This window comes from Lathyrus oleraceus, chromosome 7 (assembly GCF_024323335.1).
Source record: "Lathyrus oleraceus cultivar Zhongwan6 chromosome 7, CAAS_Psat_ZW6_1.0, whole genome shotgun sequence".
Taxonomy (NCBI): Eukaryota; Viridiplantae; Streptophyta; class Magnoliopsida; order Fabales; family Fabaceae; genus Lathyrus; species Lathyrus oleraceus.
The window spans coordinates 184,615,836-184,687,924 of record NC_066585.1 but is presented as its reverse complement, the minus strand read 5'-3'; the positions used below and the strand labels follow the sequence as shown (position 1 = coordinate 184,687,924).

The 72,089-nt window shown below is 39.8% G+C and overlaps 3 protein-coding genes and 2 pseudogenes across 4 annotated transcripts; 2 read left to right on the top strand and 3 right to left on the bottom strand.

Moving 5' to 3' along the window:
• Positions 1 to 3,338: 3,338 nt before the first annotated feature.
• Positions 3,339 to 5,985, bottom strand: LOC127102790 (disease resistance protein RPS5-like). Its single transcript, XM_051040122.1, has one exon. The coding sequence runs from the start codon at positions 5,983 to 5,985 to the stop codon at positions 3,541 to 3,543; it is 2,445 nt and encodes an 814-aa protein (XP_050896079.1). The 3' UTR covers positions 3,339 to 3,540.
• LOC127102077 (uncharacterized) lies at positions 4,081 to 26,098 on the top strand. Its single transcript, XM_051039497.1, has 3 exons — positions 4,081 to 4,214; positions 22,222 to 22,286; positions 24,469 to 26,098. Exon 3 carries the CDS (start codon positions 24,499 to 24,501, stop codon positions 25,777 to 25,779), a length of 1,281 nt encoding a protein of 426 aa, XP_050895454.1. The 5' UTR covers positions 4,081 to 4,214; positions 22,222 to 22,286; positions 24,469 to 24,498; the 3' UTR covers positions 25,780 to 26,098.
• Positions 6,752 to 12,647, bottom strand: LOC127102076 (uncharacterized). 2 transcript variants are annotated; one of them, XM_051039496.1, is made up of 6 exons: positions 12,558 to 12,647; positions 11,528 to 12,331; positions 11,292 to 11,397; positions 7,606 to 10,839; positions 7,065 to 7,495; positions 6,752 to 6,977 (listed from the first exon to the last, which is right to left on the bottom strand). In XM_051039496.1, the coding sequence occupies exon 4, from the start codon at positions 10,835 to 10,837 to the stop codon at positions 9,245 to 9,247; it is 1,593 nt and encodes a 530-aa protein (XP_050895453.1). In that variant the 5' UTR covers positions 10,838 to 10,839; positions 11,292 to 11,397; positions 11,528 to 12,331; positions 12,558 to 12,647; the 3' UTR covers positions 6,752 to 6,977; positions 7,065 to 7,495; positions 7,606 to 9,244. The 2 variants fall into 2 exon arrangements, with proteins under 2 accessions (XP_050895453.1, XP_050895452.1); XM_051039495.1 differs by lacking the exon at positions 12,558 to 12,647 and having other exon boundaries at positions 11,292 to 11,335; positions 11,528 to 12,510.
• Positions 26,099 to 45,322: 19,224 nt separating the features above from the next.
• Positions 45,323 to 48,130, bottom strand: LOC127102079 (S-adenosylmethionine decarboxylase proenzyme-like; annotated as a pseudogene).
• On the top strand, positions 47,907 to 48,839 carry LOC127102789 (probable serine protease EDA2; annotated as a pseudogene).
• The last annotated feature ends 23,250 nt before the right edge of the window (positions 48,840 to 72,089 follow it).

The window sequence follows — 72,089 nt, the reverse complement described above, 5'->3', positions numbered from 1 at the left end:
CGATTAATGATTTAGAAATTATTTACTATGAAATTTCAATAACAAAAAAACTCAATTGTATGGAAAAGTGACTGTTAGTGTTTGTCTTAACAGATAAAAGGTAAAAAAATATATATGATAAAGAGATTAAAAAAGAACCATCAGATGAACATCATTTGGTTAAAAAAAATCAGTTAAAGTAAAGCAGACGAAAAACTTATTTAAAAGAGAAACTGAAACTCTAAAAAATTTGGGACGGGTATAAAACTCTATAATTTTATCTAAATATGTGTCAAGTTGTTGTTTTCCCCCTCTCACTGATGTAGAGTTTTTTTTTTATATAATGAGACAATCTTCAATGCTAATTTATTTCTTTGATCTCTCTCACTCTTAATTTTAGAAATTATTTGAATGTTGAGATATGGAGTTTTGAATGCTGATGAATGGTTGTCTATACATTGTTTTGGAAAGATTTTGATTTATTTTGGGAAGAGATGAACCATGTTTTTGATATCGGGAAGGTTTGTGATCACATAATTTCCTACTAATAGTAAATAATAATGGACTTTATCTTTTCAATAACTAACCATAATTAATAATAATAATACTTGAATTTTTTTTTTAATTACTATAGTAATAACAAATATTTTTCTCACAAATAAAAAAAAATTGTTTCTTTATTTTTATTTTTTATAATGATAGTAATAACTAATATAATAAATAACTATAATTTAAATTTAAAATAATGATGATAAATACAAAAATAATTAATAATAATAATCCAAAATGAAAAAAAAAAAAAAAATAATGATAATAGTTTTTTTTTACTCTTCTTGGACTAAAATAAAATAATGATTATATTTAAAAATGCCTTAAATAAAAATGAAAAATTAAAATTAAAATCACCTTTTTTATTTTTTTGACTTATTTACTTACTCATATTGATTATTTTCAAAAATAAAAATAGTATCCTAAAAATAGAATAATCTAAAAAGAACGAAATCTTTAAATATTTATTGTATATCAAATTAAATTAATATCCTAAAATGATGAAATGTTAAATGAAATTAAATAATAAAATATGAACACAATTTTTCCAATCTTTTTTTTAATGATTTTTGGCTATTTTTTAAATAAAAAGTTAAAAAAACGATTTTTTTTATTTTTAAAAATGCCTATTTTATAAATACGAAAATTAATAATAAAAAATAAATAATATAATTTTGTGATTTTTTTTGTAGTTTTAAAAATAGAAAAGTTAGAATTAAAGAAAAATAAATAAAAGAGAAAAAATAACTTAAAAGTGAGAAAGGTGGGATTTGAACTCATAACCTCTCACACTCATAACTCCTTATACATACTCTTCTACCGATTGTGCTATTTCATTCATTTGAAATAAAGTGGTACTAGAGAGCATATGAAAAGTGGTCAAAATTTGAGGTACGACAGATCCAACTATAATGTTTGGAAAGGGAAGATGGAAGATTTGATTGATGTTAAAGGATTTCACTTGCCGGTTTTCTCAAGTGAAAAACCCGATGGAAAGAGTGATGAAGAATGACTTTGTTTCATAGACAAGTTTGTGGTTACATTCATCAATGGATGAATGATAATGTTTTGAATCATTTGATCTCGGTGAGTCATGCTCGCTTTCTTTGAACTAACCCTGAGGAGTTGTATGCAAGAAAGACGGGGAACAATAAGTTTTTCTTGTTCAAGCAATTGATGTCATTGAGGTATAGTGATGGTTCCCCCATGACCGATCACTTGAACACTTTCCAAGGGATTCTAAATCAATTGTCGGTGATGAATCTTACTTTTGATGATGAAATTCAAGGTTTGTGGTTTCTTGGTACTTTGCCTAATTCTTGGGAGACTTTTAGGATATTCTTATCTAACTTCGTTCTGAATGGTATCATCTTGATGAACTTGGCTAAAAGTAGTGTGTTGAATGAGGAGTTGAGAGGTAAGTCACAAGGTTCTTCTTCATATTTCAAGGTGCTGGTTACCGAATCGATGGGGAGACATCAAAATAGAGGTTCAAGTAATCACAAGGAGACTCTAATAAATTCTCTAATCTTGAGTGTCATCATTGTGGGAAAAAGGGATACCTAAAAAAGTATTGTCACTGTTGAAAAGGAAAAACAAGAAGAAGAGCTACAACACCAACAAAAAAAAAAGGAAGGTAACAATAATGAAGATGTTGCCATTGTTGATGATTTCTTTGTTTTTTATGATAGTTATGTAGAAAATGTCAATCTATCATGTGATGAGATGGATTGGGTGGTTGATAGTAGTGCTTCTACAAATGTAACCTCTATCGCACCGCGAAAAATACAGAGTCTCCACCGATTTTTATTTATTCCTAAGGAAATGGAAAATATCGATAAAATACCTAAAAGAAAAGAAGATGGTCGTTGCAACCAAATTCGGGTTCCGGAGTCGATTATGCAAGGGAAAGATATTAGAACTCCTCACATCCGTTGTATTCAACGGGAACAGTTTTGATTGTTTTTGCATGAATGAGTGTTATTTTCTAAGGGTTACTTGTGATTGATTTAAATGAAGGGGGAAATAAGTTTTTAATTAATGTCGCGCCAAGATTTCAAAATCCTGTGCTTAAGTATTCTTATAGTGCAATAAAAAAATCAGAGCCTCATAGTTTATGGGGTAGAAAATGAGTCTTTGTTGGTCATTTCTATTCGACGATGTTAACACTCACGTTCTAGTAGTTAAACGTTGCTTGTATACTCGTGCGTGGAAGGTTTAAGCATTGTTTGTATTGCGGCAGAACAAAAATGACATGTCCTTTATGAAAAAGCTTTTGAATTCCCTAAGGCGGAGAAAGTTGAATTTGATTGGTTGTGATTGATTTTAAGTTGGAGACAAGTATTAGACCACAAGCTAAGTACGACTGGTAATCCAAGTACTCGAGACCTGAAAGGACAATTGCATCCTGACCTCTCTTTTTCCTCCCAAAAGCTTTTGTTTATGAAATTTGTGAGGCGAGTTTAATCGTTGGTACTTAGAGGGAGACAAGAATCTAACCACAAGCTAAGTACGACCGACAATAAGAATACTCGATAGCTGAAAGGGAAAGTGCATGATGACCTCTCTTTTCATTCTATGAGGACCGAATTAAACTCATTTATCGTTAAGTGTTTTGAATTTATTTTCAAAAGAAGATCTTTAGTTTTAAATGGGCAAAGGAAAAGACATGAATATGAGAGAATAGGTTAGGGTATCAAAATGGGGCTCGAGTATGTTTGGAAACTTTAGTTGTCATGTGAAAAGTCACTTTTAAATCTACGAAAAGTAAAAGCTACACACATTAGCTTTTTCAAACTTACGGTTAAAAATAAAAATATATAAATTAGCTTTTCAAACTTACGGTGAAAGATAAATACATACATTAGCTTTTCAAACTTACGGTGTTTCACTTGGATATCAAACATAGGCTAATTATGTATTTGGAAACATATTAGCCACCCCAGATGGATATCAAACATAGGCTAATTATTCAATCACAGCTTCTATTGATTACCAATATTCATCAGTGTCCTAGTCTTGTTGAAATTTAGGACGTAGTAAGTGTTCAATGATTGTGTCATCCCACTCTAACTTGTCCCACCACTCGGTATCTCCTACGATTGCAACCAAGTTGTTCTTTGATGCAAAGCTGGAGTTTAAAGGAAGCTTCCTCAGATTGGGGCAATCTTTTACACGAATACGTTTTAAGGAAGGAAAAGCCAATGCTCTTTTGTGAATGCTCACTAGCTTTGGAATTTTTGAAAGGAGAAGTTCTTTAAGATTTATGAACATATTATCATTCTTAGATTCTGAGCCAACATCTTCGTCATCTTTGGCTTCCTTCACAATATGTTCAACTGAAAAACAAGCATAAACACCAAGATACTCGAGAAGTGGAGCATACCTCAACCAGGTCAAATGAGTAATTGAAAAACAAACAACTATGTGCACTTGTCGAAGCTTGCCAAGATGGCACTTCTGAGTAACCGATGAACCATCCACAAGGCTGTATTGTCCTGAAAGATATATGTAGTCCAAATGAGTCATTTCTGATATGGATGCTAATAATGATGACATTTCAACTGTGTCTTTCTCATTCAATCTAAGCCTAAGATGTCGAGAGCAACCTCGTAATTTGGTGGAGCGAAATAGTCTTTGCACACTAATGAAGCTAGTTAATTGAATGCCCAGTTCCTCCAAATTTGGTAAGGATTCCAGTTTCTCTAGTAATGATATGCCTCCTTGTTCAATAATTGCATATTCTTTGCTATATCTAAACACCTTTAATTGTTCAAGACTTTCTATCACTGCAATTGAAAAAATATTTATAGAAAAGCGTTTCATATATTCCATAAGGAATACCCTCAAATTTTTCAACTTCTTCAATTCAATCGGAAACGAAGATACTGATGTTCCAGAAATGTTAAGGAACTCCAAGTTGATTACCTCACCTATTTTAGGGGAGATTACCTCAAGAGATGTAGTATATGATAAATCCAACACTCTCAACCTTTTCAATGATTGGAAATTTGTTGAAAAAAAAGGATTATGACGGACAAACAAGTATCGAATGCTAAAGAAAAGAGTGATGAGATTTGGACAAGCCAGAAAATTCCAATTTTCATCTAAACTCTCTGTAATTATTATTGAAATCCTCTCTATAGCATTCAATCTTTTAGAATCCATTTTTGACATGGAAAATACTTCCCCCTGAACTAAAACTTTGTCTTTGTTTTTGTCTTCATCTCGAGCTAACCATAGTGCCATATCTCTAATCACATCATGCATCTTAATTATCCTATTATTCCTCCAACCAAAATGAAAAGATTCGATACTCTCTTCTAATAGGCATGAAAGTATTAATTTCTCAACAACAGACTTCCCTTGGTTGTACATATCATATATACTGATATCATCATAGAGAAATCCCTCAGCGATCCATCGATCAATAAGGTCATCAGTGTCTATTTCAAAATCTTCTGGGTATAGTGCACAGTACAAGAAGCAGTTTTTATGCGCCTCATCAGGAAGTTTGTCGTAGCTAAACTTGAGGATATGAAAAACTTTATCCTCAAAATCTGAGGCTGTCCAATGAGAACTCCTCAAGTTATTTTTCGCAACCATCCAAGCTTCAAAACTGCCCACTCCAGCCATGGCACTTCCCACAGTGATTAATGCTAGCGGCAATCCTCTGCATTCTTTAGCCATTTCACGCGCTAGCTTTGGGATCTCTGAGTGACATTTTAAAGTCTCATCACCTACTTTCTTACAAAACAAATCAAATGCTTCTTCATCTGATAAACATTCCACTTTGAGTTTCTTCTGAGCTTGCATTTTACCACACACATCTTCAGATCGTGTTGTGAACATTACTTTTGATTTGTTATTTTTTTCCGGATCAGGAACTCCTATTGCTTCTAGTTCTAGCTTTCCCCACAAATCATCTAACATCAGCAAAAACTTTTTTCCTTTTAACCGGTCATAAATCTTTGATACTCTTTGATCTTGAGTACTTCTATTCCAAAAACCTTCCTCAATTCCTAATTTATTGCTGATGTCATTCATTAACTTATTGATATCAGAATCTCTAGAAACCACTATCCATAACACTAGATCAAAACTATGCTCCCTCGTTCCTAATTCATTGTGAATTCTTTTCATAAGGGTTGTTTTTCCGGCCCCACCCATTCCATATAAACCGATTACACCAACAGTGTCATCCTCAAGAGAATTCCATACTTTGTGGACCATCAAGTCTAAGCCTATAGTCTCACTAGAAGGCATCTCATCTATAGGTTTAGGTGGTTGCTTGAGAGCAATCTGCATATTACCAGCTCTAGCAAGCAGGTCGTTTACCTCATTGAGCCTCTTAACAATTGTTTTCCCTAACTTGTAGCTTGACACAATGTTCTTTGGGCAATAACCATTCAGACATTGGTTACTTTGAACTTCTTGAGAATTGGGAATATCTTTCATTTTTTGTTAGAAATACACAGTCATGAACATATGAGGCAGGAAGAAAATTTAGAAAAATGTTATTATGTTCCAAGAAATATCATCATAACTAAACTATCGGTATCCTATTAACCACGAACACAGAAAACACAGACAGTGATACGTCCATATCGATAATAATGTGACATATATTTTCCAATTTCAAAACTTGAAATTCAATGTATGTGATGTAGATTAAAGTCAAATAAAGAAAAGCTAGTATGAAAAATACCTCACTACGCCAAATAAGGGAAAAGAGGGCGCTTTTTTTGGCCTATAACAGCGCTTTAAAGCGCCCTCTAATCTGGCGATGGCATAGGTAAAGACAGCGCTTTTTTTCCTGGTGAAAGCGCTCTCTAAAGTGGCTCTTTAAGCCCTTTAAGGGCCACTTTAGAGGGCGTTTTTTAAAGAAAGCGCCCTCTAAAGTGAAAACTTTTAAGGGTTTAGAGGGCGCTTTTACTGGAAAGCGCCCTCTAAAGTGGAAACTTTTAAGGGTTTAGAGGGCGCTTTTACTGGAAAGCGCCCTCTAAAGTGGAAACTTTTAAGGGTTTAGAGGGCGCTTTTACTGGAAAGCGCCCTCTAAAGTGGAAATCTAAAGGGTTTAGAGGGCGCTTATTTTGGAAAGCGCCCTTTAAAGTGGGTGGTTATTTAAATTTTTTTTAAAAAAAAGCGCTATATTTTTTTATTTATTTTAGACAACCTGTATATTGAAGCAGTACACCTAAAACTGTATAATTTGAAGCCCCTTTTCACACATTGCATTCAACAAGCCTTATATACAACAATCCATACATATACAACAATCCACTGATATATAATCGTTTAACTTCTAAAGATTCTAAATATACAACCAATTCATAACTTAAAAAGAAATAAAACTAAGTAGCAAAGGCATCTCTGAGATGTATGTTTTTTTTGCTAGCCGCAGTCTTCTTAGCAACAACCTCTTTTTGTTCAATATCAATAGCATGAACCTAAAATATCATAAAATTAGTTAGGTGAAGTATAAGATCAAGAATTAACATTTTCTATGCATAAATATCATATAATTGTGTTTATACCTTTTTTTTGATGCAACTGACTCGATTTGCTGCGTAATCCCCTTATATTTTTGGTCCCTTATCTTTTGAAGATAGAATTGATATTTGTTTAGATGGACATGTTCCATTGTCGTAGAGGGATACTTTCAAATATCCAGCATCATCATCTACGCGAATGAGGCTTGACGACAATGGAACATCCCCATCTAAACAAATATCAATTGATACTTTCAAATATCCAGCATCATCATCTACGCGAATGAGGCTTGACGACAATGGAACATCTCCATCTAAACAAATATCAATTGATACTTTCAAATATTCAGCATCATCATCTACGCGAATGAGGCTTGACGACAATGGAACATCTCCATCTAAACAAATATCAATTGATACTTTCAAGTATCCCTTGCCCCTTGCACCAATGATTGACTTCATAATAGCCATTTTACCTGTAATAAAGAAAAAAATTAAAATCAGATGACAAATATAAAAACAATTAAAATCATAAAAGCCATTTTACCTGTAATAAAGAAAACAATTAAAATCATTTGACCTGTACCTTTTTCACTAAGTTCTCTTTCTTTTCTTGGTTGGAATATGTTCTACATGTCTCTTAACAACACGGACGGTTGGATTGATCCAAATACCCTCATTATGATCATTTCTAATATATGAATCATTTGATATAATATTCTCATCTTGATCATTTTTTGGTAAACGATTCAATCTCAACATCAATATCACCTTGATCTCCAGTGTTTTCATCAATTACTTTGTTGGGAAAAAGAACTATAGACCATTTCGTACTTTTCGGATCATTGACATAGAACACTTGTCTAGCTTGAGAGGCTAGAATAAAAGACTCATCTTTGTATCCCACCCTATTAAGATCCACTTGCAAAAATTCTGACTTATCCATTCGAATGCCGTTATTATTTTCAACCCACTTGCAACCAAATATAGGAATCTGAAACTTCTCATAATCAAACACCCAAATGCGCTTGATAACACCAAAATACGACAGATTTGCAAATTTGGGGTTTAAGTCCTTCACACTTGATATGTGCATTGCTTCAGCTACCACGGTGACACCACTATTCTGCATAGTACTTTTATCATCTTGTTCTTTGGTATAAAATGTGTATCCATTAATCGCGTATGCGCTATAAGAAAAAACATGGAAACTTGGACCATATGCTAAGCATCTCAACCTTTCTGTTATTGAAGCGGGATCTGAATAATACTTTGAATAAATATGATCCTTAAACCAAGGTATAAAACATCGATTGTGCTCTCGTACTATCCAATTTTCATTTCTATTGGGATTTAAACCTCGGAGAACATCCTTGTGAATTTCAACATACGGCTCAACCTCATTCTCATTGTGCAGAACATACAAATGCATTTGATCCCGTTCGACCCTTGATACTGCCACGATTTTATTTCCAATTAGATTTTTTCCTTCTTTCTTTTCGACAAGCTGAGACTTGGGGAGTCCGATTGATTGAACATTAGACAAATATTCAGTACAAAACTCAATGGCTTCTTCAACAATGTATCTTTCAACCATACAACCTTCTGGTCGACTTCGGTTCTTCACGTACCCTTTTAATATTTTCATATAACGTTCAACAGGGTACATCCATCTCATATAAGCTGGTCCACACAATTGTGTCTCTTTCACAAGATGAACAACTAGATGTACCATTATGTCAAAAAATGATGGAGGAAAAAACATTTCAAGCTCACACAAAGTAATAACGATTTCTTTTTGCAACATTGGTAAGATCGCAGGATCGATCACCTTACTGCAAATTGACTTGAAGAAAGAACACAACTTAGTTATAGAGCTTCTTACTTTTTCTGGAAGAATAGAACATATACCTATTGGGAGAGAATGTTCCATTATAACATGGCAATCATGGGTCTTTAAACTCTTTAACTTGAGGTCTTTCATAGACACAAGTCTTCTAATATCTGAAGAGTACCCTTCTGGAACTTTAACTTCACTTAGAAACTTACACAATGTTTTTTTCTCCTTTCTAGATAGAGTATAAGCAGCAGGCGGTAGATATGTTCGTTTTCCTTTCTTCAAGGGTCCTAATTCAGTTCTTATTCCCATCGCTATCAAGTCCTTTCTTGCCTTAAGGCCATCCTTAGACTTTTCTTGTATATTGAGTAACGCGCCAATAACACTTTCAAATACATTTTTTTTCAATATGCATAACATCAAGAAAATGTCTCACATACAAGGACTTCCAATACGGCAATTCAAAAAAAACTGACCTCTTCTTCCACCCACTTTTGACAAGTGTGTGGGTAAAAGGCTTGCCAAACTGAGTATCCAAATCTTTCACCTTTTCAAAAATTTGATCACCCGTCAATATAGGTGGAGCTCTGCCTTGTTCTATCTCTCCATTGAACGCCTTTCTCCATCCACGGTAGTGATGATTTGAATTTAAGAATCTCCGATGACCGAGAAAGACATTCTTCTGACCAAACTCCAAGCGCTTCCAATCTGTTTTATCTTCACAAATAGGACACGCACATTGACCTTTTATGCTATACCCTGATAGATTTCCGTATGCTGGAAAATCATTAATTGTGCCAAACAACATCGCCCTCAAGTTGGAACTTTCTTTCCCATATCCATCATAAACCTCCACACCGGTCTCCCACAAAATCTTTAAATCTTCGATTAAGGGCTTCAAGTACACGTCTATGTCATTCCCTGGTTGTTTAGGTCCAGAAATCAACATAGACAACATCATGTACTTACGCTTCATACATAGCCATGGAGGTAGGTTATAAATCATAATAATCACAGGCCATGTACTGTGTGAGATACTCTGGATACCGTGTGTGTCCATTCCATCAGTAGATAATGCCAAGCGAAGGTTTCTTGATTCTTCTCCAAATTCAGGATAATCATTATCAATTTTCAACCACTGTGGTGAATCTGCCGGATGTCGATACTTTCCATCTATAATTCTTTCATCTGCATGCCAGGTCAAGTGTCTTGAATCGGTTTCACTATGAAACATGCGTCTAAATCTCGGAATAACAGGAAAATACCACAAGAATTTTGCTGGAGACAACTTGTTCTTATATCGCGAGATACCGCATTTAGGACACTCATTTAGCGATGCATACTCATTTCGAAACAAAACACAATCGTTTGGACATGCATGTATCTTATCATAGCTCATGCCAATAGAGCACAACATCTTTTTGGTCTCATATGTTCGATTGGGAAGAACATTATCCTTAGGAAGCATATCTTTCAAAAGGGCTAATAACTCTGAGAAACTTTTATCCGACCATCCATTGCCCGCCTTTAAGTTGTACAACTTTAACACCGCAGACAATCTTGTGAATTTAGTGCAACCATCATACAAAGGTTTCTTTGCATCACTTACCAACCTCTCAAACATTTCGGGACAATCCTTAAGATCTCCTTCAAGTGCTTCTGCAATCTCTTCAACTCGATCACAATCGTATGTATCTGCGCCACTATAGTTTGAGGCATAGGTCGTACTATCCCCCGGTTCAACATTCTCGTTACTTTTCTCACCATGCAAATTCCAACATGTATAACTTCGAATTCCATGCCTCATTAGATGCGATGTCAACTGAACTGCGTCAACCCGTTTCCCATAACAACAACCCAAGCAAGGACATATCATTCTACTGGGGTCTTCGGCGTGCACAACGGCAAACTTAACGAATTCTGATACCCCATTCTCGTACTCTCTCGATAATCGACTGGAAGACATCCATGTATTATCCATTACTAATTAGAATAAACAAAAAACAATTTCAGAAGAGAAACCAAAAATGGGATGAGACAAAACAATTTCGCTTTATTGAGTTAGTCTCTGTGCAGGGCATTCATGTCTCCAACAACAACCCAAAACCAAAACAATTTTGGTTTATTGAGTTAGTTTCTCAACATTTTCAGATATCTCTGACTTCAATAGCATGAGAATGTATGAACCATGCATTAAGCATTAGTGGTATGCACTAATTTGTAGCATAGTTATATATCATCATATAGTTTTTACAAAAGATAAACATTGACAAGAAAATATATATGTAGAATTGTATAATGGTCTAACTGAAAGCTAACAGAAGAATAGTCGACTCTAATTTACTCTATCAAATAACATCCATACCTAAACTTCTTAAGTTACTAGCTACGCTATGTATGCTAGAATAAATACACTCATAAGTTGCATAGTGTACCTTTGATTGGTAGAAGGTGTTTTAGATATTGTTGCCTCCTTTTTCTACATCGAGAAACAAATGGAACAATTGGTGAAATTTAACCCATAATGCCTAGTCTCCATTGCTAGCATTGCAACACAATAATTATTGTTGAGAATACTCAATAAATATATGAACCAAGAAAAATGAAACCAAAAATGAACAATAGCGAACGTCAGAAGAGAAACCAAGTAATATGAAGATTAGAAAAATACCTATGGTGTCAAAATCGAACAGCTAACAACGAATTAATAGAAGGAGGAAACGTCGAGATCTAACAGAGGTGGAAGGAGAACGCCTTAGAAGTAGCGAAAATCGTAGCAGTGAGAACCCTAACGTGAAAAAGAACAAAAATAACAGAGAGTGAAATAACAAAACGCGCAGTATGATATAATTTTAATGTTTACTAAAGGGGACCTTAGAGGGCGCTTGTAGAAAAAAAGCGCCCTCTAAAGGGGGTCTAAGAGGGCGCTTATGAAAGCGCTCTCTAAGGCTTTCCAAAAGCGCTTTATAAACTGGAAATGCACATGGACTTATAGAGCGTTTTTTTAAAAGCGCCCTGTATTGTTGTCCCTCTATCTCCTCCTTATTTTTTCGCTTCACCTTAGAGGACGCTTTATTACAAAAGCGCCCTCTAAAGTGCGCTGTCTATTCCAGTTGTTCGCTCCTTATTTTTTCGCTTCACTTTAGAGTGCGCTTTTGTAATAAAGCGTCCTCTAAGATGCGCTGTCTATTCCAGTTTTTGGCGTAGTGTCTCTTCAAGTTTTAGAAATTCATGTAGCCAACCAATCACTTCATTTGTTCTTTTCATGAGTCCTGTGCTCTCAGCTCTATCAATTTCTGTTTGCACATCCTTTTTCTTGTTTTGAAGATCTTCCCATTTTTCCATCAATGATTCCAGATTCTCCTGCAGCTTATAAACATAGGCAGCTTGTGCATTTGTGCAACTGAACAAACTTTTAGCAACTTCCCATATTACACCCAACGCTTCCATGGTTTTCTCAAAATATTAATTAAGGCTAGCGAGAAAAAAGAAAATCTGAATGTTAGACTTGTATATATAAATATGTGTTGTGAACAATAAAAAAGAAATTATTCAATTAAATATATACACTCTCCCCGTCGTTATTATAAGTTTAGTATATTTGACCATTAATATATCTCATTCATATAAATTACATAAACTAATGATGAAATATATAAAAAAAGTTATTTATAATAATGATTGATGGGTGCATTTCATACCTACGATGAAACTCTTGTGTGATTACTTAATTGGACGCCTATGACAATATTTATAGAACATATATAGCTTAAGATTCTTTTCTAAAGTTTAGAAAGAATTTTAGTTTTGGTTTTGCTTTGGTTAATGATATTGAATAATTCTATATTAAAGTGAAGCAAGGAATAAAAAAGTTAAAGTAACCATGAAAATTGTAATAAGGAATAAATGATGCTTTTTGTACCCTCTAGCTGAAGTGGCTTGGGAAATCAATGATGCTTGCTGACAGGCTTAATTGGGATTTGTATTTTCTATTCTTTTCAAAATTTCCAACTATATTTTCTAGTACCTCACGTCCCACATTAGTACAAGCTTTTGACCCTTTTAATACATATTTAGGCTCTAATGTTAAAACTTATTCTTTATATTTTATCTTCTCTCATTAGAATTAGTTCACCTATTTGTTTAATAAAGTTATTTTATCCGCTTATATTCCTTCTTCCTCTTATTTTCTATTTGGCCAACTGTGTAAAGTAAGATCTTTATTATAAAAAATATACTTTTAAAATATATTGAATAACTATATATATATATATATATATATATATATATATATATATATATATATATATATATATATAATTTAATTGAAATACACTTGTCGCATCTCGAAAATTACGATTCCTCGCGATGGTCGTGGAAAAAATTATGTTCGAACAGAGTCGCCACCGAACTTTATTTATCCCAATGAAGGAATAGGAAAATATCGATAAAACCTTTAGGAAATGGAATAATGGTCGTCGCAACCGTATTCGGGTTCGGGAGTTGATTACGCAAGGGGAAGGTATTAGCACCCCTCACGTCCGTTGTACTCAACGAGAACCTTTTAGTTCTAATTTGCGTTTCGAGTGTTAATTTATGTTTGTTTGTTATCTTTGGGTTATGAAATATTAAAAATAGAAATGGATGAGAACCTCAGAAAGGGAAAGAGGAGGTTTTTTATTAGTGTGCTCGCGAAGATACAACAATCTCCTGCCTACGTATCCTTATGGTGCAATATGAAAATCAGAGCATTCGTAGTTCGGGGAACTACGGTTGGTTGATGTCTTTTAGTGAACAACTGCTTAGATCGCGTTCTAAAGGCTAAACGCTAACTTGTCTACTCTCGACAGAGGCTTAAATACTAGTTTGTTGTGCGCATTAGAAAGGATTAGACGGTGTTCTTTCTGAAAAGAGTTTTGATCACACGAGGGTGACAAGTTAGATTAATATATTTGATGTTTTGATTGGTTGAGATGTTTTTGGTTGGATGACAATTACTTGGATAGTCGAGTAAGACAACTCGTATCCTAACAGTCGGGAAAGGGAATAGAAGACTCTAGACCGCTTTCTTTTTCATCTTTAATTATAGAAAGGGTTTGATAATAGTTAAGGTATTTTGACTGGATGATGATTACTTGGGCAATCGAGCAAGACAACTCGTACCTTAATAATCAGGAAAGGGAATAGAAGACTATAGATCGCTTTCTGTTTCATCTGAGTATTTATGAAAATAAGGTCGTATATGGTTGATGTACTTTAGAATAAACGACAAATGCTCGAATGACTAAGTAAGACAACTCATGTCCAAGCATTTGAGGAGAGAAATTGAAGACTCAAGACCATCTCCCTTTTCATATAGTTTAGTGTGAAAATGATTTGATTAAGTCACAAGTTTGTGGGAAAATGACAATTGTTTGACTAACCGAGTAAGATAACTCGTATTCAATCAATTGAGGAGAGAAGTTGAAGGCTCAAAATCATCTCCCTTTTCATTTCGTTAGTATGAAAATAATTTGATTTAAACTTGGTTTAAGGTTCGTAAAGAAATGACGATTGTCTAACTGACCGAGTAAGAAAACTTGTATTCAAACAATCGAGGAGAGGAGTTAAAGGCTTAAAACCATCTCCCTTTTCATTTCATCATTACAAGAATGATTCGTTTTTATTGTGTTTAGGAGGATAAAAATGACGACTATTTGACTAACCGAGTAAGAGAACTCGTTATTCAAATGATCGAGGAGAGGAGTTGAAAACTCAAAACCATCCCCCTTTTCATTTCCAAATGAAAGGATATTTGATTGTGATTGAGTATTTTAATTGAGTTTGAATAAAAATGGTCGATATTAGATCGAGGTTTGAATTGGTGTTTGCGAATAAATTGTATTTTATTGAGTGAATCAATCATCTAATCGATTATTTAATAATCGAATAGGTCTCATTGTAAAAAAGCCCAAGAGTAAGTTATGTGAGGTTGACGACGATGCTTTAAAACGACCGACTTACAAAGGTGTTTGAAAATGGGCTTGACTTGGAATCAAGAACTGTGTGATTTTTAGTAGTTTAAAGTGGTTTTGAAATTGGTTTGGATTGATGATGAAATTGAATTGGTATTGGTTTAGAAATGATTGAAACGATTGTAAAATAAATCGATCAATGTTTAATTATTAAAATTAGTTGATTAAAGTTCGCTTGAATCGATTAACTAAATTAATTAAAATTAATTAACGATTATTTAGTTAAATCAAATAATCAAGTTAATTAAATTTAATTAATAATAATTAACTAATTGGTCAAAATTTAATTAATTAATTAAATATAAATTAAAATAAAAAGAATTAAGTGACGATATCGATTTAATTAATTGAATCGGTGTGCTCAAACCGGTTTGTGCGAAATGACAACATGGTTAACGTCATTCGCAAAATCGTAACGCGGTGAAGTGTTCTATTAATATATTTCATTTTGGTGGAATAACGGCATAAAGATGTCGACTCCACGTTTCCATGTCCGATTCATATAACATGACGAAAAATAAAAAACAATGTTGTTTACGAAATTGTTTTTATCATAAAAGGGGGGTAACAGTATTGTCGCTACGCGAAAAATACAGAGTCGCCATCGGTTTTTATTTATTCCAAAGGAAAGGGAAAATATCGAGAAAACCCAAAAATATGATCGTCGCAACCACGAACAGGTTCGAAAGTCGGTTATGCAAGGGGAAGGTATTAGCACCCCTCACATCCATGGTACTCCATGGGAACCATCTAGGATGTTTGCGCTTACGTGTGTATTGTTTATCAATTGTTGCTTGCTAAAGGGTTGAGGAGATGGAGGTAGATTTTAAATTAGTGTGCTCGCCAAGGAATGGATCCTCGTGCCTACGTACGCCCACTTGTTGAAGTGAGAAATCAGAGCGTTCGTAGTTCGTGGATTTGAAATTTGTTTGTGTTTGTTTTGTTGATTTTATTACCTTGAAGAAGGGTTTTCGAATGTGTCGCCCTAAGGCTCAAACAAAAGGTTTGAATGCGTGGAATTGTTTCTAAGTTTTGAGAAAGTGTTATTGGTTTCGGATTGCACTAAAGACTATGGATAAAGGTGAATACCACAAACGGTCAAGCCAAACGTCTTGTGTTCGAAGCATTCAGAATGAGTGTAGGAAAGCTCCAGTCTCATCCCTTCTTTATCGCTTAAGGCTCGTGATGTACGATCCTAATCGCCATTTATTGTGTTTTTTGGATTTTTGATTTGGAAAAGAACTCTTGACGTTGGATCAAGGGTTTGTTTATTGAATTTGATTTGGAAAAGACCGCTTGACGTTGGATCAAGGGTTTGATTATCGGTTTTGAATGGGTGAACGTTCCTAATGCCTAAGGAGTAGCTAACAAGCAATAAAAGAAAGCGAGTAAAAGCATACATCGGAGTGGGGAGAGGGGTACATGTAAAATACAAGGGGGTGCGGAAATAAAAGGTCTCATTGTCAGGTAGCCCAAGAGAAAGCCATGTGTGTGCAATTGTGTTCTAGATGGGGAAAACAAGTAAAAGATTACAATTGATATTACAAATTCTCCTTGATACTTGCATTCTTCCATGGTAGATCACATTAGTCCAAAGTCTCTTTTGCAAAGGGTCCTAATGAGTCTCTAAGTCCATTGTCCAAAGTCCTCACCATGCTTGGGAAATTATCTTGTTTTTTGTATTTTTTAAGTCTTTGCCTTTTTTATGTTCATTTTAGTATGATATGAATATGTACAATATAGAATGTAAAGAAAATAAAAGCAATTTGGCAAAAATATATGTTAGGAGTTAGATGCGAAATTTAAAAGTTAGGTACGAAATAGTAAAGTGTTAGAAGTCAACCTACGAAAATTAAAGTAGGTGCAAAAAGTAAAAGAATTAGGTGTTAGAAATTAATGTTAGATGTTAGATCAAATAGAAATGATAAAAGAATATTTAACAAAATTCAATTTCTAAACGATTATCAACAATTAATTCCAAAACAGTTAACAAAATTGAATTCTAAAACAAATACCAAATCAATTCCAAAATTGAATCATCAATTAACAAAAACAAATTCTAAAACAATTACCAAGTCAATTCTAGAAATCAAATCTAATTAAATTCTAAACAAAATTAACTCCTAAATTCAATTCTAAACACCATTAGTCCTAATTATTTTTACTAACCAATTAACACTTCTTAAGATTAATCCTAATTAACAACTAATCCTAAGTCTAATCCTAATTAATCTAAACTAACTAGCTATAAAGCAAGGTGTATGAGTTTTAAAAGTGCAGAATGGGCCCCGGGAGGGTGCAAGCTGAAAAACGGGGTGTGTTTGTGAAGTACCATAGGCCCTATCCAAGCCTCTACAAGGCTACTGTAAGCAGGCAGCAAAACAAGAAAACACAAACGGAAAAGCGCTTACCAAACGCGCTTATTCACAAAGCTTATCCACAAGCAAAAATGCAATTGGTTCTATAATGGAGATTATACCAGAACTTCACAAACGATTACGCAATGGTGACAACTTCTACTATCCAATACATCCTCATGGCAACTAAATCGAAGCGTAAGCACACGGATTAAGAGCTACTTGTCGAAGATGACGACGGAGGTGGCGACGATGATGACGAACACGCACAGCTTCTGAGCGTCTCTCTTCCTTTTCTCACAGTGTTGGAGCGAGCTGGAAGCGTGTGAGCGATAACGATCTGCGAGCTTCGAAGCTTCCGGTGGTGGTGGCGGCTTAACTCTGTCGTGTAGAGCTTCGAGTGATGAAGCTCTCACAACAATGGAAAAAAGAGCGTGTACTGAAGATGGGAATTGAGTGCAAAAGCTTTTGGAATGAGGGAAAAAAGTCTGAACCCAATGATTGACAATGATTGCCACTTATATAGCACGATCCAAGGGCAAATTGGAGAATTAAGTCTGAATGGTTCAATCTGCATCATCCAGCTGGCATTTAAGTGAATGAGAAGGTGAGTTTTTACATCATGAATTAAGTCACGTGGGATTTAGAAAATTGAATGGCACGCTTCACTCCTTGACTTGTTCACTGAAGTCCCAACTGTGGATATTTTCCTTGAACCAAACTGGCTTGGATCCCTTAATTTCCTGAACTTCTTATTGTTTTGAAACTCAATGATTTGAATCGAACTATTTTTTGGATTGTAAGTCTGTGTTGGTATGCTCAGATAACTTGCCCTGTTTCTGCCGGTTTTCTTGGCTTTGGTTCCGCAGCAGGGTAGTTACCCTGATTATGACTCAAATTCCATTTCTCGCCTTGCATTGCCGATTGTTATGGATTTTGCCGGTGTAGTCATTAGAATCATCTTGGTCCTCTTTTGCAGGTAGCTCCGAAGTTGCAGTAGGGTGCTTGGTTGATGTATGAATTGATGTGAGATCCATGCTATGGTTTTGGTTTGCTTCATGTTGCAGAACTGCTTTGTTTGACTTTAATTTGAAACAGTTTAGTATGCCAACAGGGTGCAACCCAATTGTGGATTTTGCATTATAGGTTTTGACACATTGTTGCTAATCCATGATACATTTCAGGTTTTTGATTTTGACAGGCTTGGCAATGAGGATATTTACTTCTAATTATGACCTTGATTTGATGCAGAATGTTGTTTTGGACTTACCATTTGCGGTTCTGTTGCAGCCGATGGTGACTTATAGCTTTTGATTGAGTTTCGTTGTCGGCGTTGCCGTTGGCTCTCACTACATCATTGTGGCTTGCAGTTGGTATGCATTTGTGAGACTGTTATGTTCAGTTGCTGCTGCGGTCTGTTGTCGGCGTTGCCGTTGGTTCCAGCGTGGCTTATGTTTCATGCTGCAGTTGGTTTATATTGTGATTGCCGTGGTATTTGCTTGGTAGCAGCTTTTTGGTTAGAAAATGCACGGCAAGTGGAAGCGTGAAGTATAGAATCATGAGGCATACCAAGACTCTCCCTCTTTTTCATTCTGATTGTAACTGGCTCTCTTTGTGATATATGTATACAATGGTGAAATGCTTGTAATAAAAGGTTAGTATATAAGCTATGTAACAAATATGTCGACACTATGCTCATGGAAACATGCTTGGCTTTAACATGTAAAAATGTGCTCATGATATATAAATATTAATGGAATGAAGTGTATGAGAATGTAGCATTACGTACCATGCTTTTTACATTGCCCTTTTTTATGGATATGTAAATGAATATAAAATATGGATAATTGCAAATTTGGTTTATAAAATGAAAAGGATTTGGATTTTTGAATGGATTTGGAGTGGTAATAATGGATAAGGAATTGGATATTGGGATGGCTTAGATTTATGGTTAAATGGGCTTAAGGATGATTTGAATCAAATGGCCCACTAATGAAGTTAAAAGAAAATGCTACAAAAGATCTTTGACTATCAAAGTCAAGAATTAGGATTTTGATCCATATGATGTATAATGCCATAAACTCCAATCCAAAACCCTGATTTTATCAACCACAAACCCTGAATCCGTGACACCTATGAGTGTAGCACCTCAAATTTGCACCTCCCATTTGTATATACATTTCATTTTTAGGTCATTAACATTGCATTGGCATTGCATAGTCTGTTGCATATCATCAGGCAAGACTGGTTAGGAGATTCAACTATGCAAGGCAACAAGAGCATTTTCCTTGAGATCAAAGCCCTAGGGTTGTTTCATTGAGCTCACATGACCCAAGGATCACTTTGAAGTAATTTGGTCAAGTGTTGAAGGCTCAGAACTCATCAGTGCATGTGCAATTCATATGAGGCCCATGAAAGTCAACAGAAGTCAACTGCAAGGTCAACTATGGATTTGGAGATGGGAAGTGGTTAGAGATGCTTCATTCATGGTCAAAAAAGTCTCATTTGACATTTCAAACACTCACATTGAAGAATTTGAAGTCAGGTCAAGACTTTCCCAAAATAGCAAGTGACCTATAATGTGAAGTTTCCAAAAATGGAAAGGTTTTGGACCAACTTCAACTCAAGATTACATCATCAAGAAAGCTTCAAATTAACTTTTATCCAACATGAAAGTTGAAGATATTTCTCTCCCATTTCCAAAAAGTCCAAGATCATGAATTTCTCATGTGTGGTTGAGGAGATATGATCCAATTATGGCAAAGTGTGTTTGAAGATTCAAATGAGCATAACTTTTGAACCAAAGCTCCAAAATGAGTGGTTCTTTTTGCATTTTGATCCTCATGACATGTAATTTCCAAGCATAGCATTACATGGCATAAATTTCCTTTGCATAGGCATGTGCTTATTCATGAAGATTTGTGAAGAAAATTTCATAAAACCATTTTGGTTGATCATGAGCATACAAAACCAATTCAAATGTGTGCATGGGCTTGTTTTAAGTATATTTGGATCAAGTTTGTGTACTGTTCACGTGGCCCTTCATGCATGGAGGGTGAAAATACCAATTAGTGAAAACACTTCATAAGTTGCTAATCTCATTTGCATTTGGCCTAAACATGATTTGAGCATCATTAGCATGGCATATATATATATATATAATCATAATTGTTTCCATCATTAAGACACATTTCAGATCTGAATTCCAAGATTCACAAAAATTTTCTCTTAAACTTTTTTTCAATTTCTTCACACATGAACACTTTCTATTGATTGATTCATCCTCCTGAAGCATTTCTGAGCCAATTTGGACGTGGAATCAAGGCAAATCGTGGCATATTGAGCTAGATTCAAAGCTTGAAGCATCCATGGCATTTGCAAATTAAGCTGGATTCGTGTGCAATTGAGCTTCAAATTCATCATCAACTACCTCATCGAGCATTGTGGAGAAGAATTGAGCCATTACAAGCCTTACATCACGTGATTCCAAGTTTTGTTCATCAAGAAGGTCAGTTTTCGAGTTTGATTATTTTGCAAATTATTAGGATATTCATGTAGATCATGGCTTGGTGATGATTCTGATGCAAATTTTGAGTGAATTGGTGCTGTATTGTGGAAGTTATGCATGATTGAAGTTTGAGTGTTCAAGTTTGATTTCTTCGATTTGAGTGATATGTGTTGTTTTTGGTTGATTCATTGTTGGATCCGTGCTTACCATGAAGAAACCGGTTGAATGATGGTATTATTTGTGATTTCTGGAACATTTTTTGGTTTTCTGGAAAATTCAGATGAAGATCATCATGATCTTCATCTTTAACCTTCGAAACTCATGCAATTTCCAGAATAGCTATGAAGTTGCTACCATTTTGCTACGAGATTTGGAATTAGCTACGAAATCTGGGCGCACTAGGGTTTTAGAGCCAAAACGCAGTCGTTTGGTTGGGGCGCGCGTATTCAAAATTGTGCTGAGTTCGAATCCGGCTGAGGGACTTTTTCAAATTGCAATGCATTTTCCACTTTCCCTCCTTTATTTGCCATGCTTGTTCATTACATTTTAAAATTTTTTTTCAAACTTCCAAAAATCATATAAAATTGAAAAATGCTCAAATTGATCCCCAATTTTGTGCTATGTGTTCCTTATCCTGTCTACCTTTTTATGATCATAAATTGCAAAGTTGTGCCTGGCTTAAAAAATGATTTGTCCTAGGGTGATTGAACATGTATCCATTCATGATATTGCCTTGCTCTCTCCTTCATAAAATGCTTGTTTCTTATCCAATGGCTTTGAAATTTTGCATGCTAATACTAGACATGTTGATGAACATTTTGGCTTTGGTTTGATATTTTTCCCATGATCCAATTCTGTTTTATGCCTATGCTAACGTGGTGTGACAATTTGTGTCACACATGTGATTGTTTGGATTGTACAAAATGATTTCCATGCCAAATGATATCCAATGCCTCTGATTTTTTGTATGATGATCATGTTATATGTCTTGTGTACTCATGAATTTTGCCAAGATTATTTGAGTCATTTTGGATTTGATGTGCATTTTGCTTCTTGATGTCTCAAATGTGACTAGCTTTTGCATACCTTGCCATGTTTTGCTCATGAAATGAATATGCTTAATGATTTTGATGTGAGACTTTTTGAGACTTATTCTTGATTGGATAAGGTTGATTCATGTTAAATTTGAGGTTCTGTTTTGACTTTTTTCTCCATCTTTGACCCTAGGCTTTGACCTAGTGGTTTGTGGCTTACATGTGGGCTTTGATTTCAGGTTTAAACATCCAGGTCCATAGTTGATGATGCTTCCTCATTTGAGCATTGATGTTTGCTCTTGATTACTAACACTTGTGTGTTTTGTAGGTTGATGCTAACTCATTTGAGTTTTCCTTGTGGCTTGCACATTGTGAACATTGTCTGTCTGTTTGTTATTGCCTGTTGATTATTTGTCTGTACAGTTGAACTGATTGGTTTAGATTTTTCACAGGTACCTAAGTTGCTTTGAGTTCTTTTGAACTTGCTTTGCTAGCTTGTGGTTTGCTTACCACTAAGGTATAACTCCTTTGACTTCATGTAGTCTGGAAGACCTGTCCTGTTATGTGGGCAGGCACCTGTCTGAAGCCCTCCTTAAGAGGCAATGCTTGTGTTTGTTTAATTTTGTGCCTTGTACATTCAAAGACCTCCTAAGTGAAGAGGCATTGGAAGATACAAGGGATGTGCAGTCCATCCCCTGCTATTCAGTTAGGTCATTCATCCTGCTCACACCATTGTGTTGATGCACTTTGAATATTAACCCAAGATCATGTTGAGTCAGTCATCTGTGGAGAAGAGTTCCTACATTCTGAACTCCCACACTTTATATTTTGAGTCAAGCTCTCCCAGGCAAAGGATAAGAGCTGTGAGGTCTTATCCTCACTTCCCATTTCATCTGCTTCACCCTAACTCTCAATGTTAGGGTTAAGAGCTAACAACACCCTTTTCCAATTGGTTTGTTTGTCAAGGTTGACATGACCCCTTGACTAAAACCTAACCTTGATTGAGCCAATTGATTGCATATAGTGTGTGCTACTTGTGCTTGTGTTTGATGATTGTGCTGTTTAGGCTAGCTTGCTTCCTGTGCAAGTTAGGATAGAAACCTTAACCTAGGGTCATGGTGAATTTACATGATAACTATTAGGCTCGAGTTAGTCTCCCTTCTAGTTTGTCATTTCCCAGTCTCTGGTTAGGTTAGAAGTTCTTTCCCTGCGTAGGGGAACTACGTCACCCTGATCCTCATACCAGATAAGGTACGTAGGCAGGAGATGAGCTGATCTCTCCGGGCGCCCTTTTTCTTTTTCAACCCTCTTGTGTGTGTGTTTGTTGGTTCGGAGTCTGATGTAAGTCCAGCGATTGGCATTCGGTTTCCATGTTTGCCTGTTTGTGTGGAGTCTGACGTAAGTCCAGCGATTGGCAGTCGGGGTCCTGTGTGGGTTTTGTTTGGCGTGCATTAGCCGAGCTACGGGTGCTCTGATTCTTCTCCGGTCAGAGAAGATACGTATGCATAGGATGCGACATCCTAGCGAGCACGTTTTCCCCTGTCCCGAACTACGTCGACTCTGATGTCTGTGCTTGACAGACTACGTAGGCCCAGGATGCGATATCTTGCCGAGTCCTGTTTCTTCCGTCTTTCTGTGTCTGTTTCCAGCCTTGTGCAGTTTGTGAGCAGTGTTTAGCAAGCTTTCTTCTATTCTTTCTGAGCGTGGATCCCGTCGAGTACGACGGATGCGTAGGGGTGCTAATACCTTCCCTTCGCATAACCGACTCCCGATCCCATCTCTCTCTGGTCGCGAGACCATGTCTTTTCCAGGTTTACTTCGAGCGTTTCCTTTCCCTCTTTTGGGATAAATAACGCACGGTGGCGGCTCTGTTGTTTCGTTTTCCCGCCGGTTTTTCGCGTAATGCGACAGCTGGCGACTCTGCTGGGGATATAGGAAGAAGTTGACCTCTGGCTGGTCCATCTTCCCTAAGCGAGTCTCTCCTAGCGCTCTTTAGGATAGGGTTTGGTTGCTTTACTGTTTCATTTATTGCATTCATTTATTTATGTTTGCATTTATGTTTGCATTTATGTTTGCATTCATCATATTTTCATCTGTGCTGGCTGTGTGTTTGTCTCTCTGTGGGGTGGGAGTTACAAGAGGTAAAAGGCCCAATACCCAGGCTATGAGTGAACTCTAGGACACCTAGGAATAGAGTGATTCTTGGGAAGCGGGTGGTATTGCACCACTTAGCAGAACTTGATATCACGAGCAGTTCAGATCCTGATGGGGTATTATCGGTACATACATCTGGTGTGTACATGATGATATTCTATGAAAGGGTTGTTTATCCTGCGTTTCTCTTGACCTTACCCTGGCCTAGATGACACCCGTGAATGGGGAGGGAATGATCATTATTACAGGTACCGTTGGTGACTTGTTGGTGATTTGTTGGTGACTCTTGGGTTCTGTTCGTGACTTGGTTCAGATGACTTTGGGTCTCATATGATTTTGGGTCTCAGATGACTTTGTGGGTCCGAATTCAAGCCAAAACTTTAAACCTGTGCTCCGAGATACACAGCCAGCCAGTCGTGTTTGCATCATTTGCATCATAGCATGTTTATTTTCGAAAAAATAATGCAAATTTTTTTTTTTGAAAAAACAATTGAAAAAAGGAAAAAAAGAAAAAAGCTAATCTCCTCATGCATATCATTTCTCAGGTTCATTCAGGAGTCTATTCACTGTGAGAGATGGCAGCCGTTCCAGAGTTGAAGAGGAAGACGTGCACCTACAGTTTTCACCGTGAGCCATTGACGTCTTTGATAGAGTTGAGCAACTTTGTGACCGGCGGTAATCAGAAGGTGTTTGTTGATCAGTATGGGGATTTGCTGACATTGTTGAAGATGGTGGTAGATCCAGTGCCGTTGCAGACTCTTCTACAGTTCTATGATCCAGAACTCCGCTGTTTCACCTTCCAGGATTATCAGTTAGCGCCCACTCTTGAGGAGTACTCCATTCTAATGAATGTCCCGATCAGATATCATGTTCCCTTCTTAGATGTGCCAAAGGAGGTTGATTTCAGAGTCATTGCCAGAGCTCTTCATTTGAGTATCAAAGAAGTGAGTGACAATTGGAAGTCGAGTGGTGATGTCGTGGGGTTGCCTTTGAAGTTCCTGGTGAGGATGGCTAAAGAAGAAGCAAAGAAGGGAAATTGGGAAGCTTTTCATGCCCAGTTAGCCATCATGATCTATGGAGTTGTCTTGTTCCCGAGTATGCCCAACTTTGTGGACCTTGCTGCTGTCACTATTTACCTTGGAGGAAACCTAGTTCCTACTTTGTTAGCTGACGCTTACTATGCTATACACAGCAGACATGGTAAGGGTGGAGCTATCAGATGCTGTCTCCCTTTATTGCTCAGATGGTTCTTGTCTCTTCTGCCGACCAGTGGACATTTTGTGGATGCTCAGAGCACTCATAAGTGGACTCAGAGGATTATGTCTCTTACCTCTTATGATATCAGGTGGCAATCTTACCGGATGGATGTGCGTAATGTCATCATGAGTTGTGGAGAATTTCGTAATGTGCCACTTATAGGGACTAAGGGTTGCATCAATTACAACCCGGTTCTTTGTCTTCGTCAGTTGGGGTTTGTAATGAATGGAAGACCACTTGATGCTGAGATAGCTGAAAGTGTGTATTTTGAGAAGCGGAGTGACCCTGCTAGATTGGAGCAAGTAGGAAGAGCTTGGAAGGCCATTGGTGTCAAGGATGGACCTGTGTTGGGGAAGAAGTTTGCCATTGCTATGCCTGATTATACTGATTGGGTCAAAAAGAGAGTGGAGACTTTGTTGTTGCCCTATGATAGGATGAAGTCATTGCAAGAGCAACCACCTTTGATCCTTGCTGAGAATGTGCCTGCTGAGCAGTACAAGCAAGCCTTGATGGAGAATCGTTGGTTGAAGGAGAAGGAACAAGATACCCAGATGGAGCTTTACAAAGCCAAAGCTGACAAGTTGAACTTGGCTCATTAACTCAAGGGCATGTAGGGTGAAGATGCTAGCAGATTGAAGAGCAAGAAGAGGTCCTATGAAGAGATGGAAACCCTGTTGAATGAAGAAGACCGGGAGTGCTTAAGGTTGCAGAGAGCTGAAGCCAATTATCAGAAGAAGATAAGAGACCTGGAAAAGCAGCTCAGAGACAAAGACATCCAGTTGAAGAAGGAGGTAGACTTGAGACGTGCATCAGAGAGCCAACTTGGAGGAGAAGTTGTGGAGCTTAGAAGACAACTGAAGGAGAAGCTCACTCCTCTGCCAGAGTGTTCAGAATGTGACCTGTTGATAGACCAGTGCCAGTATCTGCAGACGCTCATTCCTGGAGGACATCTTTTTTAGCTTGTATCTCTGTTGTTTATGTTGAGAATCACCTCCAGGCTTGTTGGATGGGATTCATTGTTGTACTCTGATCATTTGGATCTTTGTCTGAATATTGTTGTATGATCCTTGTTGCTCATGTCTATAGATGAGATTGCTGATGTTTCACCTTGTGCTCACTATCCTGTGTAGGTTGTTGCTTTGTTGTTTATTGCAGGTTGCCATTTCTTGAAAGGTGAATTAGGCTCTTGAATGCCTGAGAAATGAACATATCATGTGCATCATACGCATCATTAGCATCATACCCATATCATTTGGCATTACAGGTGTTCTTGATCGAGACTTCTCACTCTGGTTCCTGTTTTAGGCAGGATTGTTGATCAACGTCCGCACCGCTACTCTACAAGGTTGAATCAACGGAGGAACATGGACCAAGTGCAAGCAGAGTTGGCTGAGATGAGGGCTAACATGGCCCAATTCATGACAATGATGCAAGGAGTCATTCAAGGGCAAGAGGAGTTGCGTGCCTTAGCCCAGAGACAGGAAGCTGTGATTATGCCACCCAGTCGTGCTTCACCAGTGGGGGTACCTGTGAATGATAATGTTGCTGCTGTTGCTCCCGTCAATGATTATGCCGTAGGTGATGAATTGAGGGGTATTCGAATCAATGGATAACCTATTGCTGTAGAGACTGCTAATGTCAGAGCAACCCGCGCTCCAGTTCGCCACCCTGCTCTGTTGGTTGATAGATAAGAGGACATGTTCACTCTCCTTAGTGATGATGAGGAAGTTGTGAGAACCGACGAAAGGGACAGAAAAGTTGATGCCCTAGCTGAGAAGATCAGAGCCATGGAGTGTCAGAACTCGTTGGGGTTTGATGTGACAAATATAGGTCTGGTGGATGGATTGAGAATTCCCTATAAGTTCAAGGCGCCTTCTTTTGATAAATACAACGGTACTTCTTGTCCTCGCACCCATGTGCAGGTCTACTACAGGAAGATCTCTGCCTACACCGACGATGAAAAGATGTGGATGTATTTCTTCCAGGATAGCTTGTCTGGAGCTTCCTTGAACTGGTACATGGAGCTGAAAAGAGAGTCTATCAGAAGTTGGAGGGATCTGGGTGAAGCCTTCTTGAGGCAATACAAACATAATATGGACATGGCGCCGAGCCGGACTCAGTTGCAGAGTCTATGTCAGAAATCAGGCGAGAGTTTCAAAGAGTACGCCCAGAGATGGCGGGAATTGGCTGCACGGGTGCAACCTCCTATGCTGGAAAGAGAGTTGACCGACATGTTTATTGGAACATTACAAGGAGTGTTCATGGACCGGATGGGGAGTTGCCCATTCGGTAGTTTTTCTGATGTGGTGATCTGTGGAGAGAGAACAAAGAGCCTTATTAAAGCTGGAAAGATTCAGGATGCTGGTTCCTCATCTTCAAAGAAGCCATTTGCTGGGGCACCTCGTAGGAGAGAGGGTGAAGCCAATGCTGTGCAACACAGTCGGAGAAATGTGAACAGAGGGCAATATCGCCAGGTCACTGCTGTAACTATCCCAGCACCTCAGCCACGACAACAGCAACAACAGAGAGTTCAACAACCACCACCACAACAACAACAACAGCAACGTCCGTATCAGCCAAGACAGAGAATGCCGGATCGACGTTTCGACTCGTTGCCGATGACCTACGCTGAATTGTTGCCCGAATTGCTCAGATTGGGGTTTGTTGAATTGCGTACAATGGCTCCGTTGACAAAAATACCACCTGGGTATGATGCCAACGTTCGTTGTGATTTCCACTCTGGTGCACCGGGGCACCATATTGAAAATTGTCGGGCTTTTCATCATAAGGTCCAGGACTTAATTGACGCCAAAATAATCAATTTTGCTCCTGTGCCGAATGTTATGAACAATCCTATGCCTCAGCATGGTGCACATAGGGTGAACAATGTGGAAGGTGAGGAAGCTTTGGACTTGGTTGTCAGTATTGATGAGATTCAGGCTCCGTTGTTTGTTGTGAAGGATCGTCTGCTGAATGGGGGAGTGTTCCCGGGCTGTGATCAGGGTTGTTCAGAATGTGAAGGTTCAGAGAATGGGTGTGTACAGTTGAGTGTTGGTATCCAGAATCTGATTGATAAGGGCTGTCTGCAGTTTAGTCGAGCCGTGAAAGATCGTGGGGTGGTGTCGACTGTCACCATTTATTTCAAACCGTCCGAGGGACGTGGCCAAAGAACTGTTAGTGCACCCGCAACCGTTGGTACTCCTGTTACCATATCCGCTCCAGTAACTGTCAGTGCTCCCACTACTATTGTTGCTTCGGGCAGAAGGGCTGTTGAGAATAGTAGGGTCGTGCCATGGAAGTATGATAATGCTTACCGCAACAACAGAAGGGCAGAAAGTCAGGTCAGGCCGGTTAATTAAGCACCCGTGACTATTGGTTTGCCGAGCAGAGCCCCTGTGACTGTTGGTCCGGTTGTGGACAATGTAGGGGGACCAGGAGGTTTCACTAGGAGCAGTCGTTTGTTTGCACCGCAGGTTTTGAGAGACACCAATGCCGAGGCTCTCGCCAAAGCTAAGGGTAAGCAAGCCGTGGTTGAGGAAGAACCTGTTCGGAAGGAGGCGCCTGAGGGTTCCTTCGAGAAAGACGTGGAGGAGTTCATGAAGATTATTAAGAAGAGTGACTACAAGATTGTAGATCAGCTGAATCAAACTCCGTCCAAGATTTCTATACTCTCATTGCTATTGTGCTCTGAGGCACACCGTAATGCCTTGTTAAAAATGTTGAATCTGGCTTACGTGCCTCAAGAGATCTCTGTCATCCAGTTAGAGGGGGTCATTGCTAATGTGAGTACCAGTCACGGTTTGGGGTTCACAGATTTGGATTTGACACCTGAAGGTCACAACCATAACAAGGCCCTGCATATCACCATGGAGTGCAAAGGCGCAGTATTGTCACATGTGTTGGTGGATACTGGCTCGTCTTTGAACGTGTTGCCCAAGAAGATTTTGAGTAAGATTGATGTTGAAGGGGTTGTGCTCACTCCCAGTGATCTCATAGTTCGTGCATTTGATGGATCCAAACGGTCTGTTTTTGGTGAAGTCACATTGCCTGTGAAGATTGGCCCGGAGGTATTTGATGTTTTCTTCTATGTGATGGACATTCAGTCAGCATATAGTTGCTTATTGGGGCGTCCCTGGATACATGGGGCTGGGGCAGTGTCGTCAACTCTCCATCAGAAGCTGAAGTATGTCTGGAACGGTCAGATTGTGACTGTGTGCGGTGAGGAGGACATTCTGGTGAGTCACCTATCCTCTTTCAAGTATGTGGAGGTGGATGGCGAGATCCATGAGACTCTATGCCAGGCATTCAAGACTGTTGCTCTTGAGAGGGTGGCTTTTGCTGAGCAGAAGAAGCCAAGTGCCTCAATTGCATCCTACAAGCAGGCTATGGAGGTTGTCAACTCGGGCAATGCAGAAGGCTGGGGTAAGATGGTTGACCTGCCCGTCAAAGAAGACAAGTTCGGTATTGGTTATCAATCTCTGCAGGCAGAGCAGGGGGAGCAGAAAGGGCCGAGTACCTTCACCAGCGTTGGGTTGATGAATCATGGCGACGTCTTTGCAACCGGTGGTGAAGACGGAGACAGTGATTGTGATCTGAACAACTGGGTTCGCCCGTGTGCACCAGGGGAGTCGATCAACAACTGGACGGCTGAAGAAGTGGTCCAAGTTACTCTTCAAACAGAGTAATTTTCTTTTGTTTTTCATTTTGCACAAAACCCTACGTTCTGCCCAAGGCGTAGTGGTTCATTGTAGGGCCTCATCATGTTTTTTCAATGATATCATTAATAAAGGACGTTTTGCAAACAATTTTGTGATCCATGTCTTTCTATTTTAATTTTCATTTTTCAAAACAATAAAAATGGCAATGTTTTTGTTTTTAGTGACTTTCTTGAACTCTTTTTTCTAAAATAAAGCATTAAACATGCAGAAGTGATCTTACGGACTCCACTATAAACAGTTCTGTTATTGCTCAGTATGATTTCAATAATCCCATTTACCAAGCTGAAGAGGAGAGTGAGGAAGACTGTGAACTCCCCAAAGAACTGGTTAGATTGTTGAAGCAGGAGGAAAGGGTCATCCAACCTCATCAGGAGGAGTTGGAGATTATTAATCTTGGTACTGAGGACGCCAGAAAAGAGATTATGATCGGGCTGCTTTGAAGGAAGACGTCAAGAGAAGGTTGATTGAAATGCTGAGAGAATATGTGGAGATATTCGCCTGGTCGTATCAAGATATGCCTGGGTTGGATACAGATATTGTGGTGCATAGGCTACCTCTCAGAGAAGATTGCCCTTCAGTCAAGCAGAAGCTTCGCAGAACTAGTCCTGATATGGCGGTTAAGATCAAGGAAGAGGTTCAGAAGCAGTTGGATGCGGGTTTTCTGTCAGTGACTACTTATCCCCCGTGGGTGGCCAACATCGTTCCCGTGCCGAAGAAGGATGGCAAAGTCAGGATGTGTGTCGACTACCGGGATTTGAACAGAGCGAGTCCGAAAGATGATTTCCCATTACCTCACATTGATGTATTGGTTGATAATACGGCTCAATCCTCGGTTTTCTCTTTCATGGACGGTTTTTCTGGCTATAATCAGATTAAGATGGCGCCAGAGGACATGGAAAAGATGACATTCATTACGCCTTGGGGCACGTTCTGCTATAAAGTGATGCCATTTGGGCTAAAGAATGCCGGTGCTACCTATCAGAGGGCTATGACGACTCTCTTTCATGACATGATGCACAAAGAGATTGAAGTGTACGTGGATGATATGATTGTAAAGTCGCAGACAGAAGAGGAGCACCTGGTAAATTTGCAGAAGTTGTTTGACAGACTGAGAAAGTTCAAATTGAGGCTGAATCCAAACAAGTGTACGTTTGGAGTGAGATCCGGGAAGCTGTTGGGCTTCATTGTCAGTGAGAAAGGGATTAAGGTTGATCCAACAAAAGTCAAAGCTATTCAAGAGATGCCTGAACCGAAAACAGAAAAGCAGGTTCGTGGGTTTTTAGGGAGATTGAACTACATTGCAAGGTTTGTATCTCACCTAACTGCCACGTGTGAACCGATATTCAAGTTGCTAAGAAAGAATCAAGCAATCAGGTGGAATGATGACTGTCAGAAAGCTTTTGACAAGATAAAAGAATATTTGCAGAAACCTCCAATCCTCATACCGCCAGTTTCTGGGAGGCCTCTGATAATGTACCTGTCAGTGACTGAGAACTCGATTGGGTGCGTATTGGGACAACATGACGAGTCTGGTCGAAAAGAGCATGCCATATACTACCTTAGCAAAAAGTTTACCGACTATGAAATCAAATATTCACAGCTTGAGAAAACTTGCTGTGCTTTGGCCTGGGCTGCTCGCCGACTGAGGCAGTATATGTTGAACCATACTACCTTATTGATTTCTAAGATGGATCTAGTGAAATACATCTTTGAGAAGCCGGCTCTCACCGGACGTGTTGCCCGTTGGCAGATGATTTTAACAGAATATGATATTCAGTACACATCGCAGAAGGCCATCAAAGGTAGTATTCTGTCAAACTACCTTGCCGAGCAACCGATTGATGATTATCAGCCAATGATGTTTGAATTCCCTGATGAAGACATCATGTATCTGAAGATGAAAGATTGTGAAGAGCCTCTTGTCGAGGAAGGACTGGATCCTGATGACAAGTGGACATTGATGTTTGATGGGGCTGTGAATATGAATGGAAACGGTGTTGGGGCAGTGCTTATATATCCAAAAGGTGCTCATATACCTTTTTCTGCCAGACTGAATTTTGATGTAACCAACAACGAGGCTGAATATGAGGCTTGTATCATGGGGATAGAAGAAGCTATCGATCTGAGGATCAAAACTCTAGACATATATGGAGATTCCTCTCTAGTGATTAACCAGGTCAATGGAGATTGGAATACTAATCATCCGCATTTGATTCCTTACAGAGATTACACCAGAAGAATACTGACGTTCTTCAAGAAGGTGAAGCTGTATCATGTTCCCCGGGATGAGAATCAGATGGCTGATGCCTTGGCTACTTTATCTTCTATGATCAAAGTTCATTGGCATAATCATGTGCCACACGTTACTGTGAATCGACTCGAGAGGCCTGCGTATGTGTTTGCAGCCGAGTCTGTTGTTGATGAGAAGCCGTGGTACTTTGACATCAAAAAATTTCTCAAGAGCCAGGAGTATCCTGAAGGAGCGTCAAAGAATGACAAGAAAACCCTGAGAAGGCTAGCTGGTAGCTTTTATTAGAATCAGGATGACGTATTGTACAAGAGAAACTTTGACATGGTTCTGCTCAGATGCGTGGATAGACACGAAGCAGACATTTTGATGCAAGAAGTGCATGAAGGATCTTTGGGTACCCATGCTGGTGGTCATGCAATGTCCAAGAAATTGTTGAGAGCCGGTTATTACTGGATGACTATGGAATCCGATTGTTTCAAGTATGCTCGGAAGTGCCATAAATGCCAGATCTATGCTGATAAGGTGCATGTACCACCAAGCCCTCTGAATGTTATGAATTCGCCTTGGCCGTTCGCGATGTAGGGCATTCATATGATTGGGAAGATTGAGCCTACTGCTTCCAATGGACATCGCTTCATCCTGGTTGTGATTGATTACTTCACCAAGTGGGTGGAAGCAGCTTCCTATGCTAATGTTACCAAACAAGTGGTTGCCCGGTTCATTAAGAAGGAAATCATATGTCGTTATGGGGTTCCTGAGAGAATCATCACTGACAATGGTTCGAATCTCAATAGCAAGATGATGAAAGAGCTTTGTAAAGATTTCAAGATTGAACATCATAATTCTTCTCCTTACAGACCGAAGATGAATGGTGCTGTAGAGGCGGAAAACAAGAATATTAAGAAGATTGTACAGAAGATGGTCGTGACGTACAGGGATTGGCATGAGATGATGCCTTTTGCTTTGCATGGGTACCGTACCTCAGTACGTACGTCGACCGGGGCAACCCCGTACTCCCTTGTGTATGGTATGGAAGCTGTCCTACCTGTTGAAGTGGAGATTCCTTCTCTGAGGGTCTTGTTGGATGTAAAGCTTGACGAAGCTGAATGGATTCGAACAAGGTTTAATGAGTTGAGCCTTATCGAAGAGAGACGGTTAGCAGCTGTGTGCCATGGGCAGTTGTATCAGAGAAGGATGAAGAGAGCCTTTGATCAGAAAGTGCATCCTCTAAGCTATTAGACTGGTGATTTAGTTTTGAAGAGGATCCTTCCTCCCGGTACAGATAACAGGGGCAAGTGGACTCCTAATTATGAAGGTCCATATGTTGTTAAGAAGGTTTTCTCTGGTGGAGCCTTGATGCTTACAACTATGGATGGTGAAGATTTTCCGTCCCCTATTAACTCAGATGTAGTCAAAAAATACTTCGCATAAATTGACCCGCTGGACAAAAAGAATAAAAGAGTCCAGGCAAAAAAAGGCATCCCGGCGAACCAAAAAAAAAGAAAAGGTTCGGGCAAAAGTTAGGGATAAAAAATGAAAAGAACTTGTACACCCGGTAAGTCGAAAACCCGCAAGGGCGGCTTAGGAAAAAATGGGTGGATTGAAAACCCGAAAGGGCGATCCAGGCAAAAGAGGGATTAGAGCGAAGACTACAGTCTAAGTTATCTGTACTTCATCGCGCTTCATTGTCTACCATCTCGAAAGATGTGATCGGTCCAGTCATTCTTCTTAGAAAGCAAGGATTTGGGGAGAAAATTGATGATCTGTGAGTCATAACAGAATTGGGAAATAGTGGATGCCGTGTTCACATTGCCATTAGGATAGTTTATTTTCCTTTTGTGTGCAATTACCTCTTCCTAGGAATTGCTTCCTAATGTATTCGCCTTTTCAGGCCCATTTTCAATCAATAAAAAGTCGTTATTTAGATAAATTGCTCTCTTGTTTTTATTTTATTGTTTTGTTTGCCAAAACGTCCGAATTTGTGATAAACATTGCATATAAAAACATGAAGGTTAGACAATAACGTGCAGAAAGATAAAACATTTGAAAATCATTTTGAATGTTGAGTACACTTGAGTGTATCTGGTCCGTACAATCCCCTGGGGCATGTTTATCTTGCTGTTTTGCAGGTTATTATCTTTGGTTCCGGGCTGAAGTAGATAAGCCACGGTTTGTTCAGGGATGCTGTCAGCACTGTCCAGTAGTGTGAGATAGGGATCTTCCCCAGCAGATGAAGCAAGTTCAGGACTTGTCTCCCAGCATATTCCAGATCAGGAATTCCTCAGTAGGATCGAGTTTGTATCCCCAGCAGGCTTGGAAGTGCTAGTTTCCCCAAGCAAGTCTGAAAGATATTAGAACTGTTCTTCCCCAGCAGTTGCCTAGCAGGCCTGAAAGTGGGTTTATCCCCAGCTAGTCTGAAGATCGTTAATCCCCACCGAGTCGGGAGGATGTTGTATCCCCAACAGAGGTGTCAGTGGAGTAGTTTATTCCTCAGCAGTCGGGTTCGAAGTACTGTATCCCCAGCATTGTCTGGTCTATTATTTCCCCAACAAGAGTATGCCTCTCCCCATCAGGGTCGTGAATGTTTTCCCTAGCAGATCTCCCCAGCAGAGGGTTGTGTTGATGGTTTTCCCCAGCGAGTTCCCCAAGTGGACCAGGTTTGGTGAAGATTATTCTCAGTAGAGTTTATCTTACCTGTGGATTGGTCGTTATCCTCAGCAGAAGTGAGCATTGGTTGTTTCCCTAGCGGAGTCCCCGAGTGGATTGGAGTCGGTGAAGGTTATCCCCGGCAGGATCTATTCTTGCTCCAACAGTAGTGCTATTCCCCAGCATGAGTGAGAAGTTGGCGCTATTCCCCCTCAGAGCACTCCCAACAGTGCGTCTCCCCACAGAGTTGGAGAATCTATTCAAATTTGTGTGCTCAGCAGAGCAGTCCGTTTGCTCCCAGCAGGAGTTTGCATCATTTTGCATCTTGCATGTAGTAATCATTGCATCCTCAAATCGCGTAGCATTTCCATTCAATATGGAGCATTACACCATAAAAAAATAAAAATAAAAATTCAAACATATGCATTCATGTGTTAAACCCAATCAGACCGTATCCCCGGCAGAGGCGGATCATTGTTCAAAATCTGTACGGCACATTTGCTACAGTTGCTCCTGACAGCATTCAGGATTGATAATTCCCCAGAGGTTTATTTCCTCACCTACAAGTGAAAGGAAAGCTTGGTTTTCCCCAGAGAGGTTTATTTCCTCACTTGTCCGTGAAAGGAAAGCTTGATTCTCCCCAGTGAGGTCCCCAGCAAGTGTTTAGCCTTGCCTTGACATATTGCAGATGTCATTCTCGTGATACCGGTAGGTGTCATGTCGGCACCCGTGTGTGTTCTTTCCTTGGTGTTGGTAAACACCATCGTTTCGGTGTCGGTAAACATCGGGTCTTTCCCAATCATCGTAAATGTCTGGTTATCCCTTTTTGATGTCAGTAAACATAATCTTTCGATGTTGTCGCATTACGCGAAAAAACCGGCGGAAGAAACGAAAACAACAGAGCCGCCACCGTGCGTTATTTATCCCAAAAGAGGGAAAGGAAACGCTCGAAGTAAACCTGGAAAAGACATGGTCTCGCGACCAGAGAAAGATGGGATCGGGAGTCGGTTATGCGAAGGGAAGGTATTAGCACCCCTATGCATCCGTCGTACTCGACGGGATCCACGCACAAAAGAAAGGAATAAGGTTGCTAAACACAGATCAAACACCACACAAGGCTGGAAGGAAACACAGGAAGACAAAAGAAACCGGACTCGGCAGGATATCGCATTTTGGGCCTATATAGTCTGTCAGACATAGACATCAGAGTCGATGTAGTTCGGACAGGGGAAACGTGCTCGCTAGGATGTCGCATCCTATGCTTACGTATCTTCTCGGACGAGAGAAGAATCAGAGCACTCGTAGCTCGGCTAACGCACGCCAAACAAAACACAAACAGGAAACCGACTGCCAATCGCTGGACTTACGTCAGACTCCACACAAACAGACAAACACGGAAACCGAATGCCAATCGCTGGACTTACATCAGACTCCAACCAGAAAACAAGACACAGGAAACCGACTGCCAATCGCTGGACTTATGTCAGACTCCAACACACCCAAAGGGTTGAACAAGGCAAAGGGTGCCCGGAGAGATCAGCTCATCTCCTGCCTACGTACCTCATCTGGTATGAGGATCAGGGCGACGTAGTTCCCCTAAACCGGGAAAAAGAACTAGCCTAACCAGATACAAAGGGAGACACAAACTACTAGGGAGACTACGACTCGAGCCTAGAAGTTGTCATGCATCATAGCCCTATGTTGAGGTTTCTATCTAACTTGCACAGGAAGCAAGCTAACCTAAACCTGACTTGCACAGGAAGCAAGTCAACCTAGTCCTAACTTGCACAGGAAGCAAGCTAAACTAGACAGCACAAATACACAAGCATAAATAGCATACACTATATGCAATCAATGGGCTCAATCAAGGTTAGGTTTTAGTCAAGGGGTCATATCAACCTCGACAAACAAACTAACTGGAAAAGGGTGATGTTAGCTCTTAACCCTAACATTGAGAGTTAGGGTGAAGCAGATGAAATAGGAAGTGAGGGGTGTGCCTCACAGCTCTTATCCCTGGCCTGGGAGGGCTTCAGACAAATGAAAGTGTGGGAGTTCAGAAAATAGGAACTCTTCTCCACAGATGACTGACACTACCTGGATCCTGGGTTAATATCCACAATGCATCAACACAAGGTGTGTGAGCAAAGTGGATGACACACTGAGTAGCAGGAGATGGATTACACATCTCTTGTATCTGCCAATGCCTCTTCACTTAGGAGGTCTTTGAATGTACAGGGCACAACATTAAACAAACACAAGCATTGCCTCTTAAGGAGGACTTCAGACAGGTGCCTGCCCACATAACAGGACAGGTCTTCCAGACTACATGAAGTCAGAGAGTTATACCTCAAATGGTTAAGCAACCAAGCAAAGAAAAAGCAAGTTCAAAATGAACTTAAGCAACTAATGTACCTGAAAAAATTCTAACCCAATCAGTATACAAGTCCAACAATCAAACAGACAGTCAATATCAACAATCAAACCCAATAAGCAAAGGCATAAGCCACAAGTCAAGCTCAAATGAGTTAACAACCCTACAAAACACACAATGTTAGTAGTCAAAGGCAAACATCAAATGCTCAAATGATGGAGCATCATGAACCATATAACTTGGATGTCCAACCTGAAATCAAAGCTCAAACATGAGAGGCAAACCACTAGGTCAAAGCCTAGGGTCAAAGATGGAGAAAAAATTTAAAACAGAACATGAAATTTAACATGAATCATCCTTAATCAATCAAGAACACAATCCAAAAGGTCTCATGTCAATATCATATACCAAAAGCATTTCATGAACTAAACATGGCAAGGTATGCAAGTTGTGACCACATTGTGACATCAGAATGAACAAATGCACATTAATTCAAAAATGATTCAAATAATCTCAACAAAATTCATGAGTAAACATGACATACAACATGATCACCACACAAAAAATTAGAGGCATTGGACATCATTAAGCATGGCAATCAAATATCATAAATTAAAACAAACACAATAGGCACATGTGTGACACCAATTGTCACATCAACTTAGCATAGGAATAAAACAAATATGGATCATGGTAAAGACCTCAAACCAAAGCCAAAACAACATTTAACATGTCTAGAAATAGTGTGCAAAATTTCACATTCATTGGATAAACCACAAGCATTTCACAATCAGATGAAGTTCAAAGCAATTTAAAAGCTCAAAAGTGACCATCTAGAATGAAAAATCTCAATTAAATCATAAATGATCCCAAAAATTCCAACAAAAATCATGAGCAATCACAACATTCATATCAAGCATCATACAAAATATCAGGACATTTGGAATTCATTTGGCGTGGCAAACTCATCAATCAAGTTGAACATCACAAGGTGTGACACAAATTGTCACACCAACTTAGGAAAATCATAAAACAAAAATTACAATTGATACAAATGCAAACTCACCACCAAAATGTCCAGCACGATGTCTAGTTATAGCATGCCAAATTTCATGAGTATTAGACAAGAATCAAGCATTTCACAAAGGATATGGCAAGGCAAGGTCAAAAGGCATACATGTTCACAAACCCTAGCACAAAATATTTTCCAGCCAAGCACAGTTTATGAAAAAATGATGATAAAAAACTAGAGGACTCAAAGATCATGATGCAAAAAATCCCATAATTTTTGGATCAAAACTCAATGAGTTATGAATTTCTAAAGTTTGGAATGAAGATGAAATGGAAATGTCACAAATGAAATGAATTAAATGAAATTACATTATTTAATTTGAATTTGGAATGGCGCCAAGGGAAAAACGCCCCGTTTCACTTAAGTTTGGCCGGTCAACCAAAGTCAGCGCGCGCCCAGCCAATCAGATTGCAAGCATGGGAGTTAGCACGAACCAATCACAAGTTGCCCTAACTTAAACACATGCAAACACCAAAAAACGTTTTCTATGAATTAAAATCGTGGCCTATTGCAACAGTATCGTCTTCTCCATCGTGTTCAGCATGAACAGTGACAAACTCAAGAGCACCAAGAACAATTTTCTCAAAAACCACAATTAAACATATCATCATGTAGATCTTGCTTCATACATCACAAATCCATATTCAATTCATCAAGAAACAACAATGCATGCATGGATCGAAGCGAACGAGTTTGTCATCAAAAATTTCAATCAACCATAACTAGCTCAAAACAGCACCAATTCCTTCGAAATTTATATCAGCATTATCACTAAACCATGCTCTACATGAATATCACAAGGATTTGCAAAAATAGGGAACTCGAATTCTGACCTGTTGAAGAACAGAGGTTGGATTCAGCTTGCTTCAAGGCTTGTGAAGTTCCAGGATCCTTCTATAATGCTTGTGGATGTGTTTGGAGGAGAATTTGGATCTTAATTGCACACGAATCCAGCTCACTTTGAAATCACCATTGATGCTCAAGCTTGAAGAATGCTTTGATCTTGCACTGTTGGCTTCGATTCCACATGTAATCCTGCTTAAAAACACCTCAGCAACAAGAATTAAGCAAGATGAATGGATTTTGTGTGAAGAAAATGCAAGAAAGTTTGAGAGGAAAATTTGGAGTGTTTGAGATCTAGATCTGAAAAGTGATTACTGTTAGCTGAAAACAATTATGATTTGTGTTATATACTTCCTCTTAATCATGCTTTTAATCATGTTTAACCAAATGGTAAATGGATTAGCAAAAAAGAGGTGCATATGCAAATTAGCAATTTCACCCTATGCATGAAAATGCATGGTGAACAGTACACGAAATGCATTTGATTTCACTTAAAATTTCATTTTAGAGCCAATGGAAGTGGTGGAATGTTCAAATAATGCATCAATTTTAAACTTCACATTTTCCCTCCAAAAATCAAGTGAAATACCAAATATTCATGTGATCATAATTCATGAAATGTAATGCATGATTTGGGAAGTAGAAGTCAAGAGAAGAATGTACAAAAAAGAGCCACTTGAATTGGAGCTTTTGTTTGAAAGTTATGCACATTTGAAGTTCAAACCACACTTGGCCAAGATTGATCCATATCTCTTCAACCATACATGAGAAATTCATGATCTTGGACTTTTTGGAAATGGGAGAGAAAGATCTTCAACTTTCATGTTGAACAAAATTTCATTTTAAACTTTCTTGATGATGTAATCTTGAATTGAAAACCTTTCCATTTTTGGCAAATTCAAATTACAGGTCACCTGCTATTTTTGGAAAGTCTTGATCTGACCTCAAATCCTTCAATATTGATGTTTGAGATGTTAAATGAGACTTGTTAAAACATGATTGAGGCATCTCTAACCATCTCCCACCTCCAAATCCATAGTTGAATTGACAGTTGACTCCTGTTGACTTTTTAGGGTTTCAGATGATTTGCACATGGACTGATGAGCTTTGAGCCTTCAACCTTTGGCCAAATCACTTCAAAATGATCCTTGGGTCATATGAACTCAATGGAATCACCCTAGGGCTTTGATCTCATTGGAAATTCTCTTGCTTGCTTTGCACAATTGAATCTCCTGACCAGAGTCTTGCCTGATGACTTGATGTGGACTATGCAATGACAATGCAAATGTTAATGACCTAGAATGAAAATGTATATACAAATGGAAGGTGCAAATTTGAGGTGCTACAACTGCCCCTATTCAATCAACTGGGAACCTGAACGGATGAGAGCAATGGCTGTCAGACCTTCAAGGTAAACAGGGATTGAATACCGAAAGAACCGAAAAAAATTTGCACTCTGCAGGATGAACAAGGTATTTACAAAAGGAAACCAGACAAGACGTTTACCGACGACTCTACTGGGGATTTTGAAAAGATACAACCAAACTTCTACGGACGAGAAGGAAAAACTTCACGTTTATCGAAACCAACGGAGGGGTTACCAGACATCCACGGATGAATGGAAGAGAGAAATACAACCAGACGTCAACGGACGAATGGGAAAAACTCAACGTTTATCGAAACCAACGGAGAGGTTACCAATCATCAACTGATGAATGGGAAAGAAACTCGACGTTTACCAACATCGAAAGATGATGTTTACCGACACCAAAAAAATCGACCAGACATTTACCGATGACTGGGAATGAGACACGATGTTTATCGACATCGAAAGATGATGTTTACAGACATCAAACAAAGATGACCAGACATTTACCGATGACTGGGTAATTGCAACCGGAAACCAGACAGGACGTTTACCGACGACTCTACTGGGGATTTCTGGCTGGGGAACAACCAGACATTTACTGACGAATGGGGAAAATACTCGACGTTTACCGACACCAACGGAGAGGTGAACTTACTGAGGGAAAACTAAGCACAACCAAACCTCAACGGACGATTGGGAAAAACTCAGCGTTTATCGACACCAACGGAGAGGTGAATCCTGGGGAAAGTACAACAATACGTCAACGGACGAATAGGAAAAAGCTCATCGTTTATCGACACCAACGGAGAGGTGAACAGACATTAACGAATGACTGTAGGGAAGATACAACTAGACGTCAACGGACGAATAGGAAAAACTCATCGTTTATCGACACCAACGGAGAGGTGAACTCTGCTTGGGGAAAGAGAGAGATGTTACGAACATCGAAAGATGATGTTTACCGACATCAAACAAAAACGACCAGACATTAACGAATGACTGGAGTGGGACTCGATGTTTACCGACACCGAAAGAATGGTGTTTACCGACACCAAAGAAAGAACACACGCGGGTGCTGACATGACACTTACCGGTATCACGAGGATGACATATTCATACGTTGAGACAAGGTCAATCCCTTGCCGGGGACCACGCTGGGGGGTCAATCAAACTTTCCTTCTACGGACGAGCGAGGAAACAAACTTCTCGGGATACATCAATCCTGAATGCTGTCAGGAGCAACTGTAACACATACGCTGTACTGATGTTGAAATACGATCCACCTCGGTCGGGGATATGATCTATTGATGTAACATATGTATGCATATGTTTGAGTTTTTATGGCGTAATGCTCCATATTGAATGGAAATGCTACGCAATTTGAGGATGCAATGATGATTACTACATGAAAAATGCAAATGTAGGAGAATCCTTGCTGGGAAAGCACACGACATGCTTCCGGGCAAACAAAATCTGATTCGATCTTCCAACTCTGTGGGGACAATGCACTGCCGCTGGGGGACAGATGATCCTCACTGGAGACGACCTCTACTGAACCCGATCCACTTGGGGGATACCGCTAGGGAAATAAACAAACCAATCCACCTCCGCTGGGGAAACAACACCGCAGACTTCCGCTCAGGGAAAACCGTCAATTCAATCTTGATGAGGACTACAACACTTCAAACCTGGCTGCTGAGGAATGAACTATCCACAGACATTTCCGCTGGGGAAATAACAATCTTCCGACTCAGTGGGGAATTACTAGTTCTCAGACCTGCTGGGGAATAGACCAACTCTCAGGCCTGCTGGGAACAGACCAACTCTCAGGCCTGCTGGGAACAGACCAACTCTCAGGCCTGCTGGGGAGAATACTCTTCACGACCCTGCCAGGGATTTGCAATCAATCTCAGACTAGGCTGCTGAGGTAACCCTGATTTACTTCGTTGGGGATACAAACCCTAATTTTGCCTTGGACAAAATCAACCTCTCACACTACTGGACAATGTTGAAAATAAATGGTGGCTTCTGCTTAGCCAGAAATCAAAAGATAACATCCTGCAAACAGCAATACAAACACGCCACAGGGGATTGCATGGACAAAATACACCCAAGTGTACTCAACATTCAAAATGATTTTCAAATGTTTCATCCTTCTGCACATTATTGTCTGGCCTTCATGTTTTTATATGCAATGTTTATCAAAAATTCGGACGTTTTTGCAAACAAAACAGTAAAATAAAAACAAAGAGAAATTTATCTGAATAACGACTTTTATTGATTGGAAATGAGCCTGAAAAGGCAAATACATCAGGAAGCAATCCCTATGAAGAGGTAATTGCGCACAAAAGGAAATAAACTATCCTAATGGCAATGTGAACACGACATCCACTAATTTCCAATTCTGTTATGACTCGTATATCTTCAATTCCTCCCAAATTCCTTGCTTTCTGAGAAGAACGATTGGACCGGTCATATCCTTCGAGACGGTAGATGTTGAAGCGCGATGAAGTACAGATAACTCAGACTGTAGTCTTCGCTCTAATCCCTCTTTTGCCTGGATCGCCCTTTCGGGTTTTCAATCCACCGGGATACCCATTTTTACCTAAGCCGCCCTTGTGGGTTTTCGACTTACCGGGTGTACAAATTCTTTTCATTTTTTATCCCTAACTTTTGCCCGAACCTTTTCTCTTTTTTTTCGGTTCGCCGGGATGCCCTTTTTTGCCTGGACTTTTTTATTCTTTTTGTCCAGCGGGTCAATTTATGCAAAGTATTTTTTGACTACATCTGAGTTAACAGGGGACGGGAAATCTTCACCATCCATAGTTGTAAGCATCAAGGCTCCACCGGAGAAAACCTTCTTAACAACATATGGACCTTCATAATTAGGAGTCCACTTGCCCCTGTTATCTGTACCGGGAGGAAGGATCCTCTTCAAAACTAGATCACCAGTCTGATAGCTTCGAGGACGCACTTTCTGATCAAAGGCTCTCTTCATCCTTCTCTGATACAACTGCCCATGGCACACAGCTGCTAACCGTCTCTCTTCGATAAGGCTCAACTCGTTAAACCTTGTTCGAATCCACTCGGCTTCGTCAAGATTGACATCTAATAGGACTCTCAGAGAAGGAATCTCCATTTCAACAGGTAGGACTGCTTCCATACCATACACAAGGGAGTAGGGGGTTGCCCCGGTCGAAGTACGTACTGAGGTACGGTACCCATGCAAAGTGAAAGGCAGCATCTCATGCCAATCCTTGTACGTCACGACCATCTTCTGCACAATCTTCTTGATATTCTTGTTAGCCGCCTCTACAGCACCATTCATCTTTGGTCTGTAAGGATAAGAATTGTGATGCTCAATCTTGAAACCTCTACAAAGCTCTTTCATCATCTTGTTATTGAGATTCGAACCATTGTCAGTAATGATTCTCTCAGGAACCCTATAACGATAGATAATCTCTTTCTTAATGAATCGGGCAACCACTTGTTTGGTAACATTAGCATAGGAGGCTGCTTCCACCCACTTGGTGAAATAGTCGATCGCAACCGGGATGAAGCGATGTCCATTAGAAGCAGTAGGTTCAATCTTCCCAATCATATCAATGCCCCACATCGCGAATGGCCAAGGTGAATTCATAACATTCAGAGGGCTTGGTGGCACATGCACCTTATCTGCGTAAATCTGACATTTATGGCACTTCCGAGCGTACTTGAAACAATCGGATTCCATAGTCATCCAGTAATAACCGGCTCTCAACAACTTCTTGGCCATTGCATGACAACCAGCATGGATACCAAAAGATCCTTCATGCACTTCTTGCATCAGCATGTCTGCTTCGTGTCTATCCACACATCTGAGCAGAACCATGTCGAAGTTTCTCTTGTACAACACATCATCCTGATTCAAATAAAAGCTTCCAGCTAGCCTTCTCAGGGTTTTCTTATCATTCTTTGACGCACCTTCAGGATACTCCTGGCTCTTGAGGAAATTCTTGATATCGAAGTACCACGGCTTCTCATCCACAACAGACTCGGCTGCAAACACATACGCAGGCCTCTCGAGTCGATTCACAGCAACGTGTGGCACATGATTATGCCAATGAACTTTGATCATAGAAGACAAAGTAGCCAAGGCATCAGCCATCTGATTCTCATCTCTGGGGACGTGATACAGCTTCACCTTCTTGAAGAACGTCAGTATTCTTCTGGTGTAATCTCTGTAAGGAATCAAATGCGGCTGATTGGTATTCCAATCTCCATTGACTTGGTTAATCACTAGAGCGGAATCTCCATAAATATCCAGAGTTTTGATCCTTAAATCAATGGCTTCTTCTATCCCCATGATACAAGCCTCATACTCAGCCTCATTGTTGTTTACGTCAAATGTCAATCTGGCAGAAAAAGGTATATGAGCACTGACATACCCCGATTTTGACCTTGACATTTTTCCATTTTTTTCATTTTTATTTGGCACTTGGCCTAAAGTTCATTTGCATACGACCATTCCCAAATCTATATTTTGTTACACATTGGTCATTGTCTAGGCCTTTTTTATCATGGTGCTTTTGATTATAAAATGGATTTTAATTATTTGACTTGTTTTTAATTTTCAATTTGATTTTAATTTCGAATTAAGTTTAATTCCAAATTTCAATTTAATTTTAATTGTTTATTTTACTAATGATTCAAACTCTAATTGATTTTAATTTTCAAATAAATGTTAGAATTGATATCAAAGTAATTTTAACAAATTATGGATTAATTTGATTTTAATTTGGTTTTTACTGATTTTTTATTATTATTTAAATTGATATTTAAATTAGTCTTGGATTATTTCTAAAAATCCATTTTATAACCAAACATGATCCATTTTCCATCCATAGTTCATATCAAATCAAAATAGCATTACAACATTTTCATAAATTACAAAATCATGTTCCAAATTGCATTTCTCAACATTTTCATACAAGTTCATCCCATTACATAAATCCTACAAATACAATCCTAATGAACAATCAAAGCTCCATCAAAAATTTAACAGATCCACTCATTCCAAGCCCTTGGTGGCTCTTCTCTTCACAGCAGTATCCCTTAACATCCAGCAAACACCCCTGCTCAAATGACTTGCTTGCATTATCCACGTGAACAGCTACAGAAAACTCAGTTGGTTGGAAACAAGCTAGCACCCTCATCACCATTTCGTTCAGATTTATTGCCTTCAAATTGTATCCTGCAGTCTCAAAATTTGCATAAAACCGTCTTCTGGAGTAATATGAATGGTAGATACATCAGGCCCCTCAACAGAATTCATTGAATAACCACAAGGTTCAAAATCAAAGTCACAAATTTCAGAATTTGGAAGAATTTTCCTAATGCCAGAGTTGACGGTCATCTCGGCAGCCGAACCTGTTTGTTCTTTAAAGAAAACGGAGGCTTTCTCTCGGTCTAAGCCGGTCATACACATCTCGAGTGTGTAGACAGAATCTTCTGAGCTCACGGAATTAGAAGAGGCATAGTAGACATGCCAATTCTGCATTTCTTCTAACCGCCGCAGCCCGAACTTCAAATTAGAGTATTTCTGCTACAATGCTACCTGAAACAGTTAAAGAAACTCAAGTTTTAACTTATGAAAGCAAGCTTGCAATGTACACCAGACTATTGAAAACTGTGGGATTCAACAAGAGCCAAATTTCATAAACAGAGTTGATGAATCTTCAAGTGTTAGTTTTTTTACCTGAGAAGCTTATGCAATATTTGAAAGATTTATCCAAGTTTCCAACGGGAGGTTTTGATCGGTTGGAGCTTTTAATAGCTAAGGCTCAGTTACTTGCATTCTACCGTTTAAAGGGTTACTCTTACTCGCCTGAATTCTGATATTTCAGAGGTTCGGACAACAACATCAACCTCTCAATGAACGATACTAATAAAAGATTGAGTGAAGTTAACAAGCACAATTCATGTGGGTAGAACTGGCGATCAAACTGGTGCTGGAGATTCAAAAGCCGCAAACCGATCCCGTCGCAAGCGTAAACATAATCTAAAGGATGATGTCTATCTAGCAAAAAGGAAAAGCTTGTTAGAACGAGCAAGTGTAACTCCAGATTCTACCCATCGTGATTATGAGAATGATGAGGCCTTTGCTAATCTGACTTACCCTGTTCCTTTCCAAGAAACGGAAGACTAGTAATCATTACGCTGATGTCTCGGCAATGAAAGGCAGAAAGAAAAACTATTTCCCTTGAAAAAAGTTCAAACACCACACCTAACAGGAACAGAAACAAAGCATGGTACAGAAGAAGCGAAATCAAAAGTTGAAATCCAGGCTGAGAAACTTGACATTAACACAGGTTTATCTAAGAGCTTCTCGGCGGGCAGCTCGACATGTACCTGAAATAAAGAAAATAATGGTTTTGTTATGACAAGGAAATAAAGAGAAAATGATCTTTCTGGTTTTATTCCATCAAATATTAACATCATTTTCAAATTGGAATTTTTGAGTCTTTCCTCTGATAAACTAATTAGCAAGACCATAATGACAATTGTGAACATCACATCTCTTGGAAGATTTGCGCTAATCAAAAATCAGTTTACCGGTCCGGTTCTTTTTGGAATTACAGAATATCTCAGTTCATTGAATCTTACCGATAATCATTCATCCGAGCCCTTTCCCGGAGGCCTTTTATCTCCACCACGGTTAGCGCTTGTCGATTTGTCCTATAACAGGTTGCAAGGGCCTGTACCTGTAAGCATTTCACACAGTTTAGTCAAGTTAAGTCCAGGTGGGAATTCCTTGACAAGAGAAGTCTCTTCGAATACCTGCATAAAAGCACACCAAGATGGAATAAACTTGCAACCTGAGCCAAGTCAAAACATGAAACGACTTGCAGCAAATACCTGAACAACTGTCTGCTGAGGCAAAGGAGTTTTTGCTGAAATGCTTTCACAAGGAACTGGATTTAACACCTTCTGCATCAGACTTGTTACTGCATCCATTCATCATATGCGAGTATCAGGAATCTCATTCAATATCACGCGGTTCAGTCAGAGACTCCTGCAATCGGATGGCAACATATGGGACGAACTCTAGGAACTTTTTGGATTCTATCCAAGGCAACCTGTACAGGCCTAAAGGATGTTTGTCAGATGGATAGTTTAAGGTTCTCGAATGCAAATCTTCTAAAATCAGCTTCCTGTCCAAAACAGACCCAACATCAAATGGTCATACACAAGCATAATTGTAAACCTGCGGAACATATCAAAAGTGTAAGCAAGAGAACGCGCATGAGTATATGGTAAGCTTATTCGAGTCAATGCATAAATGTTGCCTACCTCCCGCCAGTACCGATGTGTACAGTCCCCTGTCACCAAAACTTTATCAGTATTACGAACATAATGAAGAATAGTTTTGGAGAATACAACAAAAACACAAAAAATCAAATGCAAAACCTATATGATGAAGGCTTCTTTTAATGCATCTAATCTTGAAAATGATGGAGACTTCTTGCATTTCGTGGCTGATGCTTCTGTTATAGCGTTTCAATATGGAAATCCGGATATATTATGCAAGCCTCTTGTTGAAGCAAAGAAGCATGGAGATGATTTGGTGGAAGCTTATGCCAAATTTATCAAAGATTTTTTCCTTAAAACTGAAGGTAGTACACAAAGTTATAACCAACAGAACTTGAAGAACACTGCTATCACTGAAAACAGTGCTGATAGATCATGGTGGTTTCAAGTTTGTACTGAAGTTACATACTTTCAGGTGGCTCCTTCAAATGACAGTATACGCTCCCACAAAGTTAACACGAGATACCATTTGGACCTTTGCAAAAATGTCTTTGGAAAGGGCATATATCCTGATGTTGATGCAACTAATTTATAATATGGAGGCACAAAAATTGTTGGTTCCAAAATAGTATTCACAAATGGTTCACAAGATCCTTGGCGTCGTGCATCTAAACAAATTTCATCACCCGATAAGCCTTCCTACACCATCACTTGTCATAATTGTGGCCATGGAACAGACATTCGAGGTTACCCTTAAAATCCCTTTAATATTGAAGGCAATGACAAGAACTGCACATCACCTGATGCTGTTCACAAAGTCAGACAAAAGATCATAGAGCATATGGATTTATGGCTGTCCTCAGTATCTCAGAGTGCTGTAGCGGTTACATCGGTACAACAGGCTGGAGTTCAATCATCTGGTACTGCATCAAGTGATATGGCAGCTAATACCACTAACCCGAACTCTGCATCCGCTTGGGCAGAGCATGATGCTGGTGACGGGAAAAGATACCACTACAACAAGACTACAAGGCAATCTTTGAAAAAACCTTTGGAGTTGATGTCACCTCTTGAGAGGGCTGATGCATCAACTGTCTAAGAAAGAGTTCACTGCTTCAGATGGAGGAAAGTATTACTTCAATAAGATTACTCAGCAATCAACGCAGATAATACCAGAAGAACTCAAGCTGGCTCGTGAGCAAGCACAGAAACTATTAGCCAGGGAATGGTGTCAAATGCAAGTGTTGCTGCTGCTATCTCGGACTCAGTGGGAGAAGCAAAATCAAGCCAAAGCTCACCAATTTCACTGCAGTAAAAAAAGTAGGGTTAATTACCAAGCGTTAAAATCCAAGAAGAATCCCAAATTGGCAATAGGACAAAAACGAAGACGAAAAGTACGTAGATTGGTTACCATTTCCGAAGTTAACATCAAATAGGGGAATCCCAACTGGGCACACAAAAAAGGATTTTGGCAGAAACACCTGTTTGGATCACCAAAGACAAGATTGTAAACCCTATCTGCAAGAGATAAATAGAGAGGCGAATCAGGGGAGGAAAAAAAATGGAGGAGGCGGACCAAACCCCACAAAAGAACCCTAATCCCCAAACCAGAAGAGAAATCGATTGAAAGAGGCGAAGGAAGGCGATTCGGTCGTTACCTGAGCTACCGCTTCACCGCAAAGGTGAGCTTTCTTTCGGACTTTCATGTTGTTTGGGCGAGAGAGAGACTTGTTGAGAGTAAAGGTTGAGGGATAGCGTTTGAGAGCGAGAGAGAAAAATCTTGAGGTTTGAGGGAGCGATGAGGAAGGAGAATCGTAGCGAGTGAGGGCGATTTTGGTTGAGGACGACGAGAGAGTTTTTGTTTCTTCCTTACTGTGTTTCATTTTCCTTTCAGTTTCTTTTTTCTTTATTTTAAATAAAACAAATGATTTAATCCATAAAAATACATTTAGTTTTCCTAATTTCCAATTCATTTCTCTTTTGGAAACCCAACAGCCAGGCGGCTGGATTTTAATTTTGTGGTCCCCCCATCATTTATTTGGTAGTGCAACAGACTTTCTTTTATATTTATTTTTATTTTTTTGAATTCTAATTTTTAATCTATTTTGGTTTATATATCTAAATTAGTATTAAAATAATAACTAACCACAAATGGTCTATTGGAGAGAGTTTGGTTTCATGATCTTTAGTGGGTTGGGTTTGATACCTATATGTAGCATTTTATTTCTGTTGGCATTTTTTTTCATGATTATGTTTTTATATTAATTTCTCCTGTACTCCGGTTCTCTTGTACTTACACTCATATTTCGCATCATTTGTTGTTTGGGCCTGATTTAATTATTTCATGATTTTGAATCCCCATTTGACAAAATGTACCCCACTTCCCCAATGCGTATATAATTTTGTATTGTTTTATTTCTCTATTTGTTTTAGATACTAACACAAGAGTAAAATCCACCATTTCTAAAAAATACAAAAATATGACTCGATCCAACGTCGAGTATTTTCTCAATAAACAAATCAATTCATTTCTCCCTCCTATTCCATTCCAGTTCTTCCAAACTTTCATCAAACGCTTGGTTTAACGTCAAGCCATTTTCTCTAATAAAAACTCAAAAAATATTAATTCATAGTCAAGACTTTTTCAATAAAGATGGAAGTGGAACGTGGTGTATACCACGCACTCCTGAGATTAGGATTCGAGATGTATATCTCGCCAATCCTAGCTCTCGCCATCATCCAATTTACCCACTTTGTTTTCTCAAACACTCATTCAAATCTTTCTCAAACGTCCATCAATACTTGATCTAGGGTCAAGTCATTTTCACAACAAAACTCAAAATACCTAATTCTTATTTAACACTTTCTCAATAAAGGTGGAAATGGAACATGGTGTATACCATGCACTCCTGAGGTTAAGATTCGAGACGTATGCCTCGCCAATCTTAACTCTCGCCATCACCTAAAACTGTCAATGCGGTTTCTTCAAACCCTTTCTCAATCAAAATCCAAAATACTTAATTCCTATCTTAACCTTTTTCAATAAGGATGGAAATGGAACATGGTGTATACCATGCACTCCTGAAGCTAGGATTCGAGATGTATATCTCGCTCATCCAAGTTCTCGCCATCACTCAAAGTACATCCAACCAATCAAACCCTTTTTCTCGCCGCCGTGCGACTAATCAAAAACCTTTTAAAATGAAAGATATATTGTCTTAAGAGATACAAAACAATGTTTCGGCCACGATTGTTGAGTAGAGATAAATGACGCTTTTCCGAATGTAGATTTGCAAATCCGTTCGATGTGTGATATGCGTTCACTCCTCATCTGTTTTGGGTAAAATAATGTTTTCGTCGATTAATACAATATGACTTTCGCTAAAATCGACCAACAAACAAACATTTTTTCTACCCAGAACTACGTAAGCCTTGATTTCTCTTTTGAGATACGTAGGAGCAGGATTTATAAATCTTGTCAGGCCCATTAATAAAAAACTTAGGTTTAGTCCTTCGTCAAAAATACAAAAACATTTCTTCTCTCTTTTGCTCTTACTTTCCCACTTAATAATTCGAAAAGCCTAACATTTCAACTAACATTAACGCACACAACTGACCTAATGGTTCCCGTTGAGTACAACGGACGTGAGGGGTGCTAATACCTTCCCCTTGCGTAATTGACTCCCGAACCCTAATATTGGTTGCGATGACCATATCTTATCCTTTCTTTTGTCTTGGGTTTTATCGATATTTCTCCATTCCTTTTTAGGAATAAATAAAGTTCGGTGGCGACTCTGTTTAGTCCATCATTGCGAGCGTGCGATCGCGTTTCGCTTTGAAGTCATATCCCCATTTTTTCGAGGTGTGACAAGCACCTTTTGGATTAATCAGTACTGCCCCAACACCGTTGCCATTCATATTCACAGCCCCATCAAACATCAGTGTCCGCTTGTCATCAGGATCCGGTCCTTCCTCGACAAGAGGCTCTTCACAATCTTTCATCTTCAGATACATGATGTCTTCATCAGGGAATTCAAACATCATCGGCTGATAATCGTTAATCGGTTGCTCGGCAAGGTAGTCCTACAGAATACTACCTTTGATGGCCTTCTACGATGTGTACTGAATATCATACTCTGTTAAAATCATCTGCCAACGAGCAACACGTCCGGTGAGAGCCGACTTCTCAAAGATGTACTTCACTGGATCCATCTTAGAAATCAATAAGGTAGTATGGTTCAACATATACTGTCTCAGTCGGCGAGCAGCCCAGGCCAAAGCACAACAAGTTTTCTCGAGCAGTGAATATCTTGTTTCAAATTCGGTAAACTTTTTGCTAAGGTAGTATATGGCATGCTCTTTTCGACCAGACTCGTCATGCTGTCCCAATACACACCCCATCGAGTTCTCAGTCACTGACAGGTACATTATCAGAGGTCTCCCAGGAACTGGAGGTATGAGGATTGGAGGTTTCTGCAAATACTCTTTTATCTTATCAAAAGCTTTCTGACAGTCATCATTCCACCTGATTGCTTGATCTTTTCTTAGCAACTTGAAAATTGGTTCACACGTGGCAGTTAGGTGAGATATAAACGTTGCAATGTAGTTCAGTCTCCCTAAAAACCCACGGACTTGCTTTTCCGTTTTCGGTTCAGGAATCTCTCGGATAGCTTTTACTTTCACTGGATCAACCTCAATCCCTTTCTCACTGACAATGAAGCCTAACAGCTTCCCTGATCTCACTCCAAACGTACACTTGTTTGGATTCAGCCTCAGTCTGAATCTTCTCAGCCTGTCAAACAACTTCTGCAAATTTACCAAGTGCTCCTCTTCTGTCTGCGACTTCGCAATCATATCATCCACGTACACTTCAATCTCTTTGTGCATCATGTCATGAAAAAGAGTCGTCATAGCCCTCTGATAGGTAGCACCGGCATTCTTCAGCCCAAATGGCATCACCTTATAGCAGAACGTGCCCCAAGGTGTAATGAATGTCGTCTTTTCCATGTCTTCTGGCGCCATCTTGATCTGATTATAGCCAGAGAAACCATCCATGAAAGAGAAAACCGAGGATTGAGCCGTATTATCAACCAATACATCAATGTGAGGTAATGGGAAATCATCTTTCGGACTCGCTCTATTCAAATCCCGGTAGTCGACACATATCCTGACTTTGCCATCCTTCTTCGGCACGGGAACGATGTTGGCCACCCAAGGGGGATAATTGGTAACTGCCAGAAAACCTGCATCCCACTGCTTCTGAACCTCTTCCTTGATCTTGACCGCCATATCAAGACTAGTTCTGTGAAGCTTCTGCTTGACCGAAGGACACTCTTCTCTGAGAGGCAGCCTGTGCATCACAATATCCGTACCCAAACCAGGCATGTCTTGATACGACCAGGCGAATATCTTCACATATTCTCTCAACATCTCAATCAACCTCTTCTTGACAGAGTCCTCTAAAGCAGCCCCAATCTTGATATCTCTTCTGGCATCCTCAGTACCCAAATTAATAATCTCCAACTCCTCCTGATGAGGTTGGATGACCCTCTCCTCTTGCTTCAACAATCTGACCAATTCTGCGGGGAGTTCACAATGTTCCTCACTCTCCTCTTCAGCTTGGTAGATGGGATTATTGAAATCATACTGAGCCATAACAGAACTGTTCATAGTGGATTCCGTGAGATCACTTCTGCATGTTTAATGCTTTATTTTAGAAAAAAAGAGTTCAAGAAAGTCACAAAAACAAAAAAAACATTGCCATTTTTATTTTGTTGAAAAATGAAAACAAAAATAGAAAGACAGGGATCACAAAATTTGATTGCAAAACGTCCTTTATTAATGATATCATTGAAAAACATGATGAGGCCCTACAATGAACCACTACGCCTTGGGCAAAACGTAGGGTTTTCATGCAAAATGAAAAACAAAAGAAAATTACTCTGTCTGAAGAGTAACTTGGACTACTTCTTCAGCCGTCCAATTGTTGATCGACTCCCCTGGTGCACACGGGCGAACCCAGTTGTCAACATCACAATCACTGTCACAATCTTCACCACCGGTTGCAAAGACGTCACCATGATTCATCAGCCCAGTGCTGGTAAAGGAACTCGGCCCTTTCCGCTCAATCTGCTCTGCCTGCAGGGGTTCATAACCGACGCCGAATTTGTCTTCTTTGACAGGTAAGTCCACCATCTTGCCCCAACCTTCAGCTTTACCAGAGTTGACAACCTCCACTGCTTGCTTGTACGATGCAATTGAGACACTTGGCTTCTTCTGCTCAGCAAAAGCCACCCTCTCAAGAGCAACAGTCTCGAATGCCTGGCATAGAGTTTCATGGATCTCGCCATCCACCTCTACATACTTGAAAGAGGATAGATGACTCACCAGAATGTCTTCTTCACCGCACACAGTCACAATCTGACCGTTCCAGACATACTTAAGTTTCTGGTGGAGAGTTGACGAAACTGCCCCAGCTGCATGAATCCAAGGACGCCCCAACAAACAACTATATGCGGGCTGGATGTCCATCACATAGAAGACAATGTCAAAAACCTCCGGACCTATCTTCACTGGCAAGGTGACTTCACCAAAAACCGACCGTTTGGATCCATCAAATGCACGTACAATCAGATCACTCGGAGTGAGCACAACCCCATCAACATCAATCTTACCCAGGATCTTCTTAGGCAGCACATTCAAAGACGAGCCAGTGTCCACCAACACGTGAGACAACACTACTCCTTTGCATTCCATAGTGATATGTAGGGCTTTGTTATGGTTACGTCCTTCAGGCGTCAAGTCCAAATATGTGAACCCCAAACCATGCCTGGTACTGACGTTGGCAATCACACCCTCCAATTGGTTGACAGAAATCTCTTGAGGCACGTAAGTCAGATTCAACATTTTCAGCAGGGCGTTACGGTGTGCCTCAGAGCACAGGAGTGATGAGAGGATAGAAATCTTGGACGGAGTCTGATTCAGCTGATCTACAATCTTGTAGTCACTCTTCTTTATTATCTTCATGAACTCCTCCACGTCTTTCTCAAATGAACCCTCAGGCGCCTCCTTCTGAGCAGGTTCTTCATCAACCACGGCCTGTTTACCTTTAGCCTTGGCGAGAGCCTCGACATTATTGTCCCTCAAAGGTTGTGGAGCAAACAAACGACCGCTTCTGGTAAAACCTCCTGGTCCTCCAACATTGTCCACAACTGGAGTCACAACCACATGAGTTTTACCAGTCACACTAATTGTCACCGGAGACTGATTCACTGGCCTGACCTGATTCTCAGCCCTTCTGTTGTTGCGATAGGCATTGTCATATTTCCATGGCACAACCTTACTGTTCTCAACCGGTCTTCTACCCGAAGCAACGATAGTAGCTGGAGCGCTGATGGTTACAGGAGCAGAAATGGTAACAGGAGTACCAACAGTTGTAGGCGCACTAACAGTCCTTTGGCCACGTCCTTCGGACGGTTTGAAGTAAATGGTGATGGTTGACACCACCCCACGTTCTTTAGCAGCTCGAACAAACTATAAACAACCCTCGTCAATCAAACTCTAAACACCAGCCTTTAACTGATCACAACCATTCTCTGACTTTGCACAGTCTACACAACCCTGATCACAGCCCGGGAATACGCCTCCTTCCAACAGACGACCCTTCACAACTATCAACGGAGTCTGGATCTCCTCAATACTGACCACCAAGTCTTCAGCTTCTCCCCCTTCCATATTGTTCACTCTGTGTGCACCATGCGGAGGCATAGGGTTGTTTACAACATTCGGCACAGGAGCAAAATTGATAGTTTAAGCGTCAATTAGGTCCTGGACCTTATGATGAAAAGCCCTGCAGTTCTTAATATGGTGCCCCGGTGCACCAGAATGGAAATCACAACGCACGTTGGCATCATACCCAGGTGGTATTTTTGTCAACGGAGCCATAGTACGCAACTCCACGAATCCCAATCTGAGCAACTTAGGTAGCAACTCAGCATAGGTCATCGGCAAAGGGTCAAAACATCGATCCGGCATCCTCTGTCTGGGCTGATACGGACGTTGCTGTTGTTGTTGTTGTTGTTGCGGTGGTTGTTGAACTCTCGGTTGTTGTTGTTGACGAGCTTGAGGTGCTGGAATGGTTACAACAGCAACCTGGCGATACTGATTTCTATTCACACTTCCTCTGTACACATTCCTTCGGTGTTGCACCGCATTGGTTTCACCCTCTCTCCTGCGAGGTGCCCCAGCAAATGGTTTCTTGGAAGACGAGGAACCCACATCCTGAATCTTTCCAGCTTTGATCAGGCTTTCAGTCCTCTCCCCACATATTACCACGTCGGAGAAACTACCGAATGGGCAACTCCCCATCCGATCCATGAATACTCCTTGCAATGTACCAATGAACATATCAGTTAACTCCCTCTCCAGCATAGGGGGTTGTACTCTTGCGGCCAACTCACGCCACCTCTGGGCGTACTCCTTGAAGCTTTCACCAGATTTCTGACAAAGACTCTGCAACTGAGTCCGGCTCGGCGCCATGTCCATATTATGTTTATACTGCCTCAAGAAGGCCTCACCCAGATCCCTCCAGCTTCAGATAGAATCTCTCTTAAGCTCCATGTACCAATCCAAGGAAGCTCCAGACAAGCTATCTTGGAAGAAGTACATCCACATTTTCTCGTCATCTGTATAAGCAGAGATCTTCCTGTAATATGCCTGCACATGGGTGCGAGGGCAAGAAGTACCATTGTATTTGTCAAATGAGGGCGCTTTGAATTTGTAGGGAATTCTCAACCCTTCCACTAACCCCATGTTTGAAACATCAAAACCTAGGGAGTTCTGACATTCCATAGCTCTGATTTTCTCAGCTAGGGCATCCACCTTACGATCCCTCTCATCAACCCTCACCACATCATCATCTTCGCTGAGCAGAGTGAACATGTCCTCCTGCCTGTCAACAAGCGGAGCAGGATGACGAATCGGAGCCCGGGTAGCTCTGGCATTAGTAGTCTCTGCAGCAAGAGGCTGTCCGTTGATCCTAATACCCCTCAATTCATCCCCTACAGCGTAGTCATTGGCGGGAGCAGCAGCAGCAACATTATCATGAACCGGGACACCCACTGGTGAAGCACGGCTAGGTGGTGGGAGCAAAGCTTCCTGTCTCTGGGCTAAGGCACGCATCTCCTCTTGCCCTTGAACAACCCCTTGCATCATTGTCATGAATTGGGCCATGTTGGCCCTCATCTCAGCCAATTCTGCTTGAACCTGGTCCATGTTCCTCTGATGATTCAGTCTGGTTGAGTAGCGGTGCGGACGTTGATCAGATATCCTGCCTAACACAGGAACCAGAGTGAGAAGTCACGAACAAGAACACCTGTTATGCAAATGATATCGGTATGATGCTAATGATGCATATGATGCACATGATATGTTCATTTCTCAGGCATTCAAAGAGCTTGATTTATCTTCAAAAGATGGCAACCTGCAACAAGAACAACACAGAAGCACACAAGATAATGAGCACGAGGTGAAACAACAACAACCTCATCTATAGATATGAGCAACAGGATCATACAACAAAGTCAACAAAGATCCAAATAAACGGAGTACAACAATGAATCCCATCCAACAAGCCTGGAGGTGATTCTCATAATAAACATCAGAGATACAAGCTAAGACAAACGGCCTCCCGGACTGAGAGTCTTCAAGTACTGACACTGGTCTATCAACAGGTCACACTCTGAACATTCTGGAAAAGGAGTGAGCTTCTCCTCCAATTGTCTTCTGAGCTCCACAACTTCTCCTCCAAGTTGGCTCTCTGATGCATGTCTCAAGTCTACTTCCTTCTTCAACTGGATGTCTTTGTCTCTGAGTTGCTTCTCCAAGTCTCTTATCTTCTTCTGGTAACTGGCCTCAGCTCTCTACAGCCTCAAGCACTCCCGGTGTTCTGCATCCAACAAGTTCTCCATCTCCTCATAGGATCTCTTCTTACTTCTCAATCTAACAACATCTACACTCTGCACGTCTCTGAGTTGATGAGTCAGGTTCAACTTATCAGTTTTGGCTTTGTAGAGCTCCATTTGGGTATCTTGCTCCTTCTCTTTCAACCGGCGATTCTCCATCAATGCTTGTTTGTACTGCTCAGCAGGTACACTCTCAGCAAGGATCAAAGGTGGTTGCACTTGCAAAGGCTCCATCCTATCATAGGGCAACAACAAAGTTTCCACTCTCTTTCTGACCCAATCAGTGTAATCAGGCATAGCAATGGCAAACTTCTTCCCTAAGACAGATCCATCCTTAACACCAACAGTCTTCCAAGCTCTTCCTACTCGCTCCAGTCTAGCAGGGTCACTCCGCTTCTCAAAATATACACTCTCAACTATCTCAGCATCAAGTGGTCTTCCACTCATCACAAACCCCAACTGGCGAAGAGAAAGAACCGGGTTGTAATTGATGCAACCCTTAGTCCCTACAAGTGGCATATTACGGAACTCTCCATAACTCATGATGACATTACGCACATCCATCTGGTAAGATTGCCACCTGATATCATAAGAGGTAAGAGACATAACCCTCTGAGTCCACTTATGAGTGCTCTGAGCATCCACAAAAGGTCCACTGACTGGCACGAGAGACAAGAACCATCTGAGTAACAATGGGAGACAGCATCTGATAGCTCCACCCTTACCATGCCTACTGTGAATAGCATAGTAAGTATCAGCTAACAGAGTAGGAACCGGGTTTCCTCCAAGAAAGATAGTAACAGCAGCAAGGTCCACAAAATTGGGCATACTCGGGAACAACACAATCCAATAAATCATGATGGCCAACTGAGCATGAAAAGCTTCCCAATTCCCCTTCTTTGCTTCTTCTCTAGCAATCCTCAACAGGAACTTCAAAGGCAAACCATCAACATCCCCACTGGACTTCCAATTATCACTCACTTCCTTGACACTTAGATGAAAAGCTCTAGCAACAACCCTAAAGTCAACCTCCTTAGGCACATCCAAGAAAGGCACCTGGTACCGGATCGGGACATTCATCAGAATGGAGTATTCTTCTAGAGTGGGTGCTAACTGATAATCCTGAAAGGTAAAGCAACGGAGCTCTGGGTCATAGAACTGTAGGAGAGTCTGCAACGGCACTGGATCTACCACCATCCTCAACAGTGTCAACAAATCCCCATACTGATCAGCAAACCCCTTCTGGTTACCACTGGTCACAAAGTTGCTCAACTCTATCAAAGATGCCAAAGGCTCACGGTGAAAACTGTAGGAGCATGTCTTCCGCTTCAACTCTGGGACGGATGCCATCTCTCACAATGAATAGACCCCTGAATGGACCTAAGAAATGATATGCATGAGGATATTAGCTTTTTCTTTTTTCTTTCTTTTTCATTTCTTTCTTTTATTGCATTATTTTTTGAAAATAAACATGCTATGATACAAATGATGCAGACAAGACTGGCTGGCTGTGCATCTCGGAGCACAGGATCAAAGCTTCGGCTTGAACTCGGAACCACAAATCCATCTGAAACCCCAAAGTCGTCTGAGATTCATATCTGAAGAACCAAGTCACCAACAGGATCACAAGTCACCAACTAGTCACCAACAAATCACCAACTGTACCTGTAATAATGATCATTCCCTCCCCACTCACGGGTGTCATCTAGGCCAGGGTAAGGTCGAGAGAAACGCAGCATAAATAACCCTTTCATAGAATATCATCATATACACACCCGAAGTATGTAACGATAATACCCCATCAGAGTCTGAACTGCTCGTGATATCAAGTTCCGCTAAGTGGCGCAATACCACCCGCTTCCCATGAATCACTCTATTCCTAGGTGTCCTAGATTTCACTCATAGCCTGGGTATTGGGCCTTTTACCTCATGTGACTCCCACCCCAACAGAGAGAAACAGACAACCAGCCAGCACAGATGAAATATGATGAATGCAAACATAAATGCAAACAATAAATGCAAACATAAATAAATGAATGCAATAAATGAAACAGTAAAAGCAACAAAACCCTAATCTAAAAAGTGCTAGGAGAGACTCGCTTAGGGAAGATTGACCAACAAGAGGTCAACTTCTCGGGATATTCCCCAGCAGAGTCACCAGCTGTCGCATTACGCGAAAAAACCGGCGGAAGAAACGAAAACAACAAAGCCGCCACCGTGCGTTATTTATCCCAAAAGAGGGAAAGGAAACGCTCGAAGTAAACCTGGAAAAGACATGGTCTCGCGACATGAGAAAGATGGGATCGGGAGTCGGTTATGCGAAGGGAAGGTATTAGCACCCCTACGCATCCGTCGTACTCGACGGGATCCACGCACAAAAGAAAGGAATAAGGTTGCTAAACACTGATCAAACACCACACAAGGCTGGAAGGAAACACAGGAAGACAAAAGAAACCGGACTCGGCAGGATATCGCATCCTGGGCCTACATAGTCTGTCAGACACAGACATCAGAGTCGATGTAGTTCGGACAGGGGAAACGTGCTCGCTAGGATGTCGCATCCTATGCATACGTATCTTCTCGAACGAGAGAAGAATCAGAACACTCATAGCTCGGCTAACGCACACCAAACAAAACACAAACAGGAAACCGACTGCCAATCGCTGGACTTACGTCAGACTCCACACAAACAGACAAACACGGAAACCGAATGTCAATCGCTGGACTTACATCAGACTCCAACCAGAAAACAAGACATAGGAAACCGACTGCCAATCGCTGGACTTATGTCAGACTCCAACACACCCAAAGGGTTGAACAAGGCAAAGGGCGCCCGGAGAGATCAGCTCATCTCCTGCCTATGTACCTCATCTGGTATGAGGATCAGGGCGACGTAGTTCCCCTAAACCGGGAAAAAGAACTAGCCTAACCAGATACAAAGGGAGACACAAACTACTAGGGAGACTACGACTCGAGCCTAGAAGTTGTCATGCATCATAGCCCTATGTTGAGGTTTCTATCTAACTTGCACAGGAAGCAAGCTAACCTAAACCTGACTTGCACAGGAAGCAAGTCAACCTAGTCCTAACTTACACAGGAAGCAAGCTAAACTAGACAACACAAATACACAAGCAAAATAGCACACACTATATGCAATCAATGGGCTCAATCAAGGTTAGGTTTTAGTCAAGGGGTCATATCAACCTCGACAAACAAATCAACTGGAAAAGGGTGATGTTAGCTCTTAACCCTAACATTGAGAGTTAGGGTGAAGCAGATGAAATAGGAAGTGAGGGGTGTGCCTCACAGCTCTTATCCCTGGCCTGGGAGGGCTTCAGACAAATGAAAGTGTGGGAGTTCAGAAAGTAGGAACTCTTTTCCACAGATGACTGACACTACCTGGATCTTGGGTTAATATCCACAATGCATCAACACAAGGTGTGTGAGCAAAGTGGATGACACACTGAGTAGCAGGAGATGGATTACACATCTCTTGTATCTGCCAATGCCTCTTCACTTAGGAGGTCTTTGAATGTACAGGGCACAACATTAAACAAACACAAGCATTGCCTCTTAAGGAGGACTTCAGACAGGTGCCTGCCCACATAACAGGACAGGTCTTCCAGACTACATGAAGTCAAAGAGTTATACCTCAAATGGTTAAGCAACCAAGCAAAGCAAAAGCAAGTTCAAAATGAACTTAAGCAACTAATGTACCTGAAAAAATTCTAACCCAATCAGTATACAAGTCCAACAATCAAATAGACAGTCAATATCAACAGTCAAACCCAATAAGCAAAGGCATAAGCCACAAGTCAATCTCAAATGAGTTAACAACCCTACAAAACACACAATGTTAGTAGTCAAAGGCAAATATCAAATGCTCAAATGATGGAGCATCATGAACCATATAACTTGGATGTCCAACCTAAAATCAAAGCTCAAACATGAGAGGCAAACCACTAGGTCAAAGCCTAGGGTCAAAGATGGAGAAAAAATTTCAAACAGAACATGAAATTCAACATGAATCATCCTTAATCAATCAAGAACACAATCCAAAAGGTCTCATGTCAATATCATATACCAAAAGCATTTCATGAACCAAACATGGCAAGGTATGCAAGTTGTGACCACATTGTGACATCAGAATGAACAAATGCACATTAATTCAAAAATGATTCAAATAATCTCAACAAAATTCATGAGTAAACAGGACATACAACATGATCACCACACAAAAAATTAGAGACATTGGACATCATTAAGCATGGCAATCAAATATCATAAGTCAAAACAAACACAATAGGCACATGTGTGACACCAATTGTCACATCAACTTAGCATAGGCATCAAACAAAGATGGATCATGGTAAAAACCTCAAACCAAAGCCAAAACAGCATTTAACATGTCTAGAAATAGTGTGCAAAATTTCACATTCATTGGATAAACCACAAGCATTTCACAATCAAATGAAGTTCAAAGCAATTTAAAAGCTCAAAAGTGACCATCCAGAATGAAAAATCTCAATTAAATCAGAAATGATTCCAAAACTTCCACCAAAAATCATGAGCAATCACAAAATTCATATCAAGCATCATACAAAAAATCAGGACATTTGGAATTCATTTGGCGTGGCAAACTCATCAATCAATTTGAACATCACAAGGTGTGACACAAATTGTCACACCAAATTAGGAAAATCATAAAACAAAAATGACAATTGATAAAAATGCAAACTCACCACCAAAATGTCCAGCAAGATGTCTAGTTATAGCATGCCAAATTTCATGAGCATTGGACAAGAATCAAGCATTTCACAAAGGATATGGCAAGGCAAGGTCAAAAGGCATACATGTTCACAAACCCTAGCACAAAATATTTTCCAGCCAAGCACAATTTATGAAAAAGTGATGATAAAAAACTAGAGGACTCAAAGATCATGTTGCAAAAAATCCCATAATTTTTGGATCAAAACTCAATGAGTTATGAATTTCTAAAGTTTGGAATGAAGATGAAATGGAAATGTCACAAATGAAATGAATAAATTGAAATTACATTATTTAATTTGAATTTGGAATGGCGCCAAGGGCAAAACGCCCCGTTTCACTTAAGTTTGGCCGGTCAACCAAAGTCAGCGCGCACCCAGCCAATCAGATTGCAAGCATGGGAGTTAGCACGGACCAATCACGAGTTGCCCTAACTTAAACACATGCAAACACCAAAAAACGTTTTCTATGAATTAAAACCGTGGCCTATTGCAACAGTATCGTCTTCTCCATCGTGTTCAGCATGAACAGTGACAAACTCAAGAGCACCAAGAACAATTTTCTCAGAAACCACAATTAAACATATCATCATGTAGATCTTGCTTCATACATCACAAATCCATATTCAATTCATCAAGAAACAACAAGGGATGCATGGATCGAAGCAAACGAGTTTGTCATCAAAAATTTCAATCAACCATAACTAGCTCAAAACAGCACCAATTCCGTCGAAATTTATATCAGCATCATCACTAAACCATGCTCTACATGAATATCACAAGGATTTGCAAAAATAGGGAACTCGAATTCTGACTTGTTGAAGAACAGAGGTTGGATTCAACTTGCTTCAAGGCTTGTGAAGTTCCAGAATCCTTCTATAATGCTTGTGGATGTGTTTGGAGGAGAATTTGGATCTTAATTGCACACGAATCCAGCTCACTTTGAAATCACCATTGATGCTCAAGCTTGAAGAATGCTTTGATCCTGCACTGTTGGCTTCGATTCCACATGTAATCCTGCTCAAAAACACCTCAGCAACAAGAATTAAGCAAGATGAATGGATGTTGTGTGAAGAAAATGCAAGAAAGTTTGAGAGGAAGATTTGGAGTGTTTGAGATCTAGATCTGAAAAAGTGATTACTGTTAGCTGAAAACAGTTATGATTTGTGTTATATACTTCCTCTTAATCATGCTTTTAATCATGTTTAACCAAATGGTAAATGGATTAGCAAAAAAGAGGTGCATATGCAAATTAGCAATTTCACCCTATGCATGAAAATGCATGGTGAACAGTACACGAAATGCATTTGATTTCACTTAAAATTTCATTTTAGAGCCAATGGAAGTGGTGGAATGTTCAAATAATGCATCAATTTTAAACTTCACATTTTCCCTCCAAAAATCAAGTGAAATACCAAATATTCATGTGATCACAATTCATGAAATGCAATTCATGATTTGGGAAGTAGAAGTCAAGAGAAGAATTTACAAAAAAGAGCCACTTGAATTGGAGCTTTGGTTTGAAAGTTATGCACATTTGAAGTTCAAACCACACTTGGCCAAGATTAATCCATATCTCTTCAACCATACATGAGAAATTCATGATCTTGGACTTTTTGGAAATGGGAGAGAAAGATCTTAAACTTTAATGTGGGACAAAATTTCATTTGAAACTTTCTTGATGATGTAATCTTGAGTTGAAAACCTTTCCATTTTTGGCAAATTCAAATTACAGGTCACCTGCTATTTTTTGAAAGTCTTGATCTGACCTCAAATCCTTCAATATTGATGTTTTAGATGTTAAATGAGACTTGTTCACACATGATTGAGGCATCTCTAACCATCTCCCACCTCCAAATCCATAGTTGAATTGACAGTTGACTCCTGTTGACTTTTTAGGGTTTCAGATGATTTGCACATGGACTGATGAGCTTTGAGCCTTCAACCTTTGGCCAAATCACTTCAAAATGATCCTTGGGTCATATGAACTCAATGGAATCACCCTAGGGCTTTGATCTCATTGGAAATGCTCTTGCTTGCTTTGCACAATTGAATCTCCTGACCAGAGTCTTGCCTGATGACTTGATGTGGACTATGCAATGACAATGCAAATGTTAATGACCTAGAATGAAAATGTATATACAAATGGGAGGTGCAAATTTGAGGTGCTACAGATGTTCGTAACATCTCTCTATCCTTTCCCATTCATTTGTTGATGTCTGGTCACCTCTCCGTTGGTGTCGATAAACGTTGAGTTTTTTTCCTATTCGTCCGTTGACGTATAGCAGTATTCTTTCCCCAGTTCATCTGTTGATGTCTGGTCACCTCCCCGTTGGTGTCGATAAACGTTGAGTTTTTCCCATTCGTCCGTTGACGTCTAGTTGTATCTCCTTCCCCCAGGTCATCCGTTGATGTCTGGCCACCTCTCCGTTGGTGTCGATAAACGTTGAGTTTTTCCCATTCGTCCGTTGACGTCTGTTTGTATATCGTCTTTCCCAGTCATCAGTAAATGTCTGGTTTATTTTGATTGATGTCGGTAAAACATCATCTTTCGATGTCGGTAAACATCGAGTCTCATCCCAGTCATTGGTAAATGTCGGGTCTGGTTTCCTTCCTTTGATAAAAATCAAAGATCCCCAGTAGAGTCGTCGGTAACGTCTTGTCTGGTTCCAGTTGCAAATATCTTCTTCCCCCCCCCCCAGGTGGAGACGCCATCGGTAAATGGCCTCATTTTGCTTCGATATCGGTAAATATCGAATGCCCAATTTAGCCGCCATCGGTAAATGGCCTCACTTTCTTCGATATCGGTAAATATCGAATCCCCAGTCGGAGCAGCCATCGGTAAATGGTCTTGCTGAAGTTGATATCGGTAAATATCAAGTTGCTTTGAAGCCACCATCGGTAAATGGTTTTGTTTCCTCTTAATATCAAATTCCCAGTTGAAGCCACCATCGGTAAATGGTCCTGCTTCTTTTGAATGTTGTTTCCCAGCAGCCATCGGTAAATGGTCTCGCTGAAGTTGATATCGGTAAATATCAAATATCCAGTTCCCAGCTAAGTAACCATCGGTAAATGGTTTCGCTTTCCTGAAGTTATTGTGCAGCCGCCATCGGTAAATGGTCTGGCGTTTTCCTTGTATTATATCCCGCAGAGTGCAAATTTCTACGGTTCTTTGGTATTCAATCCCTGTTTACCTTGAAGGTCTGACAGCCGTTGCTCTCATCCGTTCAGGTTCCCTGTTGATTGAATAGGGGCAGCTATAGCACCTCAAATTTTCACCTCCCATTTGTATATACATTTCATTTTTAGGTCATTAACATTGCATTGGCATTGCATAGTCCATTGCATATCATCAGGCAAGACTGGTCAAGAGATTCAACTGTGCAAGGCAACAAGAGCATTTTCCTTGAGATCAAAGCCCTAGGGTTGTTTCATTGAGCTCACATGACCCAAGGATCACTTTGAAGTAATTTGGTCAAGTGTTGAAGGCTCAGAACTCATCAGTGCATGTGCAATTCATCTAAGGCCCATGAAAGTCAACAGAAGTCAACTGCAAGGTCAACTGTGGATTTGGAGGTGGGAAGTGGTTAGAGATGCTTCATTCATGTTCAAACAAGTCTCATTTGACATTTCAAACACTCACATTGAAGAATTTGAAGTCAGGTCAAGACTTTCCCAAAATAGCAAGTGACCTATAATGTGAAGTTTCCAAAAATGGAAAGGTTTTGGACCAACTTCAACTCAAGATTACATCATCAAGAAAGCTTCAAATGAATCTTTGTCCAACATGAAAGTTGAATATCTTTCTCTCCCATTTCCAAAACATCCAAGATCATGAATTTCTCATGTGTGGTTGAGGAGATATGATCCAATCATGGCAAAGTGTGTTTGAAGATTCAAATGAGCATAACTTTTGAACCAAAGCTCCAAAATGAGTGGTTCTTTTTGCATTTTGATCCTCATGACATGTACTTTCCAAGCATAGCATTACATGGCATAAATTTCCTTTGCATAGGCATGTGCTTATTCATGAAGATTTGTGAAGAAAATTTCATAAAACCATTTTGGTTGATCATGAGCATACAAAACCAATTCAAATGTGTGCATGGGCTTGTTTTAAGTATATTTGGATCAAGTTTGTGTACTGTTCACGTGGCCCTTCATGCATGGAGGGTGAAAATACCAATAAGTGAAAACACTTCATAAGTTGCTAATCTCATTTGCATTTGGCCTAAACATGATTTGAGCATCATTAGCATGGCATATATATAGATAATCATAACTGTTTCCATCATTAAGACACATTTCATATCTGAATTCCAAGATTCACAAAAATTTTCTCTTAAACTTTTTTTCAATTTCTTCACACATGAACACTTTCTATTGATTGATTCATCCTCATGAAGCATTTCTGAGCCAATTTGGACGTGGAATCAAGGCAAATCGTGGCATATTGAGCTAGATTCAAAGCTTGAAGCATCCATGGCATTTGCAAATTAAGCTGGATTCGTGTGCAATTGAGCTTCAAATTCATCATCAACTACCTCATCGAGCATTGTGGAGAAGAATTGAGCCATTACAAGCCTTACATCACGTGATTCCAAGTTCTGTTCATCAAGAAGGTCAGTTTTCGAGTTTGATTATTTTGCAAATTATTAGGATATTCATGTAGATCATGGCTTGGTGATGATTCTGATGCAAATTTTGAGTGAATTGGTGTTGTATTATGGAAGTTATGCATGATTGAAGTTTGAGTGTTCAAGTTTGATTTCTTCGATTTGAGTGATATGTGTTGTTTTTGGTTGATTCATTGTTGGATCCGTGCTTACCATGAAGAAACCGGTTGAATTATGGTATTATTTGTGATTTCTGGAACATTTTTTGGTTTTCTGGAAAATTCAGATGAAGATCATCATGATCTTCATCTTCAACCTTCGAAACTCATGCAATTTCCAGAATAGCTATGAAGTTGCTACCATTTTGCTACGAGATTTTGAATTAGCTACGAAATCTGGGCGCACTAGGGTTTTAGAGCCAAAACGCAGTCGTTTGGTTGGGGCGCGCGTATTCAAAATTGTGCTGAGTTCGAATCCGGCTGAGGGACTTTTTCAAATTGCAATGCATTTTCCACCTTCCCTCCTTTATTTGCCATGCTTGTTCATTACATTTAAATTTTTTTTTCTTTCAAACTTCCAAAAATCATATAAAATTGAAAAATGCTCCAATTGATCCCCAATTTTTTGCTATGTGTTCCTTATCCTGTCTACTTTTTTATGATCATGAATTGCAAAGTTGTGCCTGGCTTAAAAAATGATTTGTCCTAGGGTGATTGAACATGTATCCATTCATGATATTGCCTTGCTCTCTCCTTCATAAAATGCTTGTTTCTTATCCAATCGCTTTGAAATTTTGCATGCTAATACTAGACATGTTGATGAACATTTTGGCTTTGGTTTGATATTTTTCTCATGATCCAATTCTATTTCATGCCTATGCTAACTTGGTGTGACAATTTGTGTCACACATGTGATTGTTTGGATTGTACAAAATGATTGCCATGCCAAATGATATCCAATGCCTCTGATTTTTGTATGATGATCATGTTATATGTCTTGTGTACTCATGAATTTTGCCAAGATTATTTGAGTCATTTTGGATTTGATGTGCATTTTTCTTCTTGATGTCTCAAATGTGACTAGCTTTTGCATACCTTGCCATGTTTTGCTCATGAAATGAATATGCTTAATGATTTTGATGTGAGACTTTTTGATACTTATTCTTGATTGGATAAGGTTGATTCATGTTAAATTTGAGGTTCTGTTTTGACTTTTTTCTCCATCTTTGACCCTAGGCTTTGACCTAGTGGTTTGTGGCTTACATGTGGGCTTTGATTTCAGGTTTAAACATCCAGGTCCATAGTTGATGATGCTTCCTCATTTGAGCATTGATGTTTGCTCTTGATTACTAACACTTGTGTGTTTTGTAGGTTGATGCTAACTCATTTGAGTTTGCCTTGTGGCTTGCACATTGTGAACATTGTCTGTCTGTTTGTTATTGCCTGTTGATTATTTGTCTGTACAGTTGAACTGATTGGTTTAGATTTTTCACAGGTACCTAAGTTGCTTTGAGTTCTTTTGAACTTGCTTTGCTAGCTTGTGGTTTGCTTACCACTAAGGTATAACTCCTTTGACTTCATGTAGTCTGGAAGACCTGTCCTGTTATGTGGGCAGGCACCTGTCTGAAGCCTTCCTTAAGAGGCAATGCTTGTGTTTGTTTAATTTTGTGCCTTGTACATTCAAAGACCTCCTCAGTGAAGAGGCATTGGCAGATACAAGGGATGTGCAGTCCATCCCCTGCTATTCAGTTGTGTCATTCATCCTGCTCACACTATTGTGTTGATGCACTTTGAATATTAACCCAAGCTCATGTTGAGTCAGTCATCTGTGGAGAAGAGTTCCTACATTCTGAACTCCCACACTTTCTATTTTGAGTCAAGCTCTCCCAGGCCAGGGATAAGAGTTGTGAGGTCTTATCCTCACTTCCCATTTCATCTGCTTCACCCTAACTCTCAATGTTAGGGTTAAGAGCTAACAACACCCTTTTCCAATTGGTTTGTTTGTCGAGGTTGACATGACCCCTTGACTAAAACCTAACCTTGATTGAGCCAATTGATTGCATATAGTGTGTGCTACTTGTGCTTGTGTTTGATGATTGTGCTGTTTAGGCTAGCTTGCTTCCTGTGCAAGTTAGGATAGAAACTTTAACCTAGGGCCATGGTGAATTTACATGATAACTATTAGGCTCGAGTTAGTCTCCCTTCTAGTTTGTCATTTCCCAGTCTCTGGTTAGGTTAGAAGTTCTTTCCCTCCGTAGGGGAACTACGTCGCCCTGATCCTCATACCAGATAAGGTACGTAGGCAGGAGATGAGCTGATCTCTCCGGGCGCCCTTTTACTTTTTCAACCCTCCTGTGTGTGTGTTTGTTGGTTCGGAGTCTGATGTAAGTCCAGCGATTGGCATTCGGTTTCCATGTTTGCCTGTTTGTGTGGAGTCTGACGTAAGTCCAGCGATTGGCAGTCGGTTTCCTGTGTGGGTTTTGTTTGGCGTGCGTTAGCCGAGCTACGGGTGCTCTGATTCTTCTCCGGTTAGAGAAGATACATATGCATAGGATGCGACATCCTAGCGAGCACGTTTTCCCCTGTCCCGAACTACGTCGACTCTGATGTCTGTGCTTGACAGACTACGTAGGCCCAGGATGCGATATCTTGCCGAGTCCTGTTTCTTCCGTCTTTCTGTGTCTGTTTCCAGCCTTGTGCAGTTTGTGAGCAGTGTTTAGCAACCTTTCTTCTATTCTTTCTGAGCGTGGATCCCGTCGAGTACGACGGATGCGTAGGGGTGCTAATACCTTCCCTTCGCATAACCGACTCCCGATCCCATCTCTCTCTGGTCGCGAGACCATGTCTTTTCCAGGTTTACTTCGAGCGTTTCCTTTCTCTCTTTTGGGATAAATAACGCACGGTGGCGGCTCTGTTGTTTCGTTTTCCCGCCGGTTTTTCGCGTAATGCGACAATGAGCTGATGTTAATTATGAATGTTTGAATGCACATGAATGAGTATGAATGAGGGTAGATGGATATCAAGTTATAGTCCGATGAAAAAGCGAAAAGGAGGGCAAATTTTAGGGTGTGACAAGTATCAATGAGCCTAATATATGCACTAGGAAATCTAAAACTTAATTCAACTTTCTAATAATATATAATAATAATAATAATAATAAAATAAGAAAAAAGATGCAAAGGGGAACACCACCCCTACTTCCTGATTCCATGTAATCTTGTATTTACAAGAGAATTATCCTTGGCTAATGGTATTAAGGCCTGTGGGGTCGAAAATAACAAAGAAAGAAAAAAAAACCAAAATGAAGCCCAATACATTCCAATGAAAAACAGAACTAAATTTTCCTCAGTTTTCTTCTTGAATTCAACATACTCCACAAACACAAGCAGCAACAAAAAAACATACTCTAAAATTAAGACAGCCTATCTCCAACATTTAGCTATGGTTTCAACCTTAATGTCGAACGGAAATAAACCGCAATATAGAATGATTTCCCCGATAAAAACAACAATACTACTTATTTGCGACAAGAATATCGGTATCACTGTTTTATAGGACCCAAACCGCAGCACAACTCGCACAAATAAGTATTGGAAACAAAACTCAAAGTTGCAATGTTGTTTTAGAGTCGAACGCAACCACGTAAAGCAAAAAACAAAAATAATGTAATTACCAAAACAGAACAACAACACTCACATGCCATTATGTAAATTATTATGGCGACTCGAGAATCATAAATTAATAGCACTAGGATAACAACAAATACACATCAGGTGCACCGCTTCGAAGACAAACAATTTTTGATGGTAAAATATGGAATACGGTAATGAAATTCGTAACAATTTGTAAAAAACAAACGCATGATTTTGAGCCAAAATGAAACAGCATAATAGATATGTTTGAAAAAACTCGAGATCTTTACCGAAACGCGGATTCCTAATGCTACAAGTTGTTGTTGCGTCTGTCAATATTTTCACTGAGTTTGATTGTCGTGTTATGAGTTGGTGCCTTCACTCTGTGTTATTGCGTGAACGTCGATGCGTAAGCATGCTACCATGATGCGGTTGTTGTTGCGGTGTTTGATTTCTGATAAATATTCTATAAGCTCTAGCAGGAGTGATCTTCATGCATTTCCTATGGGACCACCCCTTACATATATCGCAGTCCCCCCAAAAACACTCGCCGGCATTGTAATTTCTACCGCAGGTCCCGCAGAGAGCTTCATTGTGCTCGTCTTCCTCGTTTTAAATACGCGGTGACTATGGCTCGTCGGTGATGCTCATAATTTTCTGGTGACGAAACTGTATCTTGAAGTGGTGGCTCGGCGACCTCGTGGCGATTTACGCACTGTAGTAGACGATGCATTTGGAATTTGCGTGAGGATTGTGTGAGGGTTTGCGGATGAATAATGCTATGTCGTTGTGCTGTTTTATGTAGGTGGATATTGGTTAGATTGTGTGTGTTAGATCAATGAGAACATGATGTAAGGTGGTGAGTATGCACTTTGCAGATGGAGGGAGAAGTTTGTGGTTTGTGTGTTGTTGGAACTTGGAATGAAGTAGCAGGAGGTTTTGTTCTTTTGAAGGGAAGAAGAAATGGTATATGGTAGAGAATGAGGGACTTGGATATGAGATAAAGAAAGAGTATTAGGTTGAAGATGGAGTGGGGTGAAGGAAGATTTTATGAAGTTACAGCGGAGAGAGTTATGTAATGTGAGTGTGTATGTGCCTCCACAATGAAAACTCTTTTGTTTTTTCTTTCAAAGCTCTGAGCTTCTTCTTTTTCTTGTTGCAGTAGAGAGAGGGACGTGAGGGATATCTTTTGTGTTTTTGTCCGTTGGAGTCTTTATTATTTTTCTTTTTGTCGTTTTTGGCTCAGAGAGAGACGTTGGAGTGTGAGAGAGTTTTCCCTTCTCTCCTTTCTAACCGTTGGCGTGTCCGAAAGAAGAAGACATATTTTCCATTTTCTTTATTAATTATGTAATTAATTTAAATGCTATTTTTGAT

Bases quoted from the DNA above. Each gene is read 5' to 3' on its own strand.
- LOC127102790 (XM_051040122.1), bottom strand. From the start codon at position 5,985: ATGAAAGATATTCCCAATTCTCAAGAAGTTCAAAGTAACCAATGTCTG.
- LOC127102076 (XM_051039496.1), bottom strand. From the start codon at position 10,837: ATGGATAATACATGGATGTCTTCCAGTCGATTATCGAGAGAGTACGAG.
- LOC127102077 (XM_051039497.1), top strand. From the start codon at position 24,499: ATGGCAGCCGTTCCAGAGTTGAAGAGGAAGACGTGCACCTACAGTTTT.